Raw genomic sequence first — 72,089 nt, 5'->3', positions numbered from 1 at the left:
AGATCTAGCCTTAGGAAGTTAACTAACAAACATGTTATTAACCACTGATGAGGAGCTGTTTGGAAGAGATTATTGCTTAATTAATCTTTTTACTGAGCTAATAAGAGTGTTAAATGGGCCTCTCTGTTGAACTGGGTTGTTAATACAGATTGCAGATTCCCTCAGGGGGAAATCTGAGACCAATATGACATTAAAGTTACCCATCCAACAAAGAAGGTATTTTAGGCATTAAAAATAACAAAGCTGAATATCTTCATTAATAATATTGTAAGACACAGTGCCTGTATGTGTATGAGTGAGCGTACATGCATCTACGGATTACTGTGCTCTTTCCTCTTCTGGTAAGAAGGCTATATCAGAAATCTTATTTAGATTCAAAATTTTTTGTCGCTGTTCTGTTGCAGCATGAATTAAACTTGTCACGCTTATCTGTAGTGAGCAGGTTACACTGATCAGGAAGGCAGAACCTGAAGTAAAATCTAATGTCTTATGCTTATCCTAAAAAGACAAACAAGATCGAAAATCCCTTCATATTAATGAGTTGAATAAACCTTCTGCTTGATACCATTTGGTGGAACAGTAAAAGGCAGTGACTAGATTGCCCTTGTACTTCATGGCATTTTTAGTAGTGAGCGCTCAGGTCTTAGCTGTGAAGCAACGTGCCCATATGGAACATTAAAACTTTGTTTTGAAGGGCATCATAATTCCCTGCATGAGAAGTTACCTACTGTCTTCAGCTCCTTTTTTAATATACATGTTACATCTTCTGGGAGAAGAGAAAGATTCCATTAAAAGAAAAGTTGGGAAGGAATAATTAGCCCTTAAATGTCTGCTGTTAGTAATTCAGAAGGGATATTGTTCTATTGCTACAGTCACTTCCATACCAGTCCCTGTCCCTGCCCCTCCTGACACCAACTTCCATCCTTACACCTAAGTCAGAGGTATTGACTCTGTGTATGCTTGCATTCCATGATCCAAATATTATACTCTATGTGTGATTACATTTATTCTGTATGAAAAGATCTTAGAAAGACTAGAAACAATCTATTCTGTATGAAACGATCTTAGAAAGACATTTATGACATGAAAGTAGCAATATGACAAAAATGCATTCATGTATACCCATATTTTTGATGCTAGGGTTTTATCTTGTCTGAATTCTTGCTGGCTTCATGCTTAATACACTGCATGCCCCCTCACTAAAAGCCTGGGCGTGCCTAGACGAGGGGAAGTCCTTGTTTGCCCGACTCCCCTGTGACTGGCCTTTGACATCTTACAGGTTTATTTTATGGTCTTTTGCTGTGCACACTGGAATATTGATGAGAGTCTTGCACTTAGGGGATGTGGTCATAGTACAGATCATCGCTTAGTGGTCTGTTGACTGGTTTCTCTATGTTTTCCATGTTGTCTCTAATGCATCACACTGAAGCACCAAGGCAAAACCTTCTTGATTAGCGTACCCTTGGAGACCTCTAAATATTGCCTCACTTCATTACTACTGCAAAATGATCAATATGCCTTACCAAAATTAACTGTGCTTTGGACATGTCCCTTGCCTGATTACTGTGCATTTTTATTCCTCAAGGATAATTGAGGTTTGTTCCCAGCCAAGATGTTTTTGTGGTTGTAGGCACAGCTGCAGAGTCCTTCCGTGCCTGCAGCCTTTTCAGGAATGGGTCTTAGTTGCTGATCAAAAATAGTCTTTGTACACGTGCACATGATTTGTATTTGGCAAGTATGAGCTGGAATTCACAAACGGGAAGTGATTGATTGAAATAACATGCTCCTGTGCTTTTATAAACATCAGGCTGAGGGCTGGAATACCTCAATCTTGACTGTCTACAGCATATGTCCACAAATCAGAGATGAGGTTTTCCCACCCTTCGTTTCATGCTGACCTTTTAATGTACTTATCAAAGCTAATCTTATGTGTACAACAGGATATTGACTTGATGTATTTGTTACAGATAATTAATATTGCTCTATTCAGCCATCTTCTCAATTATTATTTCCAGGTGCTTAACAGTTATTAAACTGCCACATATCAAGCTCAGACAAGTGTCCATGATGATATACAGAGGCCTGTTAAGTAGAAAACCTTTAGGTGCCTTTTTTGTTACTCAAATCCCCAAGGAACACCACTGTGGTCATGCTGTCTTCAAATACATTTTTGACCTATACTTCCTACACACAGTTAAGCGTTAGAATAAATATGCATGTTTTCTCTGCTTATTAAGCGAAACGCTAGACATTAAGAGAACACAAGAGGAGTTTCCTATGATCTCCCAACTAACATAGGAAATTGCTTACGCTGGATGCATCTGCGTGCCTCAGCTCAGCTCCACTCATCCATGCTGCTGTTTTTTTCCATACATGCATTCATAAGAATCCATTTGTATGGAAATACAGCTCACCGGTTAAATGTTTTTACTGTAAATCCAGCTTTAATATTATCAGCTGTGCTCCCCGCTGTGCATCAAAGTCCAGTGAACCACTCCTCTATGCTGTTGGGTTGGAGGACCCATTGTTCATCCTGTGTCTTCTCAGGCTCTTGCTTTCCATGACACCTTCTTCCATGAGCACTGCCAGGTCCCTCTTGCTGCAGCAGAGGCCAGCTGAGCTCCTGCAGGAACCTCCTTAGATACAACACCACTAATGTGTTCATGTGTTGTCCTCAGTAAAATCTCCTTATGAATGCTCTCCTTGCACGATTCTTGCTGTAGAAGGAGTTAGATGCTGAGGGAACATGAGATTCAGTGTGGAGGTCTAAGTGACAAGGTCAGAGACTGTAAAACCCCATCTCCCCCCCAACTCATCACCACATCTGTGGTCCTGAGCACTCTCAGCTGGTGCTGAACAGTGACAGTCCTTGGGAAGAGAGGGACGGAAAGCTGAAATGGAAAAGCAGGGGACAAGAGTTGGAATAAATATCTGAAAAAAAGAAGCGAAAGAGTGAGAAAATAACAGAACGAATCTTGTTAAATCTCTGTACATCAGGTAGTAAAAATCTTGCCTCTACACAGAGAAAAATCAGTTGCTCTCCAGCACAGACCCAGTTCCCAGTGAAGTCATTCTGGATTCGGGGAACTGTCTTTTACAAGATTCATCCCAAGCAAAAAAAAAAAAACCAACTGTTTTTTTACTGAGAATAATCTAGACACCAAAAGTGGTCAGTAATCCAGCTAACAATAATCTTCAACTCCGATAGTTCTGTTTGTCCAGGACAGGGCTCCCCCTTCCCCTCTCTGCTGTTAGACTCATACTTCATTTTCTCTCCCAGTCGCTCAGAAGGCCCTTTGGTTCCCAACCACAGCCCACTGGCTGCAGCGGCAGCCCGCGGCCCCCCTTCCCCTCTCCTGTTTGGGTACATTTTCAGCACTGCCGTGACCTTCAGAGCTGATGTGTGGAGCACCCCTGCAGGACTTTTCTGCCCAACATCGAGCGTCAGGCTGCGCAACAAAACATGGAGTTAGCGGGCATTTACATTCTGAAGTTAACAATGAGGAGTGCAAGCCCTCCAGACATCCGTTTCCCCTGTTTTCAAGGGGGTCTTCAATTCACTCCTGGTTCCCATTCAGGTGGCTGTTACCAGTAACCATCACCTAGCAGTGCCCTTGGTCTGGGGAACAGAGGCTGGGTTGTGGAATTAAAACCCTGTAAGTCACAGTACATTTCAGTTGTGCGGGGACAATAGTAACAGCTAGGAAAGAGTTGGAGAGCATTTTTGTGGATGATGAGAGAAACATGGGGAAAGCTGAGCTGTCCTCGGGCCTGGAGCTGGGATCAGGGCTATATAAATGATGAGATTGTTCTGCAAGTGGCTGTGGTCTTTCCCCAATGGCACCGCTGGTCTGGCTCTTCTGCCAGCTTGCTGAGTCCTAGGCTGGTGACTGTCACCCAAAGTCTTGATCCTAAGGTCAGAGAAGGGCCAGAAAATCCAGAAACTGGCAACTTGCAGAATGAGAGGGAAAAAAATAGTAAGAAATAAGCAAACAAAACAAAACAAAAACAACAAACAAACAAAACCACCAGGATTTACTGTGTAAGGAAAAAGAAGTCAGGAGGAATGGATGAAAGAAAAATGTGTAACGAGCACTGTTTTGAGATGGACTCGGCAGACACAGGGGCAGAACACTCTTCCCCAGCAAAACACACGCAGGGGTTGAGGCTACTCATATCCTGATTTTGGCTAGGACAGAGTTAATTTTCTTTCTAGTAGCTGGTATAGTGGTGTGTTTTGGATTTAGTATGAAAAGAATGTTGATAATACATGAGATTTTGGTTGTTGCTGGATAGTCAAGGCCTTTTCGGTTTCCCCTGCTCTGCCAGGTGCACGAGAAGCTGGGAGGGAGCAAAGCCAGGACAGCTGACTCAAGGTGGCCAAAGCGGGGTTCCTTACCATATAATGTCATGGTCAGTGTATAAACTGGAGTTCACCAACAGGCAAATACCACTGATCAGGAACGAACAGGCTGTTGGTGCCATGGGTGGTGAGCATTCTCATTGCGTGTCATTTGTTTTCTGTATGCTATTACTATTGTTACGTATTATTATTTTCTCTTCCTTTGCTGTCCTATTAAACTGTTCTTATCTCAACCCATGAGGTGGTTCTTTTTCCCCTTTTGATTCTCTCACCCATCCCACTTGGTGGGGGGGAATGAGTGACCAGCTGCGCAGTCCTAGTTGCCAGCCAGGGTTAAACAATGACAATCAGTTATTTCCTGATCCAGGGAATGAAGGGGGCAAACTGGGCACCATGGCACCTGGTCACATGTCAGAGCAAAATGCAGAAGGCACACCTTATTAAAGAAAATGCCCGAGTGGATAATAAAGCAAATATAATAATAAATCTTCCTGGTGCCTCTGTCTTTCACTTTCAAAGCCTTGTAAAAGGGCATGTTGCTCAGCTGCTACACTCCTCCCTGATTTAGTGACACTGGCAGTAGCCTTCACCTCCAAGAGTCCCCCACTTCATTGCCTTTAATAACCTCATTAAGGGTAATGAAGCATCTTAGGTTCTGTGTCAAGATGGCTGGAGTGGCGGGTGTGGGACATGCAGGCTTTGAAACACATGGTCAAGGTTTCAAAATGCCTTTGCATAGGGACCTGTGGGGCACTGAGGCATCCCAAGGCTCAGGTCCAGGGACAGGGTCCCACTGCTGCAGCAGTTTCACCTGAGAGCCTGAGGAGCCGCCCCCATGCACAGTGCCAGCTCTGCATCCTTTCCCAAATTCTTCCTAGCCCTTCCATAACTTTCATATGGAAATTTGTGGCTAAGACAGTACAAGAATGCAGGATGGAGGGAGGGTCTGCTGCCCACGCACAGGCAAGTCTGGAGGTGGGTTTTAACATCCCCCCTAGTCAAAATCTAAGCCAAATAAGAGCCAGGGGAAGGGGGATCGTGCTTTAAAAGCCTGATGCCAAAAGTGGCTTTCATTATGCACCGTGCTGTTCGCAATCATCCAAACACTGTGACGACCGCGCACACCTTAAATTGCAGATCTGTGACAGCCGGAGGTGTGGGAAGCCTCTGTCATTTACTAAATAACAGGGAGAGACAGGAAAATCAACATGTCACACCATTGTCCGCTGGCAGTCCGACTGATTTAACCTGCTCCAGACTTTTTAGTGTATGTGCTGGATTTGCTTGGCTTTTAAAAATAGACGGGCTTTCAGGCTGGCAGACATTTTCAGATTAAAAACCCCACACCACTCGTGTCGCCATCCTCTTCTGAGGTGTTTTTTGGCTGTCAAAGATTGTCTGATGTGGATTTGGTTTCAAAGTGGTGCATCCAAAGTTGCAATAGAGCCTTTTCTTTTTGGTCATTTCCCTTTTAAACAAGGTAACCAAGAAACCCCAGTTTGCACCCTGGAACTCTGATTGCATTAAGTAGTTAAACTCATCAAGTTCCCAGTGACACTTTCTGTCTGTGAGCTTCAGATAAAGATGGAGAACTAAAGTAGCTTAATGGATTAAAGCAATTGCCTTCCCCACACAGACACAGGGAATCCGATTTTGGTGCTCAAGTGAAATTGCTCATTTGCTTCGGGAGTGGGAGGTGGGAACAGATCACCCGAATTACCCTGGTGGCCAAAAGCCCTCACCTGGCAGCTGAGGGCCGAGGCCATGCGTGCTGGCAAATGGGGTGACCCACAGATGCTAATGTCCCTGCAGGTCATTCCCCAGCCAGATGCTCTCCCCATATGGGATTTTCCCACTGCTAAAAATTTAGTCCCCTTTGGTATGGAGTAAGTATCCCCCACGCAGATCATAGAAGCTTGTCCTGCTATTGAAGAGACTGTGATAAATTCTGCCAAATTCTCATTCCCTTGGAAAACGGTGTTCAAACTGAGGAGGTGCTAAATGGTTAACCTTTCCATCAGACCAGGGAGAGGCTCTGGCTGTGAAAGCACCAGTAATTTACCTTCCATTAAGATGCTGCAGCTTCTCATCTATGTGAAGGCTGATAGAAATTGTTTTCTAAATAATAAGGCTTTCCCTGTAAAAAATACCATTGGTAATGGAAAGATTAAACCAGAAATTGAGACATCACCAATCTATATATTCAATCAATGCCAAACGCTGAATGCAGTCATTCTCTACTTCCCGATACATGTTACTAGGGCCACACCAGAAAGCTCAGGAGAATTTCCAGGAACTGCTACTATATATATATATATTTTTTTTTTCAGCTTTGGGGCTCAGAAAAGAATTATTGAAAACCATTCAAATGATCTGAGACATCTTTGGAAAATCTTACAGAGAACCCACAACTTTGCATTTACAGTCTTAGAGCCACTACCACACGAGTGACACAGCTCTCAGGGTAGTTCTTTTTGCTCTTTGGGCTGGATGTAATAAAAGTGGACTTTCTTAAAGGATCTATTTTTTTCTGTGTGTAGCTGGGGACCATCACTCATTATTTCCTAGAGCACCTGTGAAAATATGTCCTGAAGGGTCAGCTCTTCATCACTGTCTTCTCCAAGGTGGAACATCACAATTTTGTCTGGTGACCATACATTTTGGTTTTCACAAGAAAAACATTTTTTCAAGATAGCCAGATTTCGCTTGGGCAGAACAGGACAAGCCAGGCTGAATCTCAACAGTCAATGCTGCCATTTTGTGAACTTATTTTTTTCCTATGCAATACCTAGAAACACAGTCCAAGAGAACAGTAGGATAGAGCAATCCATTTCTAACCTCTGCAAACACAGGCTGATCCCACATGTATGAAATGTATCATGGCCAGTGCTTCACAGAAATGATGCATCTGTGTGACAGAGGAAAGTGACAGAAATACCACTTAATGCCAGATTAATCCAGCACGACTTAGTAATAAGGGGCAAAGGAATATAGTTGTCATTTACTATCAGCTTTAAAATGCTTTGTGTTAACCGCATTTACTCTTCCATCCAATGTAAGCTGTCCCTCTTGACACAATCTCTCTGTTATAATTTCCTGCACATCCCTGCCCCCGTCTTCTGGGATTTTTCTGCCCCAGCCAAAGTGTGACTGGAGCAGAAAAATGACCCAAAACCTGGTACAGCCGAGGTTTATTTATCTCCTTTCACATTATTTTCTGTTAAGACATAGGACACTGGGTCATCACATCTGACCCATGCTATATGGTGTAACGGTTGCTCCCTCTCGTAAGGTTATAGGAGCAACCCTGCTCCACAACCCTAACCAAGGGGAAAGTTTCCCTTGCTAGTGCAGCCAGCAAATAGGATGGGAAGTTGTTCCTGGGTCCTATCTGCAGGGTTGTTCCTACACTGCAACCAGAGCTGATGGGGATTTATTTTTTCCCATGGAATTAGAGACTTCTGTTTTCCATGCCAGTGTTCTTTCATCTTTCTCCATGAGAGACTCAGACCTTGAGAAATGGAAACATTTGAAAGTTTCTTTGCAAAGAGAATTTTTCAGATCATGAAAAATCATTGAAAATAGCATGTTCTTGAAAATATTTATTGAGTGGAAAAGCCGTTTTTTACTGGAAAACATCAGGGACAATTTTCTTCTCTGCTCTAGGAAATCGAGTCACACCTGAGCCTGAGCTCCTTTTTTATACTGTTTCATTTCTGTTTGTTTTGCCTTCTTCTCCCAAAAGGCTCCTCACCCTCACCCCCAACAAGGGACGGTGTCATGGTTGCAGGGGCAGTGGTCCCCGACTCAGCCCCCACAGAGTCCTCACAGCATCATTTAAACACCGCAGAGAGCAGTGCAATTTCATGGTGCTCTGAAGTCGGGGTGGAAACCACCCAAACAATTCCCCATTTACTTCTGACATCAGACAGCAGGAGACAGAGCTCTTAAATTCAGGACACATGGGCTTTCTTCTAGGCTCTCTTCCAGGCACTGCCCAGACCTTTTGTGCAGGCAACAGTGGGTCACTCAACCCCTGTGCCCATCCACAGAGTCTCATGTACTCGCTACTCACCCACCCCCATGCCCTTTCTGTCCCCTGCACTGTCACACAAAGATCCCAGGGATCCCCAGCTGAAGTGTCACAGTGCAATGACAACATTACTAGGATACAGGTGGATGCCTTTACTCCTATGTCATTAGTTAGCTAAAGAAACTGCCATTTGCCCCAGTCGGCCATGGACTACTGTTTATTTAACTTACAAAATGCAAATATGCTGGCAGTCAGAGGGTTAAGAGAAAGCAGCCACTAAGTACTTGTAAATTGATGTAGTGCCCTGAGGGTACCTCTGCTGGTAATAAAGTGCATCTCATAAACAGATCTGACTCCATGCTACAGTCCAGCAAAGCAAAGTGGAGTGGATCCATCCCAAATTAACCGTAAAAGAGACTGACACTCTAACACAAATCGAACACCCCTCAGGGCTCCGCTTACATTAATTACAAAGCCTTGGAAAATTATCTGGAAGAGCTTTCTCTTCGCTAGGAGAAATTAATTTAAGGGTTTTGCAAACGGTGGAAAAGGCAGATGTACAAGGAGCAAAGCCATTTAAATCCTTTTCTTTGTTCACATTTTCTCATGGTGATAAATGTATTAGCAATAACTGCTAAGTGTGAATTCATCTGGGTGCTGTTTTCCTCCTCCACCACTCTCCTTGCCCTGACCTTTGAGGTGGAGAAGTCTGTCTCCTCCATGGATGTGGTGACTTCCAGACTTGCCGTGGGAGGCAAGAGATCATCTGTCCAAGGTTGGTGGTGAGAGGCAAATGGGGCTGTGAAAGCAAAAACCAAGTCAGGACATCCTGTGGGCTGGGAAAGACTGGGTTTGAGGACACCCACATGGGCTGCAAGTGCCCCAACAGCTGATATTCGGGTGCTATGGGTGCTCCCCACCCCTACCTCATTCTGGAGCACCCAGACCCTCTCTGTGCATGGCCCTGCTGGACAACATGTCCTGTGTCCTGGCTGCTCCCGCCCCCAAGCTGCACATCTCCTGCCGACAGGCTCCAGCCCTGTAGAAGCTCAGCCAGGGAGGGAAGGGCTGAGAGATCTAGGGTGGCCCGAGCTCCTCCAGCTGAGTTTCAGAAGAACCAAGTATGCCTTTTGGTTTTTTTTTGTTAAAGGGAAATGAATTTGGCAGCCATGACTAGCCTGAGGTCAGGTCCTCCATCATGACTTTGTCCTGCTTGTGCTTTCAAGCATCTCATCCTCATCAGGCACAGCAGAAATACCAACAAGGAAGCAACCCCCAGGCTGCATGCTGGATCAGGAGATGAATGAGGTTTGGACTAAAAAGGATGAAAAAGACCCTCCTGATCTGAACTTTGAGACTGTGATTTGCCACAGCTCCTCCTTTCTTGGAAGGGGCTGTGGGGCCATGGTGGGTGGCAGGTGCTCTCTGGGGTTGGATGACTCCTTTTGATTCCTGGAGCCACCGTGCTGTCAGGCAGAAGGTGAAGGTGCTGCTTCATGCCTTATCCTCCAGCTCTGCTGCTTTGCATTTCAGATGCAGGGGCAGGGTTTGTAATCTAATTCCAAAACAAAGTCTGGCATCTGTTTTTTTTGTGCTTTGTTAAGTAGCCTGTTTGGATTTTATGTTTCAACTAATATTTGTGGGGTTTTTATTGTGAGCAGCCATCCAATAGCAACATTAAATAAAAAGTAGAGTCTCTTTATTGATTTGCTTTTAGTTAAAAACAAACATGTCATATATAATCGAGATGTACACTGCTTGTAGATCGTAGAGAGCACATTTATAAAACCATCAAAAGAAATAATTAAATGGAATATATCACAGCCACCTTTCTGAATCATTCCAACAGGAATGTTACACACATAAAATGTTGATAATCCTTCTGGCAAACTTTTAATGCAATCGTTTGGTTTGCACTTTAAATGCCTGGCATATTTTAACCCTGGAGATAAATGAATCTCGGTGGGATTGCTGAGTAATTAAGAAGAGTGTCTCTGATGGGCTTGCTTCATACAGAGAGGTGAAATAACACCGGGAGAGTCAGTTGATCACTTGATATCTTTACATACAAAAGAGAAAATGCAAATACTGAAGCGTGCCACTGTCACACTGTGTGACAAGGATTGCTTTCAAACAAGCTGGGTTTTCAGTGTCAGCTGTGTCATGTGTTTATAAATTGCTATTTAAAATGTAAACCAGAGGATGTACTGGAAGGAAACCTCTTGAGACCCCCCGAACTGGAGCATGATGGCCTCGAGGCCATGGGTCAGGGCTCATCTGCTCATCTCATCAGTCTTCAATGGAAGATGGTAGTTGGGTGGGTAGGTGGGTGCCAGTAGTGGAAGGGCTTGGGGAGGAGTCATTTGCTGTCTGCTGCATAATTGCTGGCAAAAGATACTCAGGAGTTGTTTATTTTCTAGTAATGGATCAAGATATAGTCAGGATGGTTTTGATAACCTGCTTTGAGGTTTTGTGTTGAGCTACCTGGATGCTCAGTTTTACTGAAGGCTCAGAACTTTTTGGTAAGAAATGCCAGACAGAAATTGAAAACTGAACCTCCCAAAAAAAGAAATCAAGCCTTGAATTACCACCTGGCTTTTTGTTGTGCCATGATTAGCAACATGTTCAGTTTCAGTCCCAGTGCTATTGCACACTGGGAACTCTCCCTTGGCTATTACTGCCAGCAGAGGGATGTTTTCACATTGAGACATTTAACTCAAAACAGTCACTTTGCTGGAAAAATATTCTTCAAGAGCAGGCTCTGGGATTTTTTTCCTTCAGCATAAAGTAGCAGAGCTAAATTCCAGGCTGGGAGCTTGCAGCCTTGATCTCTGCTGGCTGGGCTGAGGTCAGGCTCTACTCGCCTCCCTGGAGTCAGTGGTATCACAGTCAGAAACACGTAGCGTCAGCTGGGATTTTTGCTGACAATATTGCTCTCGGTTTCTACGTGTGTCCTCCGGCATGAAAAGCATTCCAGGAAGAAGGTGGTTGTATCCCCAGAGATGACAACCTATCTCATTATGAAAAGCATTAGCTATTCACTGGAAAACAGACCCGGAATTAAGACATTAGGCAATTAGGATAGTTGCTCCTTTAAATGATTATTTTCAACTAAAGGACATTGTTATTATTGGTGGAGAGGTGGCTGCAGGAACGGTGCATTTGATAATTGTGTCTGAGAGCAGGAGACAGAAGCATCTCTTTATTGGCTATATAAATCAAATTAATTTGTTAAATTTACAAAGGCAGGAAGAAAAGCAATAAGGTCTGTCCTGTGGCTGTGCCCCAAAACAGAGGCAACACTGTCAGTATTAAAACAGGTCTCTCCAGGGAAACTGAGAGTGCTACACGGCTGCAAGTATTTATTTGGTTGCTGTCATGTCCAGCACTACATATTTTAAATTTATTTCAAGCACTGTTGAAAACCTACACCAGTGAGAAATCACCTGCCCACAGGGACCCAGTCCAAGAGAGGAATTCTACCAGCAGATACCTGCCTACAAATACCACTGGTGTCATGGAAGCACCACATGTGAACATGGGGAGAGGATTTGATGCTCCAGATGAGGCTCTTCTTGTTGAGCATCCTTTTTTTGTGCACACTTTTTGAGCAGATGAGTCCCTGCACCACTTCTGACCTAGGTGGACTCATCCTTAGCTGTCTGGGGCTGCTAGGGTGCCTTTGGTATTACGTATAGATGTGAACGGAGATGTTCAGGCAAGCTGTTACCAGCTGGAGCTCAGGAGGAATGGACGTGTCTGGTGATACACTGGGACGTGGTAATCATCTTAACAGCACTTGGCACAGAGTACTGCCTCCCGTCCACGTCCCTCTCCTATTCTCTGTGCCATTAGCTAATTGAGCTTTGCAGCAATACCTCAGCAACACTGGCATTGGCAGACACGTTTTTTAAATGAGTAAATATAGATTTGGAAAGGTTACGTGTCCTGCCTGGCCAGTGGTCATCAGTCAACATTAGGATGTTTGTCCAATCATCCCCAGCTCATGCTGGTATTGGTGAGGGGCCTTCACTAGCAATGGGGGGTGGGGGCCAAAGCAGGATGGAGATCAGTGGGGACACAGAGGGTCTCGCACTGGTGCATGCTCAGACTAATTTGGGGTCACCTGGACACTGGGGCCTTCACTGGGGCCGGGCCAGGGAGATGCTGTGATCAGTGTGGGCTGAGCAGGTAGGACCCTTGCAGAGACTACTCCCTCCCAATCACAGCCAGGGGTGGCTTTCTTGCAGTGCTGGCCAAGCAGTGCTGGTGACAAGCAGGTCCTCACTGAAACAGACCCTGTCATGGCACCCCCTGCCCAGGTGGGATGTGTGGGGGCTTCTTTTGGGTCACAGGATGCCACCATGTACTGGAGCCACTGCTTATGTGGCAATGCCCAGCTTACTGGGCTTGGGATTCATCTCACCTGGTTATGGAGGAGTTTGGTGCAATGTCTGCAAGAATCACAGGTGTACAGTCAGTGGAGGGGATTTGGTACTTTCAGCCAGTGAGTCATCTAGCCCATTTTAGATATGTCCTTTAACCTGAGATGCCCCAAACCTGCTTCTTCTCACTGCCTTGAGAGGCACAGCCAGCTAACTCAGGCATAGGCGTTTGCTAGAAGAAGATACGTGCCAGCTCTGATGGCTGAAAAATCCTCAATGAATGTCTCCTTAATCTGACTTAAACAGGTTTTGAAAACAGAAAGTCCAAGCCCAGGAGAATATGGATGTAGGATACAAAGCTCTGAAGCAAGCCTGAATTATTTATCATTATTCTGACCCAGAAGAGCAGAGACTTCAGTCCATCTTGCTGAGCTGTTTGGATACAGCCCTCCACCTCTTCATTGCCCAGGCACTCCTCTGTTGGGGAAGCAGGAGCAACATGACCTGGTTCAACAGAGCTCACCTGCACTCCCAGAAGCTGCTCACACTTCAAAGTGAGCACAGCAAGTCTGTCTCATCCCTGCTACCTGCCTGTCTTTTGCATATCTCCATGCATGTGTGTCTGTGTCTGAAAGCAGTTGGACCAAAAAAAAAACCCATCATGACTCTGGCAGGCTTCTAGGGAGGCCCCCAGCATCTTTATGGAGCTGAGACCACACGAGGGAGATTAAAGGGTGACACCGACGTTAATGCCACCAGTTTGTGTTGCTGACTGCCACTTCTCCAGCTGAGTGCAGCTCTGGGAGTGAAACGCCAGCCCACAGCCATAACCAGAGACAATCACACAGGTGGGCTCCCTGGCAAAGGAGAAACTCCCCAGCCCTTAAAACTGACTCAGAATTAGCCACTGCCCAGGCTGATGGTGGGAAAAGGAGCCTCCTCCATCCATCACTATGAGCTCCTGGTGCTTTTCTCACTGACACAAGGCAACCAAGGCATTTACAGTCTATCCACCCTCCTGTGTGAACATGGCCCAGGGCAGCAGGACTCTCCACTGGGCATTCAGTAAGGCTGGCAAGTGAAAGCAATACATCCTTATGGTAATGTGGGCACCAGGCAGCCACTATGAATAGGAAATGATGGCAGTTACTTTATCTAATAACAGCATGAAAATGTAAAGTGTCTTTATTGAGCTGCTGGCTTGCTGGTGAGAGTTAAAGATGCTCTCTGGGGTATAACATTTGCAGACAGAAGTGGCATGAGATATTGCCATAAGCTCTCCTGTTAACAAGGGATCAGAGGAAGGTAGAGCATAGCAAATGCAGTGGTGTGAAGGGACAAAATTAAGAAGATGGAGGCAGCAACCTTTTTCCCTAGGCAACAGATTTTCCCCAAGGAGAAATGAAGAATTCCCCTCTTGACCCAGTGACCAGAAAAGTCACGTACTGCTAATAATAATGTAGGAAGGATGGCTTTGAAAGGAATAAAACAAAAACACCTCTTGACATATTACTGTTCTTCAATACCAGTGGAAAATATGAGTTTCTGCTGAATGGTGATTAGCAGGAAAAACCCAGCTCAGCAGATGTGCATTGCCAATGCTCTGCAGGTGGGCAGGGGGTGCAGAAAAGACTTTTCCCAAATGACAGACAGGGGAGATGTGGCAAATACGCCCTGCAAGCAAAGAGCAGGTGTGGGAATGCAGACCCAAGGGAGTGGACGTGTCACACGTGTAATCTGTGCACTGTGATCGTGTGAGCCAAATGGGTCATTTTGCTTCTACCCTCATCAGCAGTGAGGAGCAGATCAGGCTCGAGATGAGGTGAGAAGATAGGGAAAAATGCATAGAGAAGCTACAAGAGTGACCTGATCTTGGGCAAGAAAGGTGCTTTGCAAAGGAAACACTGTCTATTTGGTTTGCTGAAGGAGTTTTTAGGCAAAAAAAAATGTGTCTTCACATGGAGAAGGTCTGTGATGGCAGAGGCTGCCCCAGCTGAGCAAGAGAAGGCACAATGATTTCCTGCACGCAGAATCCTATGCAGGAAAGTAATTCAGACAGGAAATATGATAAAAAATGCTAGTAGTGAAGATAAATAACCTTTGGAAGAACTTACTAGCAGGTGCCACTGGTCTTCTTCACAGGAAAATTCAAAGCTAGATTGTGTGGAAAGGATGGGCTCCAACCAAAGCACAAAACAGTTGGCATGAAGTGACGTGCTTTACAGGGCTACAACTGTCCTCTTAGTTTTAAAAATTGCTGGCTCTGCTTTTCTAGGGATGTGTCCTCTGATGCCCAAATGTGACAGTTGTAGGTGCTAAGGGAATACAAGGAGAATGGACAGAAGGTGTTGGCCCCTGCCCACGAGCTGACTCAAAATGCCATTTCCTGTAGACACTGCTGGAGACAGGATGCTGGGCTAGAGGGACCTTTGCACTGAGCTAGTGAGACATTTCTTATGTTCTTGCTTTAAATTCTGGTGGACAACAGAGGCAAATTATAACTAGTAGTGCAAACACCTCTTCCCAAAACCTGTCATGAGACTCAGGAGAGCATATGAAGCTTCACACGTTATGTTTGCATCCAAAGGATGCAGAAAACTGCCTGACAGCCCAGCCAGGTCAGGGGAAATGCATCCTCAGAGTGCCATGTTTGCTCCACAACTATAAAGGGAGCTGGGCTGATGCATGCAGATGTAGATACTCAAGGGAGAGGTGCCTAGTTGGCATGGATGCTGCTCCTCCAACCCCTGGCCAGGCAGAAAAAGGACTTGAACCTTAACTAGATGGGGTCAGTGACCCGTTAAATAGCCAGGTGTCATCCCTAGAAGGCAGAGTTGAGAGTGTAAAAGGGGATCCCTCCCTGTCTCAAGGCGCCCATGCAGGCTGTCCCTGCTAGAGGGCAGCAGCAGGTTATCTTGGCCTGGCTCCTTCCCCAAGGAAATATAAACAGTGGAGCTAAAGTAGGTCCCATGTCAGCCAGCCCTGCCAGAAGTCCCTCCAACAGTCAGAAACACAGCCACACAAACAGGTCAGTGAGCTGCCTGAGTGGATACTCCTGATGCCCTGAACAGCATCCGTCTCTCCCATCTTTGGGATAAAGACTAGTGCTGCTCTTGTCTGAGGCAGGTTGCATTTCCCCTACAGATGTCAGTAGCAGAGGGCAGCCTGATCCCATCTACGTGGGAGTCATCCCATAGATGTCAGCAAGAGCTGCTCACCCGTATTTATACAAGTAGGGATGAGAGGGACTTGGATTCACAGAGGCGTCTGGCAGGGAAGAAAGGGAGAGAGAGCAGCACGTAGGAAAGTCTCCTCCAAAAGTCAGAATGATAAGGAAATCTCATTGAAGGCCAAGAACTGCAATTTAACATTGGGTTTGGAATGAGTGTTGCATCTCCCAGGCCACTGTTTTGCCAAGTTGCATGATGCCTTGACCCCGTGTTTACCCACAAGTGTTTCTCTTTCACACCAGCAGCTCTGATCAAAAGTGGACAAACCCAAAAGCTAGCACTGCTGCAGCCAGATTTTATGTCTACCTGATCCTATTATCATGCTAACCTGAAGCAGCCACACTTGCAGCTGAAGTGTTGGAGAATTATAACCCCATGTACATTAAGGTGATGACACTAGAGCTACTAATTTGGCAAAATGTGTATCCTAATAAATATTTAGCCTATGACCTTTTTGCTATGTCACATTTTACAGAATTAACTATCTCAGAAATAATGGCTACAGACACCAGAAATTTGCAAACAGCAGTTAAATGGGATTCATCAAGTGCCCCTTGCATGTGGACTTGTTCCTCCTCTCCCTGGCTGCATTCATAGAGCTAAATAATGTCATTGAGGACCTACTCCATGGTTTGAGGCCAGATAAGGCAGCAGATCTTGTATCCCCAAGCCTGAATGAAACCACTGTAAACTTAAATTAATGGAGTCACTCTGGTTGAGAGCCCCCTGATGCAAAAGCAGAAAAAAGACCTGGATCCCCACTCGCACATCACACCACACTGCTGAGCTTTTGCTTGTAAGTGAAGCTGCATGCACAGCCAGCTGGTGGATGTAGGTCCCTTGTCAAGCCAGTGCTAAGTCATGTGTTGAAATGCACTAAGTGTGTGCTGCACGTTTGTCTCAAGACATGAACAATATGAGCAACAAAAAATTTCACAAAAGCGCCACCACAAACGTGAACTTATGCTCTGAGCAAGAGTTGCCTTCAGAGTGCTTGTTTTCATCCTTTTCCACCAATATTGCTTGCTGTGAGATGCTCCTCAGAAGATCATGTGTGGAAAGTGAGATGGCTGCAGATGCATATAGGGATTTGGGCACTGCAAAGGTCCCTCCCCCACCCTTGAATGTGGTCTTTTCTTTGCAACACTTTTTGCATTCCGGCATCTGGGATGTATATTTAGATTGAAGACACCTCCATGCACCTGTGGGATCAGGGATACCTCTCCTGCACCCCTGGGAAGGCAGATGGGTCTCAGCAGGGCTGGACCACAGCACGGCCAGGCCCCCAGGGCCAGCTGGATGGGAAGGGCAAGGAGTGACATCTCTGCTGCCCACAGATGTGATCTTACCTCCAAGCTACACATTGAGTTGAGTCACTCAGTCAAACAGAAAAAAATCCCAGGGTATTTAGGTGGTGATAACCAATGTAAATTACAAGAACCTTTTGGTCATTTAAGGATTTGGTGGCAGAATACTTGCACTGGTACCTTGCAGTCTAAGATTTGCTGGTATAAAGTGTTTGTGCAGTTACCAACTACAAATCAGGAAGAAATAAATAATAAGTAGCTGGATGCTCGCAGTTACTTTGGGAACGGAGAAAAGGATACATTTAAGCAAATCAATTCAGCCACTTGTCCTCAAGTCTGCCTGAAAATATTCTCAAAGTGTCTCCCAGCACTGCAAAAATTATCTCCTGTTCTCATTTACAAGCAAATTTTAAGAACTGAGAGATATATATTCCTCCCATCTTTAATGTTTTTTGGGGGTGTTGCATCGTCAGATGTTCCAGCATTCACAATATCCCACTTATTTATCTACTCAGACCTGGTGTGTATTTTAATAGTTGTGGTTTTTTTCCCCACACAGGCTCTCTGCAGTCTGGCAGAGCCGGTATTGCAGTATTGATTTAGGAAGAGGCAGTTGCGACAATCCAGTCCCAGGATGCAGCCCACACTGCACAGGGGGTGCTCCATCTGGAGCACAAGAATTACCCCCAGCACAGGGCTCATGTTTAAAAAGAAGAAGAAGAAAAAAAACCAGCTACTTTTATCTGTTCGACTTTGAAGGGAAAAAGGATTACCAAGGCTAAATAAGCCATCTGAGTACTTAGCTAGCAAGCCTAAATAGCACTCTGATAGGAAGTTCTGGCAGAGAGCTAATTAAATTAACCCTCTTTGATTTATTAACAAGCAGAGCAACATATCACACAGGATTGTCCCATGAAATGAATGTGCTTTCTGATTCCCTCAGCTGCTTTGGCGCAGTCACCTCCTGGAAAACCCGGTTATGGGGACTCAAGTTTAATGAGACTTAATGTCTTGAAAAGGATCCCTGCCCACCAACAGAGATATGCACTGGTAATAATACACAAAAGCATGTTATTTTCCTTGCACTTCCCTAATTCCTTTTTAATGTCTAGGACAATCTAATGGCTAATTAGTCATTTCCTGCCCACCGATATGCAGATGAATGACAAGCAAAAACCTTCTGCATGTTTAATTATTCTGTTGATTTAGAAGCCACTTTTCCCTCAGTGCAAGTTTCTATCTGTGTGTGCTCTCATGCATCATGTATTTCATTATTTTTAGAAGCATGCTCTGTGCCTTTTTATGCTCTTGTAGTTCCAGCATCCAGTAATTACCACGTTTTGTGTCCAACGGACCTGATCCGTTGTGAGTGTAAATCAGGAAAATATTGCTGACTTTAAATGGAGTTATTCCAAGTTACACCAGACCTGAGACCTGACCTTTCCTATTTTTAGGTGGGGAGGGGAGGGAATGTTATTTGTGTGCTGGGACCCTTGTGAAGTAACAGAAAATAAAATGTAGAAAACTTCATAGTGTTGAAAATCCAAATTGAAGCCTGCAAAGGCACAGGTGTAAATTTATTTGTACAGTGAGCTCTTCTGCTTAACCTCTCTTTGCTTATTCGATTTTTATCCCTCAGTAAAACATAGTTTCCTTAATCTATTTTTGCTACTTTCCAGCAGTTTCACTGGTGGGCCCCACATTTAGCTTTGGTATCCGAGCGCTCTTTCGTTAAATTAAGGCAATTAATAAATGGAGACATTAAGCAATCAATTTTGCCTTGCATATCTCCACAGCCTTACGTATGACTGGCTGTAATCACAAGATAAATGCAATGTGCTGATGTATGGTAATGCCCAATAATACATTCTCCGCCAGGCTCAATTCATCAGGGAGTTTCTGGAGGGGAGGCATTCGTTATTGGCTGTCTCTGGACCTCAAGGATAACATTTCTGTCCTTTCCATTGGCCGCCCCGCTGCTGCAAGCCTCTTCCCGTCTTATTTTGATGATGAATATGAAGGCATGCTAAGCCGTGCCGGAGCGGAGCTCTCGCCGACTGCACTCCCCTCCCCGGGCTCAAGGACTCAGGGGCTCCCTGGCTGCTTCCCCTGCCCACCGCCAGCAGCAGCAGCAGCAGCGGCAGCAGCAGCAGCAAACGCCAAAAGTTGTGATGCTTTTCTTCACCCAGTGCTTTGGGGCTGTGTTAGATCTTATTCACCTGAGGTTTCAGCACTACAAGGCAAAGAGGGTTTTCTCAGCTGCCGGGCAACTTGTCTGCGTCGTCAACCCAACGCACAGCCTAAAGGTGAGTTAAAAATACGTTTTTCTCTTCTGACATCTTCTTGTCCACCCCCCCACCCCACCGGCGGCTTTTCTCCGCAGGGAATGAAATGATGCTCTGAGAGTGCTGTTAACACATTGCAGCCCTGGCAGAGGGGATGTTTGCATTGTTTGGCTGCTCAGTTCCCTTTGGAGTGAAAGCAAAGCAACCCGCTGCTCCGAGAGACCATGGGAAGTAGCTGCTCCCCCTCCCCAAAGTTTCCTCATCCCTTTCACCTGTGTAATGAGCACGCATGTTGTGAGCTCCTGGAGAAAATGACTGGAAAAGTTAGTTGGATGAATTAAGCTCCGTTTTTGGTGGAAGGATGCTGAGCCATCTCCCAGACTGACACCCAAGCACCGCCGGCTGCTTTCCAGCCATGGGGAGTGGGGTCAGGATGGGAGGGGGCTGGGGGACAGCGTAGGGGTCTCTGGCTGCTGGTCTTGTTTGCTTTTTTGGGGAAAAAGGCTGTTTCTCTCTCTGAAGGGGAGTCTGAAAGCATTTGTCTGGTGCTGAAAGTGTCCCTAAGCTGTTTGCAAGGTGAATCTATTTTAGGCAGGAGAATACATTTGCCTTAATGCAAAACTATTTATAGTTCCCATAAAACATTTCTCTTACTTACACGGTACTGCTTTTTCACTGACAAAGTGTCAAGAGCTCCGTCTATGCCAGAGCCCTGATGTTTGTACATAGAGAAGGAGCAGCAGGGGGAGAAAGAGACTGCCAGGCTCTAATTACTTTGTCATGGTAGTGAATGACCAAGTTTAACTAAGTGACTCCTGTTTTGCTGAAAGTCCTTGTGGACCTGACTTGAGATGCCACTCTGCAAGCCCAATGCAAGCTCAGAAATTAATCCAATTCAGGACAACTTATATTTGGCTCTGCCGGGGTCTCCAGAAGGAACTCGCAGTGGTTGTAAGGAGCATCTTTCCCAAGCTGCAGGTCTCCAGGAGGTCCATTGATGGGGTAAATCCCTCTTTGGAGCGACATCCCCCCCCAGAAAAGCCAGTTTCCTGGAGGTATGTTTCCAGTCTTGGGCTGCGCTCAGGCAGGGGAAGGTTGTTTCCAGCAGGATGGCATGTCCAGGAGGATTTCCATGCAAGGCTGTAGTCAGCCTGGTGAGCACTGCTGGCTGGGGCAGGATCTCCCAGGGGATGGACAGCTCGGTTGTGGGCTCACCTCTGCCAACATGCAGCTCCTCTGCCAACACAAGCTATTTAAAACACCCACAGCCTTGTTGTTGTCTGAAAGAATCTGGCGATCCAAATAGATAAAAGAAATAGTCACGTTCCTAAGTGCATGGGGAGATTTTGTAAATGAGTGTTTCTGTGCTTGACCCCTTTTATGAGACTGTCTCCTGTTACTTTCATTAATAATTTTAATTAGTAAAAAAAGCTGAGCAGAAAAAAGGTTATTGAAGGTCACAAGACAATTTCAATGCCAGTGGCACTGTCTGATGTGGTCCCACAGAGAGGTGTCTGCTGACTGCTTCACTGTTATCTAGGTCTAGACCTGAATTTATCAGTTCAGGTCCTCTTGAATTGCAGATTTGCTGTTGCAGGAGCTGCGGCATTTTACCTTTGGATGTCCAAAAAAAAAAAAAAGTTGATGCTTCTGTTCCTTTCTGTTAAACACAGAGGGCATTTTAGTGCATTAAAATCCCCATGGCCAAGCTCCTCACTGCTCAGACCCAAAGCACAGTAGAGAGATGCATAATCTTGGTGCTGTCTTGGCAGCTCTTGGAAGCCGGCATTGCACCTACAACTCTCTTGGAAACAAAGGGAAGCCTTTAGGAAAAGGTCTGATGTGTCAATGAAATCTCCAGTGAGAATTGTCTTGAACTCGGTAGGAATTGCTCCTGTGATAGGGTTGCAGTGGGAACCTAATGGCACTAGTTTCCCCACATGGGTCTGTTGAGACACCAGACAGGTAGGACAAGCTGATAAGAAAGCTCTCTGCTCTGAAAAAAACCTCTGATTGTAAAGTGAAAAACATTTTGAAAGTGCTCCTGAGTTACCCAGCTCACATCCAGATGGGTGAATATGTCAGGCTTTAGTACTGATATGCTCTCAAGGTGTTCAGTCTGGTTTCCCACCAGCTCTGTAAGGAACACACCATTGTTTTGTGTTAAGAGCCAGAAAAGATGGGTGGGTTGGACCCCTTTGTGCCCAGCATGACACCAACAGCACCCACTGGCCAGCAACACCTGTCTCCAAGATGGACACCTTGTCCCACCTGCTCTTACCTGGTGACAGAGGTGGTCACCTCCAGCAGGCAAGGCGTCTTGTCTGAAAACTGATATCAAAGACAGGTCAGATGAACCTGCTTCTCAGGGTGCCTATTTTTGCCCTGAAGATGAACAGGGAGGTTGTGGTTGCTCCCTCCAGCAACCTGGTGCAAAGACTTCTGAAGCAGGAACAGGCAAATCACCCCCAAACTGTCCCATACACCGAATGACACCGGAGGGACCATTAACAATGAAAGGGCTGAAGATATTCCTCTGTGGTAGTTTACAGTATTATTACTACTCTGATGTTTCATGGTCTATTATTTCTAGCTGGGTCATTTCAACTGTAGCATTTTGTTGGCAGCCCCCAAATCTATCTTAACAATTGACAAGTGGAGTGAAAACTGTATTAAGGTTCGCAGTCGATGAATACAAGCCTGCTAGGAAACAAGGGCTAGGAGCAATGTAATTTCTCTCCCTTTCCTTCAAGGCTTAAATGTTTGTGCGTACTCCAAAATTGTAAGCTCTTTGCAAAGGGATTATTTTATTCTGTATCTCTACAGCACCCAGGCAAGGGGCCTCCTGGCTGACTGGTGCAAATGATAAATGACAGGCATCATATTCTGGTGTGATTACATTGACATCCATCACCTAGGTCAGGTCCTCAATCAGTGCCAATGCACATAACTCCATTAAAGTCAAATCACTGCAGGACTCAGATCTCACTCCTTCCATCCAGGGGTGTGCTCAGAGATGGTGGTGGGATCTAGCCCACCACGAGGACCCATGGCTGGTGATCACGTATGTGTGTCAGAGATTTGGCATCATGGAAAGCACTCGGTGTGCGATACCCTTCAGGGAAAGTTTGCACCAGCTTCTGCTGTCACAGACTTGTACATAGACCAAGGCGGGGTTCTCCAGTAAAGTTATATCAGCACATTGTCACCATAATCACAGCCTGGATCTCTGACTGTGACCAGAGGCCATCACTTACCTCTTTCTTTAAGAGAGGTCTGGAGACTGGCAGAGAATCACACATTCAGAAAAAAACCAGTGTCTTTCTTCCAACTGAAAGGCTCATTAACTGGGAAGGCTGATGAGGGATTCAGTGTATCTTAAAGGAGATGATAAGAGCGTCAGATATCAGCGCAGATATCTCTATTGATCTGCTGCTATTTTCCCTGTGCACGACAGGCTGACATAGGCGGCTCTAAACAAGGAAAGACAACTCTGCAGTGTCACTCTCTGTTTGCCTGTCTGGCAGGGGTGTGAATGGGGTGGGGGGGTTGTTTTGGAGCCTCTTTGTCCTTCTTGCTGCTTTCTGCTCTTTGTCCTTCCTTGAGCTTTCCCAGGCACAGCAGCAGCACCTCACGATGTGGTGCTACAGTGGGATCAAAATTCACTTGCCAAGCAGAGAAAATCACATATTTACTGCACTTTTATAGGTCACCTTCATCCTCAATAGTATTATATGTGTTACCTTGTAACCTGTCTTCCTTCAAGTGTATGGTCGCCCTGACATCTGCCCTTAGAGAGGCACGGCCAGGCAATGGAGCTTCCTAGTTAAGTGGCTGCTCTCTCTAAGGCCACATTAATTAAAGGAGCACCGCTGCTGCTGCTGGCTGCAGGTCCCAGTGTGCCAGGAAAATTTTAAGGTCCTCTCTGTGCACGGAAGAAACCAGCAGAGTTTGCTGGTCCCTGCAGAGATGAGGCTCAGTGAATTCCTCTGCATTTTTTCCTTGTTAATAGCAATACTTCCCATCACTGCTAATTGCACCCTGGGGAGAAGGTTGTGTCCTCACTCCTTAACTGGCATCAGTTCCTGCCCAAAAAAACAGCCGTCCGTAGCACGGGACAGCAGTGCCATCACAGCCCAGCCAGGTGCTGATGTTTTGCAAGATGCTACATGCAGCTGCGTAAAATAGATCCTCTTTGTTCACAGAGTTACTAGCTTTTTACGCGCAACTTTTACTCTTTGAAGAGTGTGAAAAATGCGCTTCTAAATGGTAAAAAAAGTACATTTACAATGCTCTTGTAGAAACCACCCTTCCTTTTCTCTGTAGGACTTCAAGGATCGTGTTGAATTACAAAAGGAAGCATATTTAGAGGAGGCCAGAAATAGTTCAATCTTATATTCAAAAAGGATCATAACATGGTTTATGGGGCCAAGCTGTCTTCTAGCTATTTTTTAAAGAAACAAGCAAATCTGTTCTGAGTTAGGGAGGGGATTTGAATCCTGTTATAACAGTTTGGCTCTGCGTGCAGCGGCCAGCCAAATAGCATTGTAATCCACTTTATCCCCAGCAGGATTAAAGTGCTATGGTGCACAAGATTTATTTATTTATTTACTGCAAGGGAGGAAAGTGACTCTTTAACCTACTGCTAACAACCCCCAGATATCCTCTGCCACCATCTCAGCTCACACATGCTCAAATCTATCACTTCAGGTGCTGATTTGGGGAGCCCAAGTGGCATTCGGCCGCAACGTTCACCAGGATTGTGACAGCCATGGCGAGGGGGGCTGCAAACCCTCCTGCTGCCTGCAAAGCCAGGTTCCTGGCCAGGCATTTGGGTCTCAGTTTGGGCCAGGGCTGAACAAACATTGGGCACCTCAGACTCCCAAATCCTTTTGTGGGGATGTGGACAGCAGCAGGCAGCACTGCTTTGCCACCCATCCTTCAGCCCTGTCTCTGTTTGATGGGAATTCAGTGGGTGAAATTGGAAACCAAGTTGACCACGAGCACCCTAGGAGCCTCTGTCTGTGCATCCACAGCCGCCTGAAGATGTGACTGTAATGGTTCTCTGCAGAGAGGAGGCAGAGCACACTCCTGCAGCTCTCCCTGGGGTCTCTCCATCCGTCGCTGCTGCTGCCTGGTCCTGAGAGCTCCCCTCTTCCTTTTCCTTTCTCCCTTCTTCTCTCTCCCCTCTTCCCTCTCCCATTAACCCTGAGCTCACAGACCCACACACCTGCACAACCCACAGGACCACGATGTGGGAGAGCAGGGTGGCATGGGCTTTGCTCCACTCTTGCTGCAAAGCAGGGCAGCTCCGAGTTCCAGCATGGTCTCCCAGAATAACAATTACAGCACCTCCTCGGCAGAGGCAAAGAGAGGTGAAGTGCTACCGTCTCAGAAGTTTCTGTGTTAATATGCTTCGTCTTCCTTCTCCCCCTCTGCCACCCCAAAACCATTCCGGAAAATTAATTACTGCTGTTAATGGGTGCTGCCTGTCATGCTACAGCTCTGGAGATGGGATAGAGTGGATAAGCATTGAGCCCTTTTCTACCCATGTTTGATTTTGAGGGTGAATTTCATTAACAAATCTGACCTGGTTGCAGGACATTTCAAGACAGGTGTTATCAATGGGAAATGGCACCATTGTTATAATATTAGAGAAATACCTCTCCCCTTGACAGGATATTTGCCTGCAGAGGTGAAGACACATCAGACACAATCACGTATCACTTTCTAATCCACCCACTCTGATACAACTCAGTATATCAAGAATTTCTCAGTGCAGCCCTTCGGGTTAGATGTAGTGGCCCAGATACCTCCCTCAGGAGAAATACTGCTTCAAAGCAATTGCTGTGGCTAACACATGGAGTGTGGAGGAAAGAGGGATGTTTTATTATAAGCCTTGATGATGTAAAATGAGTGGTGATGTCTCAGGCTGCTTCCCAGCAGATGTAAGCCACACTTGGACATTCCCACAACTGGTGTTAATTAACACACCTTGCTGCTTGCCTCAGTAGAGAAATCAAGCACTGAGCATAGTCCTGCAAGGCTCAGATGTTAAAAAGTCCCAGGTCAGGTTGCCAAACATAGAAAATTTTGCCCCAAATTCAGAATTTACAGAGTAGAAGTTCTTGTTCAATCATTAAGATGCTGTCCCAGTACCAAAGACCTCCCCGTACACTTAACTGGGGACACTTAGAAACTTCTGAGTGACAGTCTGAGGTTCTTTAGTTAATCCAAGAAACCGAATTTAAAGAAACACAGCAGATCCTGGGACTCCTCATAAAGTGAAGGAACGGAGCTGCTGTGCCTGTGCCCGGTCTCCCCAAGGTGTCAGCCCTTCTTCCACTGTAGAAATACCATGAACCTTGTCCTGTTTGACGTAGAGCTGAGAACTTGGGTGTCACCCCTGGTACCCCCAGAGCCTTCCCATCACAATGGGCCATTAGTGTCTCTCACCCTGGTGCAGAAGAGGGAAAAACTGTGAATCCTGCAATAATTTAGTGGGAGACACAGTCTTTACCCAGATTTACTGGGGACTGAGTGAGGTAGCAAGGAGCATGGGACACACAGCCACACTCTTCTGGCTGTGGGAGGCTGGGATGGTTAGGATCACCACACCTCTGGTGTGGTGGGAGCAAGGACCATGAGAGTAATGACCATGATGAGAGTAATGACAATTGGAGCTGGCATACATGGCATGGCATGGCATGGCACAATGCAGAGTTGTGGTCCTCCTCCTTGGAGCTGCTGGAGGTGGGTGCTGGGAGGTGCATGTGCCACCAGAACTGAAATAATTGCTTCAGAGAGCTGAACAAGATTTAGGTAGTACACTGAGCCTGCTTTTAGTGTGATTTTTGCGACAGAGACAAGCAGAGCTGTGCCACCACATTCAGCCAATTTGGGTCCAGCTTCTGATGGAACTGGGGAGAGACTGGGCCTGAGCTCTCCACTTGGGTCCTTCTGAAAGCAGGAGCAACTTCCCAGCCCAAGAATGCACATGCTTTATTTGGAAATTGAAAGCATGGATGATGAGACATTGAGCACTTCATCAAACTGCTTCATTTCTCTTTCTTTCCATGGCTTGCCTCTTTTTCTAGGTTCCTTCTCTTCTGCATTATTGTTCCTCCTCATCCTGCCCATTACCTGCTATACCAAAGTCTTAAAGCAAAAGATTCTTCTCATCTGTCCTTCAATAACCTAATTTTGGTCTTTTTTTACTCCCACTGGAAGGAAAGCACCACTAATTTCACTGCAACTTTGGATCTCTTATTTTCCTCTAAGCTCTTTTAGAAAAAATAATTTGATCCCCAGCTTACTTCGTGCCACCAACTTACCTATTGACAGATGAAGTCCTGCTTCATGATCACCAGCAAGATGAAGAGAGCTACAAGAGACGATGAAATGTTCCTGTCACCACATGCTGATGCAGTTAGTGTGGAAGCCAAGTGTCCTACATGCCTGCAAAACCCAATTGCCACCATACACTGGATCAGGGCTCAAGCAGTCAGGTCTGGCTGGAGATGCCACAGATGCCTGTTGTCCATCCAGCGCAGTAAGCCACCATCATGATCCATTCACCAGTGCTGGCCAAAGAGAACATCTTCCCTCTGTTTCAGTGTGGCGGTGCAAAACCACTGTCATCAGGGATTTAATCTGGCAATCCAGTGTGTGCACTACCAAAGTAGGCACCCTTCTGCTTCCACGCTGCAGGAGCAAGCAGCTGGGGAGAGCAGTGGCCTCAGCTGGCTTTCACAACCTCCCACAGAGCTCTTACCCTTAGGGATTATTGAGGGCTGTGCTGAACGGCAAATCCCCAGTGGCGCTTGGAGATCTCTTGAAAATTGCTCTGGGTGACCTGCTGCTAATTGCCACCTGCAATACTTCTGCTCCCCTCTCCCGTGGAGTTCTCCTCCAAAGAGGAAAGAGTGTCCTGGCACTGCTGATGAATTGCTTGGCACATACGCAGTGTACAGTCTGAAGCACTTTTATTTATTTAGAGGCATTTTGGAGTGACTTATATAACATTAATGGATTTATCTTTAGCTCTCCCCTTTAGTCTCCACAACAACATGAAAGCATCTCGGGGGGAGAATGGAAGAGACCGCCGAGTACTTTGCATGTTTATTTTGGTGTATGTTTTTTAAAAAGGTAGAAATGTTTGAAACAACTTTGGAAAGGAATTAACCAGTTCTTTCCATAACAGATGTAGTGCATTTCTTCTAGAGCAATTTCATTCTGAGCTGACCCAAACTGAAATCCCTTTTCCTTCCAGACCGGCCTCACAAGTGAAAAATAATCTTTTCACAGCTTTAGTGATGTTACTGTTATTTTACAAGTGGAAATATTAAGCTCCAGAGTGGTTGGCGATTGTTCATTAACCACTGGGAAATGCATGGTGGAGAAGAGACACAGGTTCTTGTGAATATCTTAAACACAAGATCACACACTCTCTCACATCAAGTGCCAGCTAAAGTGGAAAGAGAAACAGAGCACTGGAGCATAAATGAGACAGAAAAAGATTGAATCAGTAATGTCTTCTTGTGCAGAAAACAAACACTACAGATGAGCAAGGAGGCAGCTGCTATGGAGCAGAAAACCACATGAGCAGAGGATGAAAATGTTCTTCCACTCTTAGGGACTGCCATGTGGAAAATAAGCAAAGTAATAAGTGTGAAAATGGAGTAAATAACCACCGCACAAGGATTACATAGGGCAGCTGGGGTAAGGGGACTGTTAAGGTCACCTTCAGGCTTCGCGGAAAGGAGAGGTTGAAATGGAAACAGCAGGATGGCGGCAGTGATCATGATACTGCTCTGAACTTAGCAAGACCAATCAGGGGTTCAGTGTCAACCACGTGCACAGCTTCAAAAATACGTATTTTTGCATGATCAGACCCTTATTCCAACATACTTAATTCTGAAAATTACCAAACTTGATCCAGCAAAAGACCATATGAAAAACCTTCTGGAGTCTAGCAAACTTGTCCATCTCCTTTGAATAGTGTAGGGCACACTGAAGACATCTTTCTCTTTAATAGGGGAGTGAGCCTGGGTATCTCATTGATACATTGCAACACCTGCTTAGATGAGGATGCTTGGTTGCACACACAGAGGTGCTGTCTCTGCTGGCAGGATCCTCATGGTATGAAAAGACACATTAGAGACCAATGGGGTTTTACTTGTAGGGCAATTCTGCAATTCCCTACTTGCACTACGTGAGAATTGAGAACATTTCTGAGGTGCACCATCTTTTGGGGTCAGGGATCAGTGAGATAAATTGTCCTCAAAGGAAGACTGTCCTTCTTGCCACTGACAATCAAGGAAGCCAGAAGATTAGCTTGGGATGGGTAGGTCATTTTTATCTAGCTGATGTTAGGTGAAATGAACTCCAGTTTCTTTGAGTTATGCAAAAGAAAACCTAATAAGGACAGTTGTCTCCTTACAAGAAACCCAGAAAGTTTGCACACAAAAACACCATTATATTCACTACTATTTTACACAGGTTCAGGTAAGACAATCTTCTTTCCAATCCTCAAAAGCAAACTTTGAGGGAGATCTCAGATACACAAAAAAAAAAAAAAAAAGGACAACTGGCAACATAACTCCAGGGTGAGAGCTTTCAATTTATTTCTACTAGAAGGAACATCTCATCAAGAAAAAAGTAGGCAACAAATTTTTGGACTAATTGATAACAGAAAATTTCAGGTATAGCAAAAAAATAGACCATGGATGCTGTCACCATTGCCAGGCAAGACAGAGGGACAAAGGGGTTCTAGTGGACAAGCTGAAAGTGAGCCAGCAATGTACCCTTGTGGCAAAGGCCAACCTCATCCTGAGCTGTGTTAGCAGGACTGTAACTAGCAGGAGGTCCTTTCCTACTTGAATTGTTCTGGCCCTGCAACCCTGTATAAAAATAGGATTGGTACTTTGGAGTGCAAAGAAGGGTGCAGCAGCAGAAGGGTCTCAAGCGTAATCATCGAACATGTGCATCAACAACAACCAAGCCAAAGTCATATCTGAAAGACATATCTGAACAGAATTAAGAAGACAGACGGACATTTGGGATATACTCAGGCACCCAAGGATCAGCACAGTATACTGATATCAGTGAAATAATATGGAGCTATACTAGTTACAAAAGTATCTCGTAATTCAAACTTGTCTGAAATACAAATCCTTGTGGTAGTCCAAAGCCCAGAGCTATTACCAGCTAATTAAATCCATTTGGATTGGAAACGGGGTCACTGTGGCAGATGAGGGATGGCAAAAGAGTGTAAGTCATACTTCAAAATATGCTTTGAAACAAGCACACTTATTGGTAATTACAAGCAATGCAAAATAAACTCTGAAGGGGAGAGGACAGACTGTTCATCATCCTTCTGCGAAGACTTTGCACCATGGCACAAGGGTAAACACATTCCTAAAAAGTGCCGAGTGGAGCAAAAACCATGGAGCAAGTGACATCGAACAAATAATCCACTTGGACAAATCTGCCTTTCATTCTCCTTACGGGGTAGCTGCCAGCAGAACAAACTTTCCCTGGGTTTATTCAATTAGCTGCTTCATGATTACTTTCCCCCTACAGCAGGATCCTTAATGCTTCAGACCCACTTTTTTGGTATGCGAGCTGTGTTAATTAGCTGTGCAAAGAGGTACAAAGCAGAGAGGCTACTTAGGTAGTATCACTTCTGTTCCCTGCCTGGATTCTGAGTCTCATCCCAGGCTTGATGGAATTTGTTTCTGTTTATCTTTGATCAGTGAAAGTCAGATGTACTACACAGGTTTGGTGAGTTAGGATGAAATAACATCACTAGAGGTGAGGAAAGGTTGATTTGCCCAGCCTCTTTAGGCCAGCTCATGGTTTGAAGTATGGAAGTCTGCAGGTGAGCTGTATTTTGTTGGGGCAGCTTGAAATATTGCCATCCCAAATGACTTTGTTGTTCCCCTAAAAGCTGTCATTGCCCTTACTGTAGGGGCAGCAGAGGGGTGCATAAGCCTGCTCCCCACACCACCACCATCCCATTTCACAGGCCTTTGTGGATTAATTAAAAGAGTTTTAATTAATATGTCAGACTGAAGAAGAAGGTGAAATCAGGCACATGTTCCCCTTTGCTGCCTTGGCTGTGGGTACGTGACTCCCAGCAGTGGCCCTGCCAGCACTGGAATCAGAAATGTCCTGTAGCAAGCTTCACCAGAGGATACTTGACAGGAGCCTGAGGCACTGGTCCTTGAAAAGTGTTTCACTGGTGTTTTGTTGGCTTGGAAGTGTAGTTCATGTTTGATTTTCTCTCCTCGCATTCTTACAAAATAGTTACGATGTGGTCAGGGGATTGTCTGGCTCGTTTAGTTTCCTCTCTGCCATCATTCTGTCAAAAGTTTTTTTTGGGACCTCTTTACCCCTCTTCAGTCAAGCAGTATCCCTTATAAATACTTGCCTACTTGCCTAAAGGCGTGTACCCAAGTTTAGACCCCTCATTATCTGTGCTTTTGGGAGTGGATGAAAAGACATTTTCCACAGTCACCTGCCAACCTCAACAGAATGCAAACTCAAAGAAGGCAGCAGGAGTAAGTTCCTTACAAACAGGGGTGTGTTTGCTTGCAGGCAGCTCATGGCTATGTCCAGGTCAAGATATAAAATATGGCAGGGAAAAAGACAAAATGCTTGCAGTAATTGACCACCACTCCATCTGGATTCCAGTGGATTCCAGCCAAACTGGAATCTTTGATCCAATTGCAACTCCTGACTGGAATCTCAAGGGAGAAAATACAGCTTTAAAAATAAAACAAAACTTTCACTGAGTTTCTTCTGCCATGGAAAATAGTCAAAAAAAAGAGACTCAAAAATATTAAGGTCATGCGAGGTCATGCAAACATAACCACTGGTTTGTAAATAACTGATTATAAAGACTGAACTTTCTTTCAGGCTGTTGGTAAAAGATGAAGGCACTATCAGAAAACAGATCAGAAGCCAGCTTAATCTCCAGAAGCTTCACAAGGCAACTGGAGATAATTTAGCGTTGCAGCTAAGCACAGTTTTTCTGGTGAGGTATCTCTTAATAATTTTTAAGCTTTTAATGATTTTTTAATAATAAGCCAGTGATCAGAAAACAACATCCCAGTTCACAGATAAATCCAGGCTGTGTCTGGGTATTTTGCCTATTTGCTGCTTTAACTTAAGCAACTTTGATTTGCCAGAGGCCAAGCAACAGCCTATAGCAAGAGAACTCAGTCTGATGAAGCAGATGTTGGTGAAGGGAAGACCTTTTCTTACTCACTCATAGGGAAAATTAATTGATGCTGAAAGCAACCTTTCAGCATTTTTTGTGATATTAACTCTTGTTTCTTGACTTTTACAACATAGAAGAAATGTGCAGATTAAGTAACTTCCAAGTTGTTTTTCATGTAAAAGGACCTTGGTGCTCTCTACAGGCAAGTCATGCAGCGGAGTGCAGCCAGCTCCAGTCCTGGCCGACCCATAATTACAGCTCAGGCACTCCAGTAAGACCTGTGCCACCTGGTGTTTGCAAACAGTCTAATAGCCTAAGTCCGGTTTTGCAGATAATTTGTTTCTCTGGTGGGGAACAGCCCTACCTCTTGGTGGGCATCACCAGACTTCCACAAGACCCATCCAGTCAACATCTGTTCCTGAGTACATGAGCAAAATCAGGCTGAGCTCCCTGGAGAGCACTCAGTGATGTATGACCCAATGCTCTGAGCCCAGGCTACAGCTAACAGTGACAGAGAGTTTGCTGTGCTTGCCTTTATACCCAAAACTGCTTTTCCCCTCTGTGTACAAATACAGTCTTTGAGCTCACCAGCAGCACTGGCAGGCTTCCCACCTCCTGAACCGCTCGTCCCAGGAGCTGGGGTGAGAGAAAGGACGGAGCTGAAACACAGCAGAGGCTGGATACGAGCCAGGCTGAGCCTAGCAGCTAAAGAGCTGCATTAGACAGGTGCTGTGCCTGAACTAATAAGCTCTGCAGGAGACAGGATCTATTCACTGCAGCATCCTGCCGAGGTGTTGGGGTTTATCTGCCTCCAAAGCTGATGGTCACATCCACGTGCTGCAGCCATCCATTGTGCCCCCAGACCCGCCGCAGGGATCAGGGAGCTGGGATGCTCTGCAGGAGCTTGTGCCTTTGGTTTCTCTCTCTGTAAATGAGGTGAGGGACAATGTTCTCCAATGTCAGTTTGGTGGTTTGGGAAGGAGGCCAAAACAGACACATCTCCTGCTGTAGGTTAAGCTGCTGTATGTGTGTGAGGGACCCATCTGCGAAACTGGTCCTGTTGCTATAAACGCTGTGAAGCCACCAATCCTTTTGGTGTCAATGAGGCTGCGAGGATACGCTCTTCCTGTTTCACAGTCAGGCTGTAAATATCTAAGATCCAAAATGAGGATGATGAAGCTTAATTGTAGCCACCGAAGTTTCCTTTTTCTTCTTCTTCTTTTCTTTTTTTTTTTTTGTCTTTTTTTCTTTTTACTTCAATCCCTTAATGATGATTATACTGTAAGTAGAAAATATAAAGCATTTTAGGAGCATTAAGTAATACTTAGAGGGCTCATTAATCCACAGTTAATATGCAGCCACCACTGAGAGGGAATGAAGCAATCACGCCGCCACAGCGTTACGCAGTATGGTGTCCCTGCCTGCCTCCAGAAGGGAAGCAGAGGATGCTCACTCCACCTGGCACTGTAAGAGGAGGCAGAGATGGACAGAAGACAATGGTCTGGCATAGACACCACAAGGCATGTGAAGCTCCCCTGACCTCCCTTGTCATCATGCATCAGGGTTTTGGGGTAGATCTACACCAGCGTCTTGACTTTTTCACTAACAAATTCAGCAGAGTAGGCACCTTTTACTTTCAGCTTCCAACCAAAGTAAAATTCAGCCACCTAGGTCAAGGCTGAAGGTACTGTTTTGCAAAGGTGAACGTCAGTTCAGCAACTTCTGTGTTTTTCTTTAGAAAAAGGCAAACCCCTTGGGAGGTCCATCATAAACCATCTAGGCTTCATCAGACCAATGACCCGATAAAAACCAAAAAGATACATGGGAGTATTCACCATCCTCATCTTCACTGATAAACAAAAATGTTCTTCAGCACTTTATGTTTTCTTGGTGGCTCCCCATGGAAAACAGTGATTAGACTGTGCTTCATTCAGTACCAAGCACAAAGAGTTCCCAGAGCTGAAGCAGAGGCAGAAATTGTAGTGTTTGCAGTACAGCCAGTCAGTCTCGGGGGTTTAATTCCAGGGGAGGACTAATTCTCATAGAAAATGTCCTAATGTCATGTGGCAAATTAAAAAAAAAACACAACCAAACTTGTCAGCTGAGTAATAACAGATTCTTAACTAGCAGAAAATTCAAGGGGGTACTGTGCACTGCTTTATGACAGGTTAAAATAAGAATGGAGGGGCATGTTAGGCAATTGTAGATGTACAGGTACTAGATGGTCAAAGGAAAGGTGCTCCTTTATACTGCCAGGCAACTTAATTTTCTGCATACTTGTCACCACAGAAAGTGAGTACTGAGGCTGTCACAGCCTCAAATGGTTTGTGTGTGTGTGTGTGTGTATGTGTACTATCATCATTTTCAGTGTGCAAGCTAAGGCTGAGGCCACTCGTGATGGCCAGGTTAGGGGACACACTGAATGGCATCTTGGATGCAATAGTTTCATGGCCAGGTCTCCAAAAATGCACAAATTCCATCAACTCTGGGCAGCTGCTTCTGTTGCAAAGCAAAGAGAGGAGCAAGAGCAGGAAGCCTACCTTTCTGGTGGGCTTACCTCTCAAACCCAGTCCCAAAGCTGAAGAAGGGAAGAAATGCATGTGCTCAAAGGGGTAAATAAGAGCAGCCAGCATGCAGGGCCCCCCTGAGGTCCCAAGCCTGGAGCTGTGCCCTGCAGCTTGTGTGTTGGTGTCACCGTGGTGGGAAGTGACTTGTGGTGTACATGCAGCATTAGCGACTGCCCCAAACTTCATGGCTGGGAAATAGTGGGTGTGGAGAAATCATCCTCAAAATAGACCAGCTTGTTGCAAATCGGCCCCCTCCTTCCTGCCCTGTGCTACCCTTGTCACTATTGTGGACATATCCTCTGAGCATCCTCTAACCCAGAAGCTATACATGGGGAAGCAATAAATGCCATACCATGATGTGATGCCCCTGATTTTCTGGAATTTTTATATAAGCATAATCCATTGATGTTATTTAATTATCATAATGCAGCTGCCTTATAACATTCAAAATACATCTATTTGCTTTAATTTTATAGCATGGTAATTCACTACCAATGTCTAATTTAAATGTATTTACAGAGGGAAATGTCAGAGATGCATCACTTTTTCATGCCCAGTAAATGCACCCTCAATAACCAATTTGGTATTTAATTAGCTTGCTTATGATCTCACCTCTGAGATAAATTATTTCAGAGAATGTGTTAGCTAAGATGCTTAAGCAGGTTCTCGGTGAGAGGATGCACCAGCTGCAGGTCAGCAACAATTTTTTGCTTTATTATGTCTGGATGTTTTGCTGTTCATACAGGCTTAATGTAGTTATGGCGTTCACATCATTTTTAAGTTAAACTATTAACCACACAGAAAATCAATATGCAATAGAACAAGGTTAATTAAGCAAACCATAAACCAACGCTTTGTAGACACAGCAGGTACCGAAGACTGTCATAAAACTGCTGCCCTGTCATGATCAAAGGGGAGGAGACTGTTACTATGAACAACACATTTCTGTGCATCAGATCTGGGTTAAGCGATACATACATGCTAAGAAATACTAATTGGGAAGGAATATCTGTCTGTCAGGACCCAGTAGCAGTGCGGTCCTTCAAGGGTTCCTTCTGCTGTATCTCCCTGGACAAAATGGGAATCGCACAAGTTCAATGGCTCCTCTATTAATGCATCATGCTTCCTTATGGGAAGTGCAGCACTGATCCCTCAAACAAGGGTCATACCACCATCTCCTGTCATTGCCTCCAACCGTAGGAACTGTAGGGCATCATGTTTGTGCCTACTTTGGTCTAAACAAAATGCGAGTTGCAAGGCTGAGGATCTTCCACTGCTCCCCACCAACTCTGTGTACTCACAGCATGTTCATCCATCACTGAGGACAAGCATCTGGAGGGAGCCTGTGAAGCTGGGGGCAGGGGCAGGGGAAAAGAGGGATGCCATTTTGAAACTTATCATAGGATCATAGAATGTCCTGAGTTGGAAGGGACCCACAAGGATCACTGAGTCTAACTCCTATCCCTGCATATGACATTCCCAAAATTCCCACCATGTGTCTGCAGGCATTGTCCAGTCTCTTCTTGAACACTGTCAGGCTTGGGGCCGTGACACCTCCCTGGGGAGCCTGTTCCAGTGCTCCACCACCCTCTGGGGGAAGAACCTTTTCCTAATGTCCAACCTGAACCTCCCCTGGCCCATCTTCCTGCCATTCCCCCAGGTTCTGTCATTGGTAACTAAAGAGAAGAGTTTGGTGCCTGTCCCTCCTCCTCCCCTTGTGAGGAAGCTGTAGCTACCACGAGGTGTCCCTTCAGTCTTCTCCAGGCTGAACAAACCAAGTGACTTTAGCTGGTCCTCATATGGCTTCCTCTCCAAACCCTTCATCAACTTCACCGATGTAACACAGGGTGAAGCTTTGGTGAGGACACCATGAAGTTTTCTTGCCTCCCAGACATAAATACACATCTTTTGAAGCTCAGAGAGTCTTTTATGGTAACCTAACCTTGCCAGCTGCACAAATCCAAACCCAAAATCCTTTCTCAGGAGTTTAAGTCCACTTCATCTCCCTGATGTCTTTTAGAAAGACCTCTAGGTTAGACACAATGACTTTCATTGACAGAGATGACTTGTCTATGGGCAAAATATGATATTTTTAGAAATGATACTGTCAGCAGAAAAAAAGGGTTACATTTAATTACCGTTGGAAGGGCTTTGGGGAAGCTGGGAAGGGGCTGTTCAGTGTTTTATTTTTCCTGAATGTTAACAAAATAGCAGCAACTTGAGATACCACACAACAGCCTGGAAATTAAGTATCCCCGATCTCCTGCTTGGGAGAAGTTTGATATCCCTGTAGAAACACTGACTCTGTTGTAAAAAAGAGGGTAGGCTTGCTGGGGGTTGGAGGGGAGGAAATAAAATAACCCTAGAAAAATCAATTACAGCTGATTGTCAATAGAGGTTTGCATCGATTCGGTAAGACTCCCCTTCCCCTACACAGTTTTGCAATAGCCTGAGCATTCCCTCGACACTCACCACATCAGCCTGGTCCCTCCACGGCCGCTTTCCTTCACTCTCCTCTCTCTCCCAGCTTTTGCAGGTGCAGTTACAGCTCATCTCAACTGCTGGATCAGCACTTGCTGCCCTCTGAGACTTCCTGAAAGTCACCCCAGCTTGCAAAACCACTGACTGGTGCTTCAGCACTCTGCAAAAGGCAGCAGTGTCTGCACACATGGCTTACCCTCAGAAGCAGAGTCCCAGCTCTCTCTGCTTTCCCACATCAGCTGCAACACCCTCACCCTGCCCCATTTTGCCAGATTGCTCCTTTACTTTTCCCCCAGTTGCATCCTGACCCATCCAGCTGGTTTCCCCATCCAGGAGCAGGCAGAGAGCATTCTCCAAGCAGAACATCATCTCCTGCAGGCTCCTGAAGCATCCCTGGTCATCTCACATTGGGTAGATGAGGTTTTCTGCTACCTCAGCCTTGGGCAAACCACACTGGTAGTGTTATAATGCCTTAATGTGCCTCTTCTGTTCCAATTAGATATTGAAGCTCCTGTTTCAGGGGACTGGATCTTCTTGTATGTCTATTTTTTTTCTTCATCTGCAGTAAAGACTCCATGGCTCATTGGTTTGGAAAATATCATACTTGTCTTTGGCAAATAGCCAGGTTTTCATAAAATATTCCTCAAATAGAAACTCCCAGTCTGCTTATAAATACTGTTACCTGTGTGGTAGAGCTGGAAAAACCAAGGCCTTTCAGAGGTTAAACAAAGGTCTGTGACACAGAAAGGATAAAGCCCTGGTTTCCTCTCTTTTCATTAAGGAGGAGTTCACTTTCAGTGATTCTGTGGAATGAGAGATGAAACCTCTTCTGAAGTCAGGGAAAGTCCCAGGGGCTCAGCGCTTGCAGGTTCACACCTCCTACCAGCAAAAAGAAGGGGCTTTTATTGAAGTTGATCAAAATACACTTAATTTTGAAGTCACAGAAAGTCATTAATTATGCTGTTTTCAAAGATAATCAGTCTGGGCACCTGCAACATACAACAAACTGAAATACAGTGCTATAAATTTTTTTTTAAAAATACATAAAAAGTAAATGTAAGTTGATAGCATTTCTAGTCCAGAAAGAGTGCTCATTGGAGGACAGATGCTACCCACCTCATCTCGAAGTACATGAACCAGGAGCTTTGTGAGGACATTTCAGGTCCTGATCGGGCTGTTGTGCCAGCCCCAACAGTCTAGAAAATAAATGAAGTGGCTTTCAAGTCTGTGTTGCACCATCTCAACACAGAGATGAGGAGACGAAAGGGAGACCTGATGGTGGCTACAGCTTCCTCACAAGGGGAAGAGGAGGGAGAGATACTGATCTCTTCTCTCTGGTGACCAGTGACAGAACCCGAGGGAATGGCAGGAAGATATGCTAGGGGAGGTTCAGATTGGACATTAGGAAAAGGTTCTTCACCCAGAAGGTGGTGGAGCACTGGAACAGGGTCCCCAGGGAGGTGTCACAGCCCCAGGCCTGACAGTGTTCAAGAAGAAACTGGACAACACCCTCAGACACATGGTGTGAACTGTGGGGTTGTCATATGTGGTGATGGGAGTTGGACTCAATGATCCTGGTGGGTCTTTTCCAACTCAGAACATTCTATGAAAGATTACGTTAAAGTTGTTATCCAAAACAGAAAAAATGGAGATGCTGTTGGCTCTCCAGGGGCAAAAGTGCAAATTTCATGCAAGATGACTTCTGTTTGTCCCTGAGGGCAGTGCTTGTGTGCATCACCCACAGGATACTCCCTACCAGCTATGCCTCTGCTGGTGGTGGTCAGGGAAGGGAGACCTACAGCAGATGCTTTCTGTTGATGATTTAAGACAAAGAGGGAAGTTCTGATTGAATTAAATCTGTGGTAGTATTTACTTAGGACTAAATTACAACTTTTATGTCCTTATTTCTCAACAGGGAGTGCATTGTGCTCATTTGCTTGAGATTTTATCCACCTTTGAACCAGAACTGGAGAATAGAGAGTGGAAACAGGAGGTTGTTTCAATGCCAAAAGAAGGGACTAGGTTTTTAATGAATCAAGCTCCCTGGAGAGCAATGGGGTAATTGTCCCGTGATGGTTATATCTGCATTTTTCTGATAACTCGAATTCACTGTGAAACTGATGATAGTGCAAGGCTTGTACTTTTCTCCCATCTTTTTCTTCCCCTTAATATCACAGAATGGTCTGCTGTTAATGGACATGTATAAAATTGCTTGGCACAGCGTCTTCAGCACTCAGACCAGGAAATGATCATTTCAGGGCCAATGCTAAGAAAACCTGTTGAAGTATCTCTGGGCAGAGTGAAAATCTAGTACCTAGGGATTAATTATCTGGAATTTAATGAGGCCAAAAGCCAGGTAGCAATTAAATGTCTATAGATGGAGCGGGTGGTTTCATAATAGATCTCAGTGGTGAGGTTGTCTTAAAAAGTTTCTGCTCTCTCATCTCAGTCTGTAACCAGTATTACCATTTTGGGCGCTGTTTTGTGAAGCAGATTGCTGAAGTGATCTGCATTGCAAACTCTTTTGGGGGATTATATTTGAGCTGTGACACTTTAAAATTAGGCTCAGGTTTCTGCCAAGTGGAAGCAATAAAGAAAATGCATGTGAGTGTGTGCATGCACGTGTATGCATTTATACACAACAATATAAATGCATTGCAGAAGCGATGTTTGAACAGAGGAAGTACAGTATCAAAGTCCGAGATTGGCAGGTTATGTCTATAATGCTGAATGAAAGAGGGACGGAAAGTAATCTCTTGCCTGAATCTGAATGCCAATGACTTCTTCAAATGGTTAAGGTTAGCTCTTGCTATAGAAATTTCACCTTGGAGAAGTGCAAGGACATGGAGTGAGTTCATAATTCGGGTATGTGGATGATCAGGAGTCCACTGCTTGGGTTCATTACTTGATCTTCTTTTGCTGGACATAGCCATATATGCCTCTGCACTGAACACACCCAGCTTCAGATACCAGCTTTTTGGTTTTGGCCCATCTGTCTGATGTAATCAAATTCTGAATATTTTGGTTTGATTTTTGACCTTCTTAGTTTTATTTATATATGTAAATACACAAAGAAAACAAGGGGTTTATTCCACAGTAAACTATATTTTGAATAAGTCAACAGGAAATCCTATTTTTTCCTAACTTATATTAAGAGATATGTGAATAGTTCCTATTTAGTGCTTTTAAGAAAAACATGTTGCATGGTAAAACTCCTAACCACTTTATCATCTGCCATAGAGATGTCTACTTTCTGTTAGCCAAAATCCAGTCCTATCCCCTATTTCATCCAGTCCAGTGTTTCTGCGGAGTTTATGTTTCTGTCCAAGTATAATAACCATATGACTTCAATTATTGCTGCCATAGCAAGGAGATCAGACACGCTTCCTGGCTTCTCCATACAATACATCAACTCTGGTTATGCAAAATAATACAATAAATTATCACATCAGACAAGATGCAGACAACAGGATTAAAACACTGGCATAATGCATATAATATGAAATTATAGGCACACTACTTGACTAGGTATATGTGTATATGTTAGCTTGCATATGGAGCCTAGTAAAAGATTTGAGGAATTGGAGATAATTTTATTTTTTAAATCAAGAATCAGAATATAACCACTCCGGGACTGAGCAGAGCTCTTTCTCACCTCTTACAAAAAGACTGATGGTTTTCTTACAGCCATGGACCAGCTCACCACATATTTTGTTTTTTAAAGCTATAATGAGATCAGCCATAGCTCAACTCTCCACAGGCTTGTATCAATACAGATGTTCATGAAGCATAGATAATGGTTTAAAAGCTCTAATTTTGTTACCCTCTCTGCCTTCTAAGATGATCCTAATGTGATTAGGAACATCCTTTCTTACTTAGCAGGATCAGTTTTTCTCAGAGGAGGTAGGGAAAGTAGACACCGAGGGTGCCAGTGCTGGCTCCATGTTCAGAAATGTTATTGTGATGGCTAGAAGAACTGTTAATGCAGTGTCCTTCATCACATTCAAAGGCAGGGGAGAGAGACCTACTTTAGTCATTCCTTATTTGTATTTATCTGGAAGCAATGGGCTGTCACATGTCCACAAGTGCACTTTATACAAAAAGAGGCTCCAAAACCTGGTCACTGTGGTTGCACCAGATCAGGCTGGGTTCATGACATCTGATTTATCACACAGCGTCACCTCAGTGCAGCGGAGGACCAAAAGTTACCCAGTGTGTTGGGCAGCAAGCTGTCTAAGTGTTGAGGCAACATGTTTGGCTTCCAGACCTCCTAAGCATGCACAACCAAAAAAGGAGAAGTTAATGCAATAATAAGGAAGTTAAGCTTAAGATCAAAAGTTACCAAGATGCTCCCAAACCCTCAGAAGCTCTTGTGAAATAATAATAGCAATTGAGACAGGGAGGAAGCCTTAAAGACATGTCACTGCAGTGTTGGCCAGAGGGCCAAGACTTGGCTATCAACGTGGAGAACATAATGGGAAGCAAGTTGCAGTCCAGAATGAGAGGGTGGGCTGTGGAGATCACTCTGGTTTCAGAGCTATGTGCCACCAGAGTGGAGCAGGAGGGCAGCAGGGAAGGAAGGGCAGAGGTGTAGGATGAAGGCCATCAGAGGAGAAACACACGATATAAGCAATGCTGAATGTGCCTGTGGTCAGGCCATGTCTGTGCTGCATTTTGGGACAGCCTCACACCAAGAAAGTGTATGGAAAGGTTAAAGAGAAGATAACTTCTCTTCTTCTGCGTTCACCTAAAGTCAGCCTGAGTGGAGAGAAACACCACAGAGCTTTCATGTGGGCAGTCTTGTCTGGCCACCAGTTGTAAATTATCACTTGCCTCCACTATAGTTCTCCATCAGAGGTCACAAACAAATTAATTTTTAAAAGATAGTGTTACCCTATGCCTACAGCTCCCTTCTTCACTCCTGGCAGTAGGCAGCTACTCAGCCACTGCCTTTGCTATCACACCTGAAATGTGAGCAGGCTTCCACAGCTTGAGTTAACCTTCATCTGCAGGGGCTGGAGACCATGCTTCCTATTGTATACAACCATAGAATAATTCAGGTTGGAAAAGACCTTTCAGACCATTGAGTCCACCTCTAAACCATGACCCTAAGGATCACATCTACATGGTTTTTAAACACCCCAGGGATGGTGATGCAACCACTCCTTTGGGCAGCCTGTTCCAGTGCTTGGTCAACCTTTTGGTTATAAATTTTTTCCTAATATCCAATCTAAACTTCCCCTGGCACAACCTGAGGCCATTTCCTCTCATCCTATCACTTGTTACTTGGGAGAAGAGACCAACAGCCTCTATGCTACAACCTCCTTTCAGGCAGTTGTAGAGAGCAATAAGGTCTCCCCTCAGCCTTCTTTTCTCCAGGCCTAAACAGCCCCAGTTCCCTCAGCTGCTCCTCCTAAGACTCATGCTCCAGACCCTTCACCAGCTTCACCACTGGCTCAGCCCATTTCCTTCAGGGATGCCTCTGACAAAGCTAGTGTGCTGGTCTTGGCCTCACTCCCACCAGCAGGATGAGGGACAGAATCAGAGGATCAATAGCAAGAAAAACTCATGGGTCAAAGCAAAGACAATTTAATAAGTGAAGAAAAAAGGGTTGAGGGAAAGATGATACAAATGCAGTCACTTGCCACATCCCACCAGTAGACCAATATCCAACTGGTCCCCAAGCAAAGGCTACTTTGGAAAGATAGCTCCCCCACTCCTGGTAATTTATTGCTGAGCATGATGTTGTAGAATATCTCTTTGATTGGTTTGGGTCATATGTCCCAGACGTATACCCTCCAAACCTCTTGCCTACCCCCAGCTAACTTGTCGGGGATGTAGAGTGAAAAACAGAGACCTCAACACTGTGCAAACACTGCTTAGCGGTAATTAAAATATCCATGTGTCATCAGTATTGTTCTGGTCATAAATCCGAAGTCCAGCACCATATGGACTGCTGGGAAGAAAGTTAACTTCATCCCAGCCAGACCAGTGCTCCTCATTTTGGTTTCACCCCACTCCCTCAGTGACCCCTCCCTTTGTGCACAGTGCTCCTCTCTGGTGCAAAAACAGAAGTCTGACTAAATGGAGTTTCCCAGTTTACCCAGTGGAGGGATATAGACATGCCTAGAATAGATGGAAAAGTAGATCAGGAGGTGAGCCCAGAGGACTATGCTATTTACTTTGACTGTTAGCACAGCCTATATTGACTAGATCATATGCAGATGCCTGTGAACCTGTCATGTTAGATAAGATGAATCACACTTTGAGTTGGTTTTGAAACCTTTGAAACACAAAGCATAAAACTTCAACTAGATTTCTCTTTTTGAGAGCACAGATACTCTAGCCCAGCAGACTCTCACTTTCCACTAAATAAACGGTCCACATCTTCAAAGGTATTTTATTCAGTGATTCTTACTAAAATCTGAATTTTCGTCCTTAAAAAGAGTCAGTGCCATGACATACTTCATACCTCTTGTGTACAAGTGGAAATATAACTCTACCTGCTTTTTTCACCCCTGTGCTTTTGTGGCAACTCCCAACACCAACAATTCACAATGCACAATGACAGTGTTTTGTTTTCACTAGCTGGAGGGATGATGAAGATTAAAAGGGAGAACAAGAACAAAGAAACCGGATTTTCTTCTATTGGTCACACTGGCTTTCTATGCTAGAAGAAACTGTAACCCTCCTTTTCTAGGTCACTTTGTTCAGGCACCTTTTGCTATGCACAAAGAGATTCTGTAAGCAGGATATACACAACTTTGAAGTATAAAAGTTGTTTGTTGGTTGACACAGATGAAACATTGCTGGCATTTAATGTGCTACCAGGCTAAGCATTAGTATGCTCAGTGGCCCTGATAAGACATGTGAAGAGTCCTTGTTGGAAAGGTGGCCAGTCATCAGGTGGGGAAGGGTTGCTTTCTACTGCACTTGTGACAGGTCCTCAGTGCTGCTGCATTTCCAGCTCTCTGTGTTGCTGCCTAGGACTCTATATCTTCCTATGATGGTGGTTTTCTTCTTGAATCTTTGAGTTGTTACCTATCCCCACCTCTGCAATCCTACCTCTCGTTACCTTTTCACCTTTCTCATCTCATGAGTCACTGTTCTACAGACTTTCTCTCATCATTGCACAGTGGTCTGAGCCAAGGTATGTAGCTGAGCTGAACCAGAGCCCAGATTGGGATCCCTGGATCACAGAGATTTACATTTCTAGGAAGAGAAGAGGTTTCAAGTGTGTTGGGGCGTGATTTATGGATGCACAGATCTGCAAGTGATTTTTTGCCAGGCACCAAGATCAGAAGTGCTGGTGAGGGTGTATATTATGACTGATATGCCCTGGCACTGTGTGAGGCTTGCGTGCCACTGTTATTGTGTGCCTCACATCTAGGGAACCCCTGTGCAAGCATTTCAGAGTGAGCTCTGAGCCTGGCTGAGCCTATTTTCATTCTTCCCACCCTCTTCTGCAGCCACAGCCACTACCAGGCTCAGCTCCCTTTGGCAGAGCAGAGACCTCCAGTGCCTGGCCCTTCCTTTTGAATGCATTTTCCCAATATCTTCATTCAAGGTGTCCCCTTTTTCTCAGCTACCTATATGGGACCCATTTGGTGCAAGCTCTAGTGCACTGTCACAGTGTAGAGTAACCCTTCTGCAGTCAATAGACTGAGATACTCAAGGTTTTCAGTGGTCTCCCAGTATATAGGGGATGCATAAGTTCCCACACCTTTGCCAGTGGAGGGGAAAATTGTGATATTTCCTTTACCTGTCCATCAACATGACATGTTGGAGACTCAGGATGAGATTCAGCTCCGAAAAAACAATTAGATGTTGTTTGATCTCTAATGCAAAAGGACTCACCTGATCACTTAGACACCGTAAGAGGCCCTATATGTGAAAGCTGGCACTGAAAATGTGCTAATGTTCCTAGTGTGCCTTCTTGCCCCTCAAGGGCTGACATCTTAGGACACTGTCTTGCTCATCTCAATGTCTCCCATTGGTACCTCTCCAGATGCAAAATCAGGCAGTCCCATGCTTCCCGAGGGACTAGATCCTATATTTAACTTGTGAGTGTACCCAACAAAGAACAGCAGCACAGCAGGCAGGAGAAGACACACCTCCCTGGCAGCACTTTCAGTCTACGTTTCAATCACTGCTTGCAGAGGAACCTAGAAGTGAGAAGTTTCTCCCATGGGTTGGAAGCCACATCTCCTTCTTCTCACGGGAGTACCCTAATGGTGGAAAGGATCAGGGCAAGGATCACTCTCCACTCTTTCTGTTTAAGTGGGGTCATCATGCAGTCAAAACCACAAGCACTTTGGGCCAGAAGAAATATTACCCCATACCCACGTCCCTTGTGGAAACGGTGAACTGCAGCCTGGTTTCTTTCAGGTACTGACTGTCTCCTGTAAAACACAATCCACAAAAACTAGGACTGGATCCTAAATTTATCTTTTCTCACGTCAGCACACAAACTGTGAGAGCCTCTGCTGTCCCCATGTCTCCCTGCTCCTAGCAGCACAGATTCATAGTGGAGGTGCAATGGCTGAAGTGGAGCTGTGCTGGCTTTGTTCAGCTAAGAATTTGGATTTATAGCAGTTCACCCTTCCCGTACAGTCCTTTTTCAAGGTACTTGTTATGCTCAGTGCTAGAGAAATAATAATTGCAGGAATAATGAGGGTGGCAGTACAGTAAAGCAGTCAAGTGAGAAATGCACTGCTCCAGCACAAGTGAGACCTGTTTTGGCCACTCAGCATCTGTATTTCTCCCTGGAGCCACGGCTCCTCTACCAGTAATGTCTACAAAGCCTTGAGGTGCCTCCACTGATACATGATGTCACCTGCACACAGCTGAGCATGTTCAACTGAATGTGACCCTTCACCAGGTGTCTGTACTTGTGCTGATGGGATCTGGATGTATAATGAGAAGCCAAATTTACTTCAGATACCCTTGCTCCAGAGTGCCAGTATCAGGAAACAAATGATACAAAAGGAAAGTAATGCGCTCCTAGGCCCGTACTATGCACTTAGGATTAATTCCCTGTAACTGAAACTGATTGTTCACATAAATCTCACCCTGCTTTTAAGCTAGGACATAACCTCAGCTTAATTGATATTCGTGCTTGAAGACAAAGAAATCAATTTGGCACGTCTAAAGAGCCTTTAGGTTTTTCACAGAGAAAGACTTTCCCTGGTAAACGAGCTTGTCTTTTTATAGGCTCAGGTTTGTGAACACGGAAGATATGCCTTTAATAGTTACATGCATAGATTTAACTCTCCTTGGTGGGCTTGGAAACAAAAGCATCTCCTGAATACATCCTTACGGTGTTCTCCTTGGCTTTCAAATGTCCAGACACATGAAAACTTGCACAGATTGTTCCCATTCTCCCTTGTTGTTTCACTGTTCCAGGAGAAGGTGCCCATTTATAATTATTTATCAGTGTGCACACTACCAAGCCCTGTGGAGGCAACTACTGATAGGTGAGTATGCCACTTCCATTCCTGTTTTATTATTCTTTAACCACTGCCCACCCAATAACATCCTCAGATTTGGGTGAAAGTGCAAAAAATAGGTGGGAAAGCTCATTTTACCATCAAACCTGTATTGTGGGCATATCAGCATAAAAAAAAAAAAAATATATAATGTGTGAGAAAGCTCAGCCACATTTCTGTCTGACTGGAGTTTGGATGGGGTTAGCCATTCTATGTACCCTCTCAAGCACAACCTCCCTTAAAGCTCTGAACCAAGCAAGCAAGAGAGCGGGGAGTCTTGTGTTAGATTTTGAAATGAGCTTGTACAGCAGGCTCATTGTACACTTATCATGCCTTGTAACATGCACCGCCTCCGTGTCCTACGATTTATGTGCTAAGTATTTCTCATATAGCAACCACATTGATTTCAAGGGCAGTTTTCAGAGTGGTGTGACTCTTCGGCTGACAGGGAAGGTAAAGCCTGAATGCCCTCTTCTAGCTGCAGAGGAACTGCGGTACGGCTGAGGAGTTGAAATCGGTCCAAAAGAACTGCTGACACAATGTACACTTGAAGGATGAGATGTTTTTTTACATAGTGCCTTATGAAAACAAACACGTAGTTGACATGTAACTGCAACTTGACATAAGATGTCAAAAGAAAAAGCCTTCCACAGGAAAGCACTTATTATTTTCCCTTCCAAATGACCGAGTGCTTAGGAAAGGTGCCAAAAGATGTTCTTGAAGGCTGACAGTCTCCATGCAACCATTAACCTTCAAGGGCGTGGGAAGTGACAGATGAACTCCCCTCATGTGAATTTCTGCCTCTTGCCTGCGCAAGCTGAGCCACCTCTGGGTGTGGGGAATTTTGGTATGGCTGTATCCACCAAGCCCCAGGAGACCAAGACCACAGCACCAACTTGCAATCATCCACGTTATGTGATGGCCAGTACTCCCCCCGGGTTTGTCCTGTGCCAGCAAGTGCTCTTCTTGATGGGTTCATAGAGATCAGGGCTTGTTCCCACCAGACAAAACGCAGAAGCCATCCTGTGTGAGAGGCAAGTTGAATCACATGGACACAAGCTATGCCACTTGTGTCAGGGCCAGGGAATGGCTCCTGGCCTGTTTTATTGACCTGTATAAAGGCTGATAAATTAGTGATGAGGTCTGGGTTTGAGGTCGGGACCTTGACCATCTGCACCACTTGTTCCTTGACATGAGTTCAGGCTGCCCCATCTTCCTTCAGTGAAGGTTGGTCTCTAAGCTAGCTTGTGTCACCTGAGCTTGAGACCAGAGATCTGTCCATAGACCTCCTTCATTTGGCAGTTTAGGCCTTGCACATAAGACCGGTGCATCATTCTCCTTTAAAGGCTGCAGGCCATAGACATGGGTACAATAAGAGGAACATATTTGAGGCAACATGGGGACAAGTCAGTGCAGGTCCAGGAAGAGACAGAATCAAAGGGTTGAGAGCGACCAGGAATCTCAGGAGCCAAGGCAGTAACAGGGTGGGATTTGTCTCAGCTGAGTGCAGAAACTGAAAACTAGATGACTGCACCTGAGCTTGGCTTATTCACTCTCAACTCCCCTTTCACGCAGTGGAGAGAGAAATAGCTGAGTGATGCCAGAATCAGGACAATGACAGACTGAACTGGGAAGAAAGTTTAGCTATAACTCTGCCACTCTACAGCTTCAGATTGTTTAACTTAATCCCAATGTTATTTCACATACAGTCTTCTCTAATTTTTCATCCTGCATTCCTTTAACTACAGTCACCTGTGTAAGACCAATAGCAAGGAACTCCAGATAAAGGGCAAGTCAGTTCAGGTTGATGCTGATGTCACTGATGCTCATCTTTACATCTGACTGTTAAAAAAGTCATAGTTTACCTTGTTCCACATATTAGTGTAAATCTGCTGTATAAAACTCTTTTTACCTCAGTTTCTTATCCTGAAACATTCACTTTCCTCTCATCTTCTGCCAGTGTCACCTGGAGCTGTGACTGTTTTTCTCCTTCCCTGTTCTCTTATTCTTCCTCATAATTCACTGCCCAGGTTGCATGGCTTGAAAAATACTATTCAGTCATCACTATCACCAATGTTTGACACCTTTCTAAGTACAGAAGGAAATAAAATATTGAGCAATATTAAGTAAAAATTAAATGAGGAGCAGTATGGCAGATTAACATAATATCAAGGTTCTCGAATCACAAGGTTTTTTTCCTTGAACCATTCTGATTTCACAAGATCATTCATGTGACTACTGTGTAACCAGGCCCATAACTATTTAACACAACAGCAAGTCTTCTCCCTAACTGATTCATTTGGATGGTCTCTGACCAGTTTAAGTTGTGGCTGATTCAGATCCTGTATGTCTCTGCTGCTACTAATTTCCGTTCTGATAAACAGTAACAGACTGAAGAGAAGAAAGCAGCATGGCCTACCTTTCCCTTTACTTAATGTATCCCAAATAGCATTGCCTCTGTAATATATCTGTTACCATTCAATACTTAATATAATTTTAGTGAATCATGCTGGAGCAAGGCCAAAAGTTAAAGTTGATCTTCATGTAAAACAGGCAGCAGGAGTAACACGAGGAGAAAGCTCATATGGGAAGCAAAATGGAGATGTGACTTGCAGGTCCAGCTTTGCAATGCTGACCTCGCAGCCTCAGGTCCACCAGTTCTGGGGAAAGAGCATTTGTGATGAATGGGTTGGGACTGCAGCAATGGAAAGGGAATTGGAGGTTTTCCACCATCAGAACTTTCTGTGGGAACAGTTTCTCCACTACCTGCCCTGAAGGTAGATGCTCTCATCAGTGCTGACAAGACCCCAAGCAGGGATGAGGTTAATGATCCGCATCCTGAGCTGGTGAATACTGGTTCTGCTCTGGTTTGCAGTGGTGGAAGAGCTGTGTCTGTACAGCTCTGTTCTGTGCTGGAGTGCAATGTCCTAAGTGGCTGTGGATGAAGGAAAACAGAGAAGATATTAAATCCTTCATTGATCATTTAACTTCTGCACTGTGGTCTAAATCAGAAGCAGGTCTTGCCACATAGCTTCACAACACAACCTTGCAGAGAGGCTCAGCTCTGCTGTAGAAGAGAGAGTTATAGCTCTGATCTCCTTTCATACAGAGCTAAGTTGAAACCCCAGTGTGGAGAGGAAAGATATAACCCAGCTCCACAAAGGTAAGGGTAGGATACTGCTCTGAGTATTTTCTGTGCCTCTGGGTGCACTAAACAAACCTCTATGAACTAAAGACTGTGGGACAGTCTTCCATTTTATGTTGGATCGGAAAAAGGAACAACTAGTCAACTAATGACTAGTTAGTGGTTAAGTGGCAGTCAATTCTTACAATTTTCTTTTCTTCAATACATGAGACAATGCCAGGGCACTGTGTCACATGATGGAAAATGCCTGGTGTGTCAGTGTAGGTTACAGGGAAGAGCAATGCTGCTAGATCAGAGATGACTGTCAGATCTGAGGGTCCAGGGTGCACCTGGAGCACAATCTCAGACCAGTACAGGTTCTGTGGTGCTGAGCTACATGTGCGTGATGTGCAGCCCCCTCACTCTAAGGGCAGGAGGGTCTGAGCAGAAGCCAATTAAGTATTGCTTGAGACTCTGTTGACTGCCAGGGTCTCATTGTGCCTTCACACAGCTCAGAGTTAGGTTATCCATGATGTTCTTCAGTATTTCCCTTAAAACTTGAAAGCTACTTGTTTCCTAGCACTGAGGATGCTTTTGAAGGAGAGCAGCTTTGTTACTTGGCAGCAGGGACCAGTCTTCAATCAGCATCAGGTTAAGTGCATGGGAGTCTGCTTCAGCAGCTGCTGTTGGGAGAAAACTGTCCTGTTCACTCACCCCCTTTGGATTCAAAACCTCTTTGGTGGGCAGTTTAGCTGCAAGCAGTGCTGGAGGGGAAAGGGCCAAGAAAGTACATAGTAATGAAGTCAAACATGCAGCAGCTGGATTACACTTCCAGGTAGCAGTGGCAGGAAGCCAGTGCAAGTGGAAAGTCATGCTGGGCTCCACAATTCAAGCCCACAGTTCAAGGTCTTCTCATCACTGAGCTTTTCCCACATGTGATTCTAGAGAAAGCCTCTGGTAAAGGCAGTGTTCATCTCATTGTCAGTTCAATTTTTGTGATAGCCCTGCTAGGGCTCTTAATTTCTTGTGTTAAAACAACAAATGGGATGACCCAACTGCAATCTCTAATAGGTATCAGGGGTCAGTAATCATTCATTTGTTATAGTGCCTCTCACCCAAAGGATGAGATGAAAATTTGTCCTCCTAATGGCAAGAGCTGTAAATTAGTTTTATTTCACTGCTAAATCTAGAGGCCTGAAAATTAGGATGACCAGCTCTTAGCTGGGAAGAAAATGTGTCAGCTCAAGGGATTTTCTGCATTAAGCAAATAGGCAGCTCATAATCACCCATTAAACAGTCACAGCGGCTGTCTTCTGACACCTTTTCCTACTCCGAGTCGTGACTCTCCCGCTGCACTGAACGTGATGAAAATTTTCAAGTTTGATGTCCAATTCTGGGCTACTCACCCCAGCTCCACTTCTAACCACAGAAGAGAAGTGAACATCTCCTGTGGGTGCTGCACAGTAATTTCATCTTTCCCTGAAGACAGGGATGTACAAGATAGGGATGATGAATTGCTCTGTGGAGGTACATCTTATCTCCATTATTAAGGGAGCTTCAGGTGAATAGCTCAGATTTGAGTTAGCATGGACTCTCTGTGGGTTTGGAAATTGCAGGGTGAGCCATCACTGCATGCTCATAGGGTGGAAAGAAGGTGGAAATGAAGGGTTTTAAAGACAGATGGAAGCTACATTGATAGGGGCATGAAGGTGCTTAATGGCCTTCACTGAGCAAGTCGCTGCATATGAAGTCTCAGAAACACTTGGGTGGCTTCTCCTGGGAGTGGGGGTGTCCCTCTTGCAGTAACTATGCATGGGATTCGTGCCTTTGGCCTGACAGGCTGCACAAAACACCACAGAGCCATGTTAAGCCCGGTGTCAGAGGTCTGCCCAGAGCTCTCCTAGCCCTCTACAAAACCAGAAGTGAATGTAATGCCCATCCCAACTGAACTCAGGTTGTCCCAAGGGCAGGCAGTTCCTGGCAGCAAAGCCATGCTGTTCACCCCAAGGTGACATCCTGACAAGGAGCCCAGACTGCAGCCAGGAGCTGGGTGGTTTGAGCCCTGGGTGGTGGTGGAGCTGTGCCCTCTCTTGGACACACGCACACTGGCCTGGAAAGGAGGTAGAAAATGCTTCATTGTGAGACATGGGGAGCAGACCTTTCCTCAGTGTCCCACCTATGAGCCACCACACTTGCTGCCTCCAGCCCTGGCAGCCCTTTGGGTAGAAGGAGAGAGGTTTGTCCTGGGAAAAGCTAAGATGTCTTTGATGTGATGAAATGACTGGTCTGCCATCTTGTTCAATAACATGTCATACAGAAAGCTCTATAAAAAGCTCTCTATAGAAAGCTGAAAATTAAAAAAAAAAAAAAAAAAAAAAGACACAAACCCCCACAACACTCTCAAATCCTCAAAATCCATGAGTGTATCAGAATAGTTGCACAATTATTCATTTTTATGATGTGCAAGGTATGGAGTGTTATACAGCCAGACAAGTTTATAAGAGCATGCATTAAGCTGCCTGCATGGGGAGAACCTGGCTGAAGTTAAAACATAAAACCTTCCTACAAGACAAGTGAAGGTGTGAGGAGGGACATTAAAGTGCAAGAATGGCTTTGAATAAGAAATACGAATATGGCACCTCTGCCCCCTTTCTCCAATGTTACACTTGCACTGAAATAGGAAATTTTAGGATGGAGAGCCAGTGAGACTAGAGCCAGTATAAAGAGATTGCACAACCTATGCCAACGGATTTCCAGCAAGACCCTTCCTGACTTTAAAAATAACGAGACTCCAGGAGCTGTGGTTCTGCTGGGTGATGAGTCTCTAGCTTCTGGATTTTTCATGGTTTCCCCATGAACAACATTGTCAACCCCTGGTGACATCCAGCCAGTCAGTCTCACCTCAGTGCCTGGTAATACTATGGAGCAGATCATCCTGGAAGATGATGAAACATATGGAAGACAGCAATGTTATTTGAGACAGCCAACATGGCTTCACTGAGGACAAATCATGCCTCACTAATTTAGTGGCCTTCTGCACCAGTGGACAAGGGAAGAGCTATGGATTTCATCTACCTGGACTTATGTAAGGCCTTTGATACAGTCCCCCTCAACACCCTTACCTTTATAGCGGAGCAAGATGGGTTTGATGGAAGGACTGCTAGATGGATAAGGAGTTGACTAGATGGCAGTGTCCAAAGAGTTACAGTCAATGGCTCAATATCCAAGTGAAGACCAGTATCCAGTGGTGTCCCCCAATGATCCATACTGGGATAAATACTGTTTAATATCTTAACCAATGACATAGATAGTGGGATTGAGTGCACTCGCAGAAAGTTTGTGGATGATACTAAGCTGAGCAGTGCAGTTGCTTCACTAGAGGGAAAGGAAACCATCCATATGGACCTTGGCAGGCTTGAGAAGTGAGCCAATATTAACCTTATGAAGTTCAATGTCCTGCACCTGGGTCAGGGCAACCTCAGTATCAATACAGACTAAGAGATGAAGGGTTTGAGAGCAGCCCAAATGAAAAGGACTTGGGGATCCTGGTAGATGAAAAATTGGACATGAGCCTAGAAGGCAAATCATATCCTGTGCTGTATCAAGAGAAGAATGGCCAGCAGGTCGAGGCAGGTGATTCTGACCCTCTACTCCACTCTGGTGAGACTCCACCTGGAGTCCTGCATCCAGCTCTGGGGTGCCCAGCACAAACCAGACATGGACCTGTTGGACTGGGTCCAGAGATGGCACATGAAAATGATTAGAGCTGCGGAACAGCTCTGCTGTGAAAAAAAGCTGAGAGAGTTGGTGTTATTCAGCTTGGAAGAGAGAAGGTTCCAGGGAGACCTTACTGTGGCCTTCCAATATACATGGTGTTTCAAAAAGATGGACACAATTTGAAATCACTATATCTTTGAAATTGGGTCCATCTTTTTGAAACACCCTCTATAAAGAGGGATTACAAGAAGGATGGAGTGCGATTTTTTACTAGGGCTTGTAGTGACAGGAAAAGGGGCAATGGATTTGAACTGAAAGAGGGTGGGTTTAGACTGGACATAGGGAAGAAATGTTTTATGGTGAGGATGATGAGACACTGGCACAGGTTGCACAGAGAAGTCGTGAATGCCTCATCATTAGAAGTGTTCGAGGTCAGGTTGGATGGGGCTTTGGGCAACCTGATCTAGTGACAGATGCCCCCACCCTAGGAAGGGGTTGGACTAGATTGTCTTTAAAGGTCCCATCTAACCCAGCCATTCTGTCATTCTGTTATTCTATGAACCTCCTTTGCTGGTAGCACACGAGGTCAGAGTGGAGGTGCCAGCACGTCAGATCATACCAGGGGATTTCCTCCCCACAAGGGCAGTGCTGCAGGAGGGGCAGCACTGAGATTGTCTTGACCTCTCCTCCTCTTCTTTGTCTCAGATCTGAGGCATTTTGACAAGGCAGGCTGGGGGAAAAAATAATGTTGTTGTATTCTGTGCTCTGCTCCTTCTGCAGGCAGAGCACTGCAAACTTGAGGGCTGTCAATACAGTACCTTTCCACAAGCATGAATGTTAGCTTAGAGATTTCTTGTTAGCTTTTTTTTTTTTTCAACAAAACCATTTAAAATTTCATTCTATTAATAGAGGTAATTTTCTTGCTGTACGTGGAACATTGTCTTCTCTGGCTAAGTTGAACCTCCCTTTCTGTTCTCTCTTTCCACTTGTATCCTCCCCATGTGAAGAAAACTTCTAGAAGAACTATTCTTTGAGAATTTGAGGGGGAGGAAGAAGAAAGAACAGGCTATGATTTGCACAAAATTAAAAGCAGCAGCATTTGTGACACAAGCCAAATGTACCCACAGAAATGTCCCTTTCCTTACTGCAAAGAATATATCAATGAAGCAGAAGCATACATTACACAAAAGAAAAAAAACTCACTGAACCTGCAACTTGTTTTTCATGCCCAAAGATAATGGTTAACATTGGCTTTCTGGATTGTTTGTCAATTTTTCCCTTTCTTAAGATTGACAGCACAAACTCCAGCCACACTTTCAGCTGACAGTGGAATAATGATGAATTTTATGTTACCTTGTAACAGGGAGAATTTCTTCATTCAACACTGTGGTCATGTTGTGAGCACCCAGAGCTAAGGCAAGCTGACACCTCAGTGCTAGGTCACCAGTGGAGGAGGTACAGAGACGTGTAGGGGAAAGGGCACTTACTCTGAACCTGGCACAATTTATTTTTCCCTCTTCTCTTCCATATGTTCCTGAAACCTGAGCATGACCTCCACCACCCCAGGCCATTATGGATGGGTTTGAGATATGTGTTGCCCACCAGCACCAGTGGTGCCTCAGCAGGAGGGAGACAGGTGCATTTTAAGACACTCTTGCATTCCCCCAGACACAGATCTCAGGAGAAGATCTTAACCAAAAGTCTTAACCAAAAACGAAGAGTCTCTTATGACTCATATGTTGCTCAGTGACTGCTACAGAGATGTAGGCACAGGCACAGCCTATAGGACAGGACAACAAGACAACGTCAGCATCATTGTATGCCCTGTAGTACCTCCCTGCTCCACCTACGTGGACCCAGCCCAGGGTGTGAACTCAACTGTGACCTGTCTGGCGTAGGCTTAATTGCACATTAACCCTATGACAGTTTCAATAGCAATGTGACATAGACCACAGCGCAAATCTTTGGCCAGGAGGTGTGTGTGGATGGGATCAGAGACATGGTTTCCACCAGGAGAGGTTGCAGATTTGCTCAACAATCACCACCTCACCTCTTCTCTCCTTCCAGTAGACCAGGAATGTTTGTGCCATCCTTTGGCACTGCCAGGGTGCATTTCTGAAAGAGCAGTTACTGAATTTAAATGTCATATAATTGTTATAGCTGGAGGTTGCTTGATGGAAGGGAAGCATTTTGATTGTCTTGGGTTGGATTTGGTCTAATTATCTCAGATGACACCAGCAAATCTGCTTCTCTTGGAGACATGCTGTTACTGTAGTAACTTGTAAATGAATATTGGATGATGAGTTATTAGAAGCAGACTAAACTGGTAAGTTTATGAGCACAGTGGGCAATCATTTTTTCTTCTTTTTTTTTTTTTAATTCCTTTCCATATTAATTTCTTTCTCAGTGTGAATGTAAAACACAAAATCAACAGGTCAGATATAGGGTTCTTGTGAACTCTGCCTCCCCTATCAGACCGAGCAGATGCAGCTTAGAACTACTTTATAATTTTGCTCTTAATTAAAGCCTGTAATGGTTTTGCACTTTTTAAACAGGCTTTATCCAAAATACAAAGTCAATAAAGGATGAAGTGAATCTTCAGTTAATTCTACATTTTGGATTCCCTCTTTTTACATATGTAGGTCATTAACTATATCAGCCAGAGCCACAACCAACATTGCCTCATGAGCGATCTGGTGATAAAAAAATGACTAAACCCTGCCCTTCTGGAGCAGGACCAGATAACATGTTCATTGGCTTCTGACACTTGCCCCGTGTGGCCAAAGAGAATGGCATTTAGAGGCATCACCCTTGCTTAGAACAAGATATAAAATCTTCTTCTAGTCCAAAGACAAGAGGATATATGCCTCCACGTCCCAGTGCATCAGCAGTTGCAATGCAACATTTAATATTTTGGACTATGGTTTGTTGTCACTGCATTGTGCCCAGTCCTAAAATGCAGCAAAATGATTTCAAGTTACAAAAGTAGGTCCCAAAGGCAACTCTCCAGCCCGGCTTCTTCCAAACCTGTAATGACTCCAGACCTTCTGTGAGGCTCAGCAGTCTGCTAGGAGGAGGTTCAGGGTCTTCCAGAACTGAATCAGAGAAGTAAACGGTCAGATTATCTTTAAGCTACCAGCAGAGGAGAAAGACCATGTTTCTGACCTGCAGCCGCCCACCTTTTCCACCTCTGTTGCTGAGGGTAGCTGTATCTCAGGATCCAGGTCCTAGATCCATCTGCAGTAGCCATCAACACTTCAGGGAAGCTCCTCATGACAGAGAGAGCCTGTCTCCATTCCCTCCACGGTCACAGCAAGGATGCCAACTCCTGCTCCACCAAAGTAGCCTCAGTTTAGCTCCTTTCTTGTGTGCCTCTGTAAAGGGCTTAAATGGTACTGGCAAGGTCATCATCATGGGCTTTTCACTGAGGAACAGGAACAGTTTATTGTCCTCTAGCAATCCCCTTCATTTTAAAATCCCTTCAAAATTTCCAGGAAGCCACTGTTTCTGTCAGGGGGTCCCAAACCCAAGCAGCACGGAGCAGAAAGGCAATGTGGGTGAGGATAAACCTGCACCGAGCAAGGATGCTCTGGGCATTATGAGCATGTCTGGTCCTATTTGTTCCCATATTTGTAGTCTCATACTGTGTTTACCCAAAGCCGGGTTGCCTTTTTCTTTCTGTTGTTACAGATCTTAAATCTAAGGTTCATCCTTTGTTAAGCTCTTGGAGCAGGCACAGGGCAATTACCCCAGAGCAGGTGATGTATGTCAACTTACCAGCCTGCCAGACCTCCACTGGTCCAGATGCTTTCATTTCATTCATTTCATCCCCATGCTTTTCATTTATTCTGGCTAGCAAACAACTGTGCCAGATGCTTCACAGGAATTGCCCATGTGCATTGTTTTACTTGTTTCTACTCAATATATTTTATTCCTCGAAGGAAGCACAGAAAGTGATCCTAGATGAGATCCAGCAAAAGCAGCAGCTAAACTGGGATAATTTCTCTGGGTGTCTGTGACCCATGTGCAGCTTTGGCTGAGGCTCAGCAAGGCAGCGCATCACTCTTCAGCCTGAAACGTGTGAAGTCTTGATGTCCTCCCACCTGGGCTGGGAATGCTCTATCAAACTTCACTTTAAAGCAGGAGATCTTGCTTCACCCTGCCCACTGTATACTGAGTGTCTTTTAGAAAGCGTCTATGAGACTGAAGTGCTTTAGTATGGACTATGTTTATATTTCATTATAATTACATTGTTTTTAATAAATTGAAGAATGTCAAGCATCTTTATACTTTTTGCTTGCACTTCAAGACCGCCTGACAGCTTATGCTGAAAAACTGCAAGCAAGGGATTTTCACTTGAGAATAATGTCTTTTTTTCCATCTGGGATACATTTAAAATGTTGTAATGTATTTTTGCTACATCTATAACTACCACAAAAAAAGCTTTTTTTTTTTTTTTTTCCAAAATACCTCTAAAAATATGTGACCTCATCTAAAATTTAGGGTCCTCTGATGCAGAGAAGAGTGGTGTTACAGTGTGGATGCGTACTAAAGCAGCATTTTCTCTGCATACTTAGAGGTGTGTAATTAGTATTAGGACATCCATTAACACCTCCCGTGCACTATGTCACCAAGTCATGCCTGATTATGTTGCAGAATGAGATTAGCAAAATGAGTTTGAAGTTCTCCTCTCGCTGCCATTTCATAGGAGAGAAAGCAAATCCTTCCACTGCCAAAGCTACAACTAACATTCAGTACTTAAGAAATTCAACAGATGCATTCATAATGAATAGGATTTTGTGTAATTAAAATTTTAAATAAATCCCCAACATGAGCCGTGGCTTGGACTTCTTAATTTCAGATATGGAAGTACAGCCTTGGAAAAAATAGGTTGAGGGTTGTTTGTTTTGTTTTCTTTTTTTCCTTCCGTCTCTTTTCTTTCATCTGAGAGATTTACAAAATCTCATTTGCATGCTAAAAAATAGCAGAAGAGAAATTAAGTGAAGACCAGGATTAAAAGACTCACTAGTTTCTTCATGTCACCTTTATAGTTCTTTTAAGCATCTGTCCCTGTGTGGTGGGTGTAAGTACTGTGGAGGTGGATGTTAGTGGGTGGCAAATCTTTTATGAGGCAGAAAAAAGCTGAGAATTAGAAAATTGTTGGAGGCAGTTTCAATAAAGATGAGAAGAAGCAATCAGAGCCTGAGAAGCCAGGGAAGAGGAGGAAGACAATAAGAAAACTGAATAAATGGCAAATTGCACTGGCGAAGAAAACGCAGATTTGTTCCAACAGAAACCCTGAAAGTTGTCATGGAGCTCTCACCCAAAGCATCACAAAGCTTCAGGCACAGGCCCTTCCTAGCCTGCAGAAATCTTTAGGTCAAAGACAAAAATCCACCAAGTTCTCATGGCACATTTCCAGGTTGCTCACCTACCTCCAGGGCGACTGCATCCTTTGTTGTCCCTTATCACACGTAGGGTGATAGAGGAGATAAGTGATGGCAGGTTAGCAAAGAGGTCCTGTAGCTGGGAGGAAAACCACATTGCACTGGACAGCTGGATTCCACTCATGACTCTGCCTGGAAAGCCCTGTGTGATATTGGATGGCTTCCTGTGAGTTGATCTCTGCTCCCAAGTTGCTTAACCTTAAGTCTTAGACTTGATTGGCAGATAGTTTAATCACTGGTAGCTACATCTGAAGTTAAGGGAGGCTGGGTTTTGAAAGTATGAAATACTCTAGGAGGCAATTCTACAGTGAAAAATTAGGGGCTGTGTGAAATATGGTCAATACACTTGGATCTTTAATCTCTCTGTGCCTAAATTCCTTGATCCTAAACTAGGAAATAATACTGCTGTTGTACTTCAGCTCAGCATCATAGGTATCAGCTAGCAGGTGCCTGTGATGCACAGAGACAGCCACAACAATGAACCTCATGGAAGAAAAAATACACGACAGGATGAAGTCTTCTCAGAGACAATAAAAAAAATGCAGTCTCAAATTTGGGACTGTTTTCACAATGACATTAAAAATAAGCTCATCATCACCCACTATTTTTTAAATAAAAAAGCTACCAGAATGGTTTAGCCTGAACAAAACAATGTGTTTTTTCCCCACTGCATTATTCTCAGAAATATTTGCAACAGACCTGTGTTACGAGTCTATATATAAATATGTTTATGTATGTTTACATAAGTGCATATATAACTTAGTATATTTTTGAAAGTCAGCCTGAATCAGGTGTTATGCCAAACAGCCTAAGTTTTACAAAATTGTAGACAATAGGAACCTGGATCTTGCAGTGGGGTCAGCCATGGGAGGAGGCAGCGTTAGCACAGGGGGTGAGTTTGTAACAGGGGTGTGAACATAGCCCCTCTCAGTCCCTCTCTCCCACTGAAGGTCACAGCCACCAATGAACATGCTTGGCTCCTACCAGATCTCCTGTAATCCAGCCAAGAAAGTTGTAGCTCAGGAAGAAAGAGTTCGGATCCATAGAAAGAGCAGATATGGGTTCCCTCTCAGGAAGAGGATTAGGTAAGAATCACAGAATAGTTTGGGTTGGAAGGGACCTTCAAAGCTCATCTAGTCCAACCCCCACTGTCTCAGCATGTGCTAAAGCTGGACCTGGGCAGAGAGGGAGCACTTTCTGCTAGTTCAGTATGGCTGGTGTCCAATGGCTTTATTTTCATCTCTGCCATTTTACGGGTGACCCTGCCTTGAAGCTCTACTGTGATTGCTGTTGGACTACACCATTGACTTCACCAAGCAGATAGCCCAGCCAAGGGGTGAATTAATGAGTGTTTGCGAAGTTGTATGTGATCACTGGATAAAATGCATCTGCACAGGTGTGAAGTGTCTGGAAAAGGATAATTATTCACAGCACCTGCTTTGCTGTCAGAAACCCTTATTGACTGGACAACAAATGAGTCCTTGTCCTCACTCCTTGGGATGTTCTCCTCAGCACATGCTGCACTGTTCGTGGACATGTAAAAGGATGTTTTTTTGCACATTATGTGCATTACTGTAAGGAAAAGTATGAATGAAGCATCCAGGCTCACAGTATAACACTGGGGAGCACTGGAAAGTGCGGAACAGTGACATTTAATCTTCACTCCGAAGACCTGAGCAGCTTTTATTCTTCTACAATGCAGCGGTGCTACTCACCCTCATACTCCAGATCGACAGAGTCTGGGTGGTCTCCCTTGAGTGGGAGGACTGGATTCTACCCTCCCGCATCCTGAGGGGTTTGCAGTGAGCAAATTCTCCATTTGCAAGTCACAACTTTAATTGCAAGGCATTTGGCAGCTCAGGACAGCAGCCACCTTTGCTCTCCTGTTTGAAGTTGTGCCAATGTGCAGAGAAAAAGGACTTGTAGCTGGTGCCTGCACCACACAGGGCTGGGAGCTCACCCAGCAGGGCTGAAGTGTGGGTTGCTGCTTCTGTTTCCACTATTTTTGCCATAGTTGAACTAAAGTCTTCACTAGTTAAAACAAGAAAGGTTCCCCAGAGCATGAGGAGCCCACTCTCCTGGGTGAGTGCCTCAGCTTTGTAGCTGCAGACTCTGAGCTATGTTTGTGTCTTCCCTAACTCTTGAAGCTCTTGGAGATCTCTACCTCTTGCACCTACTCTTTGATCTCCCCCTGAATTTTCAATCAAGTCCCTGGTGACTGGAGGTAATGGTGATACGGAGCCACGGATTTACACCCATGTGTGAACAAGTGTCCATTTCTCTCTGTACAGCCTGCATTGTCCCCAGTGCAGAAGAAGAAGCCTATAGTGGTACAACACCCTTCTGACCAAAATATGGGTGCCCTTCTGCTCCTTGTCTAGAAACCAGTAAAACCTCTGTGGGTCTGCCCCGAGGAAGGGTTTGGTCCTGCCTGTGTGTAGAGAGCAGTGTCTGGGAGAATGTTCCTTTGGCACCTCTTGGGATGAAGTGAATTGCACCCCGGGGCTCTGCATCAGCTGTAAAAGGACCTGATGTTCTTCAGAGTTAGCCACCTACTCCTCAGACATCAAAGTTAGAACGGATGAGTCACACCTAGAGCGGTTTGTCACATTTTTAGCAGAAATTTTGTAGAAAGGCTGGGACAGGACCCAGAATCCTTGTGTTGCAGGTCCAAATATAACCTTTTGGGGTTTTTTTACATAAGAAGAGCACTGTGTGTTTATAAATTGCTCTTTGCCAAATTACTTGTTCTGAAAGAGAATTGAACCGTAATAAGCTGCATTATTAAATAGAAATTTTTCTGTGAGCGGCAGAGCCTGGTTTCCTGTGGTTTAGTGCCTCATGGTGGGATTATCTCATGTCTAATGAGGAGCAGTCTGGCTGAAGCCTTTTCTCCTGTTCATAAAGATGCTGTCTCATGTGGATTCTCTGGTGTCTATAATACATTTGGGATCAAACTGCTGTTGTTTACATTCCCTCATATCTGACAATGTAATATTGCCCACATGGCAAGCTGTTCTTCCCTGAAGATGCAAAAGCATCATACTTCTCTACCCTGCTGCCTCTTCTCACAAAACTGGTTGAAAATTAAAGCCTTTGAGGCTTCTATCATGCAGTTAAATTTGACTGAAATTGGCCAATAGGCTAAAATATAATTGAGAATAATACTGGACTGATACAACAATAAACCTAATTTTATCAAGTAATCAGGCAATAAATGATGGAAAGTAAATACTGGAGCAGATTAAACATAGAAAAATGTTCATAAATATTTATTTAAGAATTTAAATGCATTCAAGGTGACCATATTAGGCCCATTTTGCATTTTAATTTTAGAGGTTTGATGCATAGCCATATGAAAGACCAACAAGGGAATAGATGCCCCAAAAGTAACACTCATACCTCAAAAGCAAAAGTAAAATAATAGTTTTCTGTGACACGTTTTTCAGAGACACGGAATTTTTAAATGTTTCCTTCAGAATATTACAAAATTTAGAATTCAGAAACAGAAATGTTGAATAATTCAGAAACCAGATTTTGAAGATGGTTCTCACCTAGTCAGAGAATAAAAATAGATCATGTGCTTTGTGCTAGATTTCCAGAATTTACAAAAAAAAAAACGAACTGAAAAAAGTCAAACCAAAAATCCTTTGCTGAAGTGATTAATAGAAAAGTTTTGAAAATGTAAGATGTGAAAGGGAATTCTCAATTATTTGCACACATAGACACAAAAATCACAAATTAAGGCATGAAAAAAGACACATTGAATAAATCATTCATCATAACTTATTTTCACAGTTCCTGAGCCATAGAAAAGTGCTTATCATCAAGTGATTTTTGGAGATACTTGTATTTTCTTACCTTGGATACAGTTTAGATGGATGAGTTACCATTGCTCTCCATGCTTATCAAATTAGGAGGATGCATTTTTAAATTCAATTACATCCTCAGTGGAAATGGTTTTTCTGACTCTGGTAATCTTTGGAGAGGAATTATGCACAGTCTATAAAGCTTCACATTTCAAAACCTAATTTTGAATGTTATTCAAGAGGTTAATTTAAGATTCATCTTCCTAAAGAGGAGTTAAATAAAACTGATAGAAGGCTGGAACTTGTTGAGTCGTTGAGAGGTTTATCAGCATGTGAGTATGAGTTCATTAGTTTTAATTAGTATAATCACTAATGTTGCATTAACAGTTTGGTGAGAGAAAGTAATTGCTCACACCCACTGTATTAGATTGGGAGATTAGAATTCATTTTATGAGGCAATTAGCATTTCAGGGATTTTTTAAAAGGCTTTTATGATCTGCCATTGCAGTAACCTCCTTCACCAAAAAGAGTTTAAATTAACCATAACTTTCATTCTAATGGGATGCAAAAATTAATGTAGAATTAAGTGTGAACCAGCAATCCCACTGTGATAAGCAGGCAGCTAAATCTCGATTAGTTTATAATGACCTATTTTATTTCCCAGACAATGACAGTCATTTATCTGTCCTCAATTCATTATCTTCTTGGAAAGTTTATATTCTTGAATTTTATACAGCAAAACAAATAAAATATGAGGAAAAGTAGAACAGTGGTATCAAAGTAATAATTCTCCAAAGAAAAAGCTGCAAGGTTCGATAATGGGGCTTAAATAGTCAATTATTCTTCATAGCAGATATCAGAGACAGAAGAAACAGCTCAATTTGACACCCAGTGCCTTGGAAAGAACCATGAATTTCACAGTAGCAACAATCACAACCCTGACAAAATGAGAATGAATATACAGGACTTTGTAATCCTGGTTGGCAAGGAAGCCCAGGTCATCCGAGTGTTGGGACAGTTGACCCAAGAGGTTGCCTTCCGAAACATCTTGAACAGCAAAAATGAAAGTTCTGATGTGAAAAACTGCTTGAAATACGAACACTTGTTCTCATGGCAAGGCTGTAATGAAAGTCATCATGGTATCCATGGAGAGATGAGACAATGCATCATTTGCAACATATCTGGCACCTGTTATAGGGGATTATGCTTCTCCCTGGTTAAAAAAAATCTCTGCTCAAAAATAGCTGAATAAAGCCTGTATCTGCTGTGACTTAGATGTGGCATGGAGGAGGAGAACTGTTAGAAGTTAGAACCATACTATTTTTTGTGTAATTTTGGATACATAAGTTAAAATAAGCAGACATAGGGCTGTTTCCAGCTGATTACATGAATATTCCTAAAACATACATTAAAGCAAAATGGACATGTATATATACAGGTACTCTTCATGCTTATACTCCTTATAAGCTTCTCCAAAGGAGTTCAGAGGGAGACAATGTCCTTCTACATTTATGCATCTAAAATTTTGGTAGAACTAGACAGATGGGATCTCAGCTTCAGTCACCCAGGCCGCAGCTGGTGCCACCTTTAGAAGGTAAGTTAGTCCAGCTGAGACCTGAACCCACCACTGGTAAGGACTGCCTTCGTCTACTGACTGCAGATGCAGTCCAAGGGAACGAGGTTTTTGTCTCCGATGGCTGAAGTAAATGTTTAAAATTGGGTAGGGCGAATCATGACCGGCATGCCTGTGCCTTACGGTTTGCCTACAGAGTTATTAAGGAGAGTCATTACTCTTTCTAAATAGCATTACATGTGGATGCACTTTTGGTCAAATAAGACTTTCTCATTTCTCCTCAACAACATCCACTTGACATGGTTAGACACTTTCGCTTCCTAGTCCTCATGTGGAATTATTCTGCAAGACCTGATGCCTTTTCAGCTAGCTGTCTTACCTTAATCCAAATTTGCTTTAGTATAATAGTGCCCTTAATTTGCCACCCATCCACCTTTGAGAGACATTTAAGATTTATGGAGATAAGCGTATCAATTAAGCACAAATACACTGACCAAAAAAAAAAAAAAAAAAATTAAGGCATAATATACAACAAAACCTGACTTGTATTTCACAAATTATGGGTGTTATGAAGCATATTGTTTCAGGAGAAATGCCTGTATTTACCAGTGTGTTTCATTAAAGAATAATAAAGCCATACATATTTCATTTTCTTCTTCTGAGCTGCAAGAGCCTTAAATATATAAAATACCCCATTCTGTTCTTGCTTTTCTGTGATTTTTTTTTTCTTTTTAATCAGATTTTTCCCCCAAAAGTAATGAAATTTCCTTTTAAACACATACATCACTTTCATTTGAAGTGACCTATCATGGCTCAAATACTTTTTCTCTCCTCCTGGAGAACAAGGCAACTGCCAGCACCTTCTGCTGTGCAGATGCAGGCCTGCACTGCCCTTGATCTCAGTTTGGTTTCCACACTGCTGAGTTCCTGGTGTTCTCACTGGTGTTGTTTTAGGTGGGGTATTAGGTGGCTGGTGTCTATGGGGTTTGTACCTTGCATATCTCCACCAGTTCCTGGCCCACCTGCTATCACATGTAATTTCTCTCTTCTCATAGTATGCACCGACCCGCTGTGCATCTGTGCAGACATCTGCGGAGCAAGGTGTCCTCCCTCCCTGTCATCATCACGAAGCCGTGCACGACCCTCAGCTGGTTCCCTGCATGTGCCCGCTCTTCTCCTGCCCATGGGAAGGGCACTTGGAGGTGGTGGTGTCCCACCTGAGGCAGACCCACCACATCAATATCCTTCAGGGGGCAGAGATTGTCTTCCTGGCCACGGACATGCACCTGCCCGCACCCACAGACTGGATCATCATGCACTCTTGCCTTGGACACCAGTTTTTGCTGGTCCTCAGGAAGCAGGAGAAGTATGAAGGCCACCCCCAGTTCTTCGCTACGATGATGCTGATTGGCACACCGACCCAAGCTGACAATTTCACCTACCGGCTCGAGCTCAACAGGAATCAGAGGCGCCTTAAATGGGAGGCAACCCCCAGGTCGGTACTGGAGCGTGTTGACTCTGTCATTTCAGATGGGGATTGCCTTGTGCTGAACACTTCCTTGGCTCAGCTCTTTTCTGACAACGGAAGCCTAGCGATAGGAATTGCAATAACCACCAGCAAAGTTCACAACACTGAAGCTGAAATGTGAGCGGGAAGCGGAAGAGGAGGGGGAAAAATGGTGCTCTAGCTGCCTTGTGAGAGCAAGAACTTGCGGACTTTTTGGGGGGGTCTCAGGTCTTTTATGGTATTTAGTACTTGTCCACAGTGGGCATTATGTAAACATCCTGTGGTTACAGTCTCTGTGTAATGTATTTACCGTTTTGTTAATACAATTTTATGAGAAGTTTTAAAGAGGCTAATCAATTTATTGCTGCCCTCCAGCAACACTGGAAGCAACACTTGCTCCTGGAAAGGGTACCCAGGGTGACTCATAGAAACCTTTAGTCTGAACATGCTATATGCAAATGTGTTTCCTTCATTTCCTGCCTAATTGCCTGGTATTAAGGAGGTCCCCTGCCTAGTAAAAGGTAAAGTATTCCACTAATGGACAAGAGCACCCAGATTTCCATATTACCAATAGTGATTTAACTCTTACACTGTGGTCACAAGCAAGCCCTGGGAAGCTGGCAATTTCAGAGCTCCTTTCAGCTTCTGAGAAAGCAACCTTCACCACCCAGACAATGAAATCTTCAGAAGAAAAAGTCACCACCTCTACTGAGCCAGGGCCTGGGAAGAATCATCCTGCATTAAATCGGGGATGACATCTAATGAGTGGGTGGTGAAATCTCACTCTTGTGTCATGATGGGCAGTGAGAGGCTTGCTAGATGGTCTGGCTCCAGGATAGAGATGACCACAGCCAGCCACAGGGCCATTCACCTTTTTAGCTGTTATTTCCTTAAACATTCAAAAAGAGATTTTCAGAAAATAAAGTATCAGGGCCGTCCTAAGTTGTGTACTGATCTTGCTATTGAATTCTGTGCTCCTTAGACCCACAGTGTGTGCTGCTGAATATTGATTTTAAACAGTGCAGCCAGAATATCTGCTTGCAAACTGGCTATGAGATTTGAAATATTCACCTTGAAAAATAACCCTAATTTTTTTTCTTCCATACACGTGGGGGGTGGTGATGGTTCTTTTCTTCTGCTGAGGGTGTTTCACAGATGGCAATAGCCACAAGAAGACACAGGCTTCTCTAAGAGCTTCTCCTTTGGATGGCTCCTTGGGGAGTGTCAGAAGCAGGTGCTGGCCACTTCCTGACACTTGTTCCCATCTGCAGTCAGGCGTGTCTCCTCCATAGCCAACAACAGCAGGGAAATCCCACTGCAGCAGGTAATGTGTTGAACTATGGGGCTCTACAGTGCCTGTGACACTTGAGAAGCATGGGAAATTGTCTTTTCCTGTTTTCTCTTCTGCCCATGGGTGGCTGTGGCCTGTACGCTCTTGAATGCTTTTTTTGAGAAGCATCTGGCGGGTTGAGTCATTTAGTAGCTAGAGCGACTGAAGGTCATTGCTTGAATCTCTTGAAAAACCAAAGAAGAAAGGAAAGCAAGCTAAGACCAGTCCTTCAGTGTTTCAAAAGGCATCTCGTTGTAGTGAGCTTTGAGTAAGCAAAAACGCTGATGCAAATCTCTCCCACCTGCTGCTCTCCTGGGAATTATTATAAATGACGCGTGAAATAAAACAAATTGCAATTTTCCTGAGATGAATGCTACGCAGGTAATGTCTTCTGAGTTGCAGATGCACCTCGCCTCCTTCCTTTGGCTTTCGTAGCAGGTCACTGCTCAGAGAGGAGCTAGGGTCTCTTCAACAGGCTGCTCATGACCACTCAAGCTGGGGTCTGAAGAAGAAGCCTCAGTCCCTGTAAGAGTATGCTGGGGCACATCTTCACAGCTCTCCCACCTCTGAATTTGGGGTGCCAAGGGGACATGCTGTTTTGCAGTGCTTCACTGGAGCACACAGGCTTTGGAGTGGTTTGTTTTTTCCCTGCGATGTTAAATATTCAGAACCAGCAACTGCTGCCCTTTCCCTAAATGATAGCTATGAATAAATCATTGGCATTTTTGTGGACTGCAACTGGCTTCTCCAGTTCCTCCGGCAAATATTCTACTGCTGCATTAAAACCAAGCAGAAACAATAAAACCTCAATAAAAGCAATTCCTCTAGCTTAAACTTCCTGAATTCTTTGTACACTGTGGTAAGAAACCTAATACAACTCTGCTTTTGTTGCCTGATCACAACCGGTTCTTGTGGAAGTAATATTCCTCAGGTATTCACTTGTTCCAGACTATCTACTTCTTGCTAGTTGGCACCTTTTATTCTTAAATTATCTACTGAAATGAAGAATGAGCTGTTGGTACTTTTGGGCACACCCCTCGCCAAAGGACTAGTGTTTTTCTGGTAGGATGAGTGTTACTGCAGCAGTTCTCTGGGATGGGCATCTCCATCCCTTGCCAACATCCTGGTTTTCTGGTTTCAATGCAGTATGAGACACGGTGGCAATGTGACCCCCCCCCCGGCATGGACCTCCTCACATCCCATGTGTCCTTTTCCCAGTGTTTTCTCATGACCACATCAAAAGTTCAGCTTTTCCATTTCCTTTCCAGTCCTCCCCCTCATCTGGTGGCCACCCTTCTCAGCTCATTCTCAGGCTCTCAACCTGGGTCTCACCTTTCGACTTGCACAGCCCAAGGTGCTTCTTGCCTCTTCCTTTTTTTGCCTCTTGGGTGCTGTTGCTTAAATTGTTCTTGCTGCTCCTTGCAGCCAAACAAGTAAGCTCCCTGCTTGGCTCTCTCCACAGCTGCAAAACCCCAGCTCTGGCAGGGATTTCAGAAATTCAGATACATTGGAGTACTGATGAAAATCTGCCCAGTAATACCCCCAGTACCGAAAAGAAGGACACATTTTTGAGAGAAAGAAGACACAGTTGCCTAAATCCAACCTTCATAAGTATCTCAACATAAAACTCAAATTTTTAACGGTATATTTAAGGACTTTCTGCTCTGGAAGATATTCTAATTCTGTCATAATACAAAACTGATGAGCAAACCTTCACTGCCATAAAGCAAAGGTGAAACAAATAGTCTACATGTTGGGACATAAATCCTAAAATATTGGTAAGTAGGATCAACAAAGAAATTCAGTTTACATGCACTCTGATAGTGTCCATAATATAGCATTTTTTACAGCTCTCTACTCATGGTTGAAAGGCAGCTGTAGCTTGACTTCCTAAATCTGGGCTGAAATTGAGGCTCCTAGAATTCATTTTGTACTGTAATATTTTACATCTTTATAATGTTTTATACCAGTCACTCCAAATTCCTTCAAAAATGTGAACAACACAGTCTTACACTTCTTTGAAGTAAGGCAGTACCCTTCATTTGGTACATGAGAAAATGAGGTGTTGCAAAAATTGTTATGTGGATGTTGCAAAATTCTGTTTCCCTATCTACCTGAAAGCAGGTTTGGGGTGGGTTTTTTTTTGTTTTGGTTTGGTTTGGTTTGGGTTTTTTTTAATGTTTTGTTGGTTTTTTTTTTTTCAGATAGACAAAATGGTGTTTGAGGTTTTTTAAGAGTTTTTACATATGTTCCTGGGTGGATTTTCTTGTGCCTAGATTAGTAAATTGCAACAGTAATTTCATCAGGCTGAGCCAGATGAATAGCTACCAGACCCACTAGAAAACCTACTTTGGTTCTTGTGCACTATCCATCAGACACAGTGCGAATGTCAATGTCAGATCTGTAGTAAAACAGCATTAGTGCTTTCAGCTCAACCCCATTATGAATCAAGCTCACATCATATATCCATGACTCCTTATAAATCAGCTGAAGCATCCTGAGTCTCATCATCTTGAAGATGACAAAGGATCTCGCTGTGCCAGTGCCAGCTGGAGGGCTTGCTGAGAAGTAGGGCAGTAGTCCTCTTCCCACTGGACTCTGATATTACATCCTCTGTTTCATACCATCCTTTATGAATAGAGGCCTACTGAAGAAAGGAGGGATGGTAAATTATGGAGAATGAAAGGGTTATAACAAGATGAATGGTTTACAATAAATTGCCAGATACTGCTGCATGGCTCTCTCTTTTGGACATCAGAGGAATGAAACCAAATTGACAGTACTCTAGTATAGGTGATTTATCTGCTTCTCTAGCCCATAAAACACCTGAAAAACACTTTCATTGGAGAAGAGTCCATCAAAACAGACTTGGAGGTGCACTTCTGCTCCACTTGGATCAGAAACACCATCTCACGTGGAGGAGCTGCAGCTTCTGAACCGTTCAGACACAAGCATAAGCTTATAATCCCCTTTTTTTTTAATCCAATTAACTCCGAGTGCTAACACCATGTGAGTGACAGGTGAAAGACAGAGATTGCCACATGTATCATCACAAGAACTAATCACACAAAGAGATGATTCATCTTCTGCAGAGATGACCCTGGAGAAAACAAGGGGGTTTCAGGGCAGGGTAGCACAGGGTAGTGCCTGCAGGATCCAGAGACAAACATATACAACTGAGGGAAGAGCTCAACCTCTGGACAGAAATGTTACAGAATCCACTTGGAATGAGGTCACAGAGGGAGCTGTCATGAAAATGATCAGACCTCCTAAGAGTAGCAATTCAGTGAGGAGCTGAGGCTCTGTGCAGGGACGTGTCTCTTCACATCAGCACCGTCTACCCAGTAAAAGGGTCTCTCATCTGCTGGGAGCCTTGTCTTGGGAGCCGTGCAGATAAGAGGATCAGCCCTTGGCACTGTGGGTCTGCATGCAGATGGCCCTGATGCTGCACAGTGAATGCAGACACTCAGACCCAGTTCTGCTCCACACCAAATTGGGTACCCAGCTACCTGCAGCTGCTAGTGGCTCCTCCAAGTCCTGGCACCTAACATTTTGTTGTCTTTCCCCTGCATAGCTCCCACCAAGGAAGGAAAGTATTTGCTGAAAACCACTCAAAAAAACTTTGGCAGAACATCAGATTAAACCTATACCTCATACTCTTGGTTAGAATTATGATCAGTCATTCTTTCTCCACAAAGGCAATAGATTAATGCATAGCTTTTTTATAGCCCTTTGGGCTTCGCTGCTCCAGAACAAGCATGTGAAAGATTAGCAGGCAGTGATCATCTTCAAGAGAAGGATGAGGACTACCACCCTTTGCAAAGATGGCTGTTCTCACAGTACTTTCACAAAGGGGTGCCAAGCTTCAAAAAAGAACCTAACAAACCTTAGTGGGAAGCAAATAGAAAACACCAATTGCAAAGCCTGCTGTCCTTTGAGTGGAATGAGCTTTATATCTTCTAGGTACTGAAAATCCTCCTGAGACACTGCCTATCTGAATACATCACTTAATCTTGTAGAAAGCCCCAGGACTGGGGGGTTCTTGCTGTTAGAAATTGCATCAAGTAACCTTATTGGAGATAAATGACTTTGAACTTTCATGGCAACAGTGATGAACTGCTTCAACATCCATGTGGTGCAGGCTGAAAAATCAGAGCTTTTAGACAAAGAAATAAACCTATTCAAATGCAAACATGAGATTTGGGGCAGAGTTTTCAGGTAAACCTAAAAACATTTTCTTTATTGCTGCAGTCTGATTGTCTGCATAGCAATAGTAATTTCACTGCCAGTCAGGTCCTGTTGGCCTGAGTTCAAGAGAAACTCAGATATTCTTCCTTCCTCTACTAGAGGGAGACCACTTTAAAAAGTAAAGCAAGCACTGTCATATATGAAACATGTCTGGAAAGGACCTTTATTTTCAGACTGGACTGCTTGGCCAGCAGACTGTAGGCAGAGTGCAACATCTCTTCCCCCAGAGGGTGGTGGAGCACTGGAACAGGCTCCCCAGGGAGGTGTCACGGCCCCAAGCCTGACAGTGTTCAAGAAGCAACTGGACAACACCCTCAGACACATGGTGTGAACTGTGGTCTTGTCCTGTGCAGGGACAGGAGCTGGACTTGATGGTGCTTGTAAGTCCCTTCCAGCTCAGAATACTGTATGGTTCTATGATCTTCTACCTGTTTAGGGTGCATCCAGAGCCACAAGCACAGCCTATGGAGACACTTTCTTCATGTTACAATCCCTGCTTCAACTATTGAAGCTAACAGCTGCCAGCCAGCTGGCTTGAAGTCTTCAATGACTTTAAGACTGTTCTTTAAAAATCTACTAATATCGACTTTTAGGCCAAGGTGTTTTTAGGGCACGAGACAGGAGGCTCCACTGATGCTCTGCAAGGCTCATCAGTGTGTGCATGGGAGGGATGCAGGCAAATACTGCGTCTTCGCCTCTGCTTTTCACAGCACTGGACACACCCGCAGGAATCCTTCTGGATATCTCCCAATAAACTGTGGCAAGTGGCTGGACCACAGAACTGGATGACACCAGTTGTAGAGATGTTCAGTCCAACAGCAGCCAAAATCTTTGTGAGTCCCTCTCTTAGGTTTGTGAATTAAAACAGCATCTTGCACAGAAACATCAGGCCCATTCTTATCTCCATCAGATAGCTTGGGATTCATCTCTGGCTTCTGATAATGACAGTAGGCTACAAAACATAACTAG

The 72,089-nt window shown here is 44.4% G+C and overlaps 1 protein-coding gene across 1 annotated transcript; it reads left to right on the top strand.

Moving 5' to 3' along the window:
- The first annotated feature begins 19,481 nt into the window (after nt 1-19,481).
- SIAH3 (siah E3 ubiquitin protein ligase family member 3) lies at nt 19,482-65,693 on the top strand. Its single transcript, XM_082065992.1, has 2 exons — nt 19,482-19,624; nt 65,091-65,693. Exons 1-2 carry the CDS (start codon nt 19,490-19,492, stop codon nt 65,682-65,684), a joined length of 729 nt encoding a protein of 242 aa, XP_081922118.1. The 5' UTR covers nt 19,482-19,489; the 3' UTR covers nt 65,685-65,693.
- Nucleotides 65,694-72,089: the final 6,396 nt, after the last annotated feature.

Source organism: Streptopelia decaocto (assembly GCF_964273445.1).
Source record: "Streptopelia decaocto genome assembly, chromosome: 1".
NCBI lineage: Eukaryota > Metazoa > Chordata > Aves > Columbiformes > Columbidae > Streptopelia > Streptopelia decaocto.
The sequence above is the reverse complement of the archived record's forward strand: the minus strand, read 5'-3'. Positions and strand labels throughout refer to the sequence as shown.

What these genes read in the sequence shown, in the direction of transcription:
- SIAH3 (XM_082065992.1), top strand. Translation starts at nt 19,490, where the DNA reads ATGCTTTTCTTCACCCAGTGCTTTGGGGCTGTGTTAGATCTTATTCAC. An exon ending in ACCCAACGCACAGCCTAAAG is followed by an intron (nt 19,625 to 65,090) that starts GTGAGTTAAAAA and finishes CTCTTCTCATAG; the next exon opens with TATGCACCGACCCGCTGTGC.